General features: G+C 28.2%; 3 protein-coding genes across 4 annotated transcripts in view; 2 read left to right on the forward strand and 1 right to left on the reverse strand.

Annotated features, from left to right (window-relative positions):
- The first annotated feature begins 8,749 nt into the window (after positions 1-8,749).
- On the forward strand, positions 8,750-40,957 carry LOC119610415 (serine-rich adhesin for platelets). 2 transcript variants are annotated; one of them, XM_037965599.1, is made up of 8 exons: positions 8,750-9,512; positions 14,832-14,904; positions 34,504-35,160; positions 37,213-37,471; positions 37,665-38,418; positions 38,489-38,651; positions 38,721-38,827; positions 38,934-40,957. In XM_037965599.1, exons 1-8 carry the CDS (start codon positions 9,004-9,006, stop codon positions 40,069-40,071), a joined length of 3,660 nt encoding a protein of 1,219 aa, XP_037821527.1. In that variant the 5' UTR covers positions 8,750-9,003; the 3' UTR covers positions 40,072-40,957. The 2 variants fall into 2 exon arrangements, with proteins under 2 accessions (XP_037821527.1, XP_037821528.1); XM_037965600.1 differs by lacking the exons at positions 8,750-9,512; positions 14,832-14,904 and adding an exon at positions 32,699-32,947 and having other exon boundaries at positions 38,934-40,956.
- Positions 40,958-48,198: 7,241 nt separating this feature from the next.
- On the reverse strand, positions 48,199-58,216 carry LOC119610417 (polycomb group protein Pc). The gene is made up of 2 exons (XM_037965601.1): positions 57,452-58,216; positions 48,199-53,448 (listed from the first exon to the last, which is right to left on the reverse strand). The coding sequence occupies exons 1-2, from the start codon at positions 57,512-57,514 to the stop codon at positions 52,240-52,242; spliced, it is 1,272 nt and encodes a 423-aa protein (XP_037821529.1). The 5' UTR covers positions 57,515-58,216; the 3' UTR covers positions 48,199-52,239.
- A 9,501-nt stretch (positions 58,217-67,717) lies between these two features.
- The window catches only part of LOC119610418 (ras-related protein Rab-26-like), a gene marked incomplete at its 3' end in the record, with an annotated part of 5,304 nt that continues 932 nt past the window's right edge, over positions 67,718-72,089 (forward strand). The window contains exon 1 of the mRNA XM_037965602.1: positions 67,718-68,348. Coding sequence (XP_037821530.1) covers positions 67,971-68,348 — 378 coding nt within the window. The remainder of the gene's footprint in view (positions 68,349-72,089) is intronic.

Here is a 72,089-nt window from a genome sequence, read left to right on the forward strand (position 1 = left end):
GTTCCAGGAAATACGAATGTTTTTCATTACCGAATGTACACAATTTTGGAGTTTTAGACATCGAGCTTGCGAATAATATATGATACGATCACAAATCCGGAATATTTGGAGAACATTAGGCTTTTTTCCCGCACCTGAATTATTACTATCACGATCACTTGTACAAGTTTTTTGATTTCGTCTTTGCGACAGATCTTCGATACGATCTCAAATATAGAGTATTTCAAGTGAATAAAGCCTTCAATTTTCTGTTAGGAATGAGTATATCTCTTGCACATGACTTCTTATCCGATCACTTGTTCAACTTTGGAAGAAGACTGCTTTCGATTTTTCTATTAAAAATTAGGCTTTTTGTCGCGCGATCAGTTGTTGAGTTTTTTTTACTTCGAGAGTAGACATCTCCGATTGGTTGTCACCAACTGTTATAAATAAGAATATCTCTGGCACATGACTTCTTATCCAATCACTTTTCTTTTTTTTTTCGATTAATCCCGCCATCGCTTGTCCGAAGTTTTTAAATTTGGAAGAACACATCTTGACCTTGCTTTCCATTTTCTATTATAAATCTCTTGGACTCCAGGCTAGACTTCTCCGGTTGGTTCTCACTTATTTAGATTCGATTGTAATTGAATTTTGGTATTATAGATAAAGTAGTCACTTACTGTTAGGATTTCATTGATATTGAAGTAATAGAATCTAAAAACAATATAATTTCAATGTATATATCAAGGAATATTTTCGCTGTAAAAGTGAAGATCGATTCAAAGTGATCTTGCAAATAGGTTCTCATAGCTAAACTAAATCTTCTTGAATCACTATAATCAAAATCGGATTTCTTTAAACAGACATATAAATGTTTTATTTTATGTTTTTTGCCTTCAATCAATACTAAAACCAAAGACATGATCAGCATTTTACTCTTCACTTGAAGTAGTGTATTAAAGTATTAATTTCAATAACATGTTATTAATGAAGTTTTATATGCATACATATCCTCTAAAGATACTTAATAAAACATGACAAAACTATATAAAACAGATTGTCAAAACCTTTTAAATTATTTATTTATGCTCTTAAAGCAACGTTTCCATGTTGAGAAAAACATTAATATGTATTTCATATGTTTAACATTGTTTTAATCTCAAATAAATCACAATCATATATGAATATGTCACAAAATGTTTTAAACTAAATTAGAATTAGATCAATTTCTAATGAACTTGATTGTGTGAAAACAAAAAAAAATGAACAAAACACCCTAAGGAATTTTGGGAAATTACTACAACAACCCCTTTATCATAATACACTCACACACACAAAAATTTAATGAATGATAAAAATATAATTTAATCATTTCCATCCAACATCACCACCACCACCCAACTAATAAAACAAACAAAAAACTATTAATGTAGCATAAATAATCCTATTGGATTTATAGTATAATATTTAAAGCATGTTGCATGCAACATATACATTTCATTTTACTAAAAATCCACTAGCTCTCTTTAGTTTTACGCGCTCTTAAGCTTTTTCTTTCTAACTAAAACAGCTGTATTTTGTATTTCATAAGATTTTTTTTTTTAAATTAAAATAATATACACAGATTTTTTTTCACAATTGTTAGTGAAACCATCTATACTTGCTTTGTTTTTGTTCTTAGACCGAGATTGTTTGATAAATTACAAGATTTTTTAAAATTAAAAAAATACTGAAACAATAGATGGGCAAAAAAGGAATATCTTTGCCGTCTGTTGTTGTATGGAGAGTAAATTTGAAATGACAGTTGTGTCAGTGAAGTAATGAAAATGCAACAGACTCACACAAACCCTCACTCAACAACATACACACATACTTTATTGTCAGTTTTTGAAGTATGTGAGTGGCATTTTAAACAGGATTTTAAAGAATGATTTCATTAAGTCACGTTTTTTTTTAAGATATTTGCGTATCATAACAGTTAACTGTTTAAAGGCCTAATAAAGTTAATTTAAACCTTGTTGCTTTCAATTGTTCAATAATCTTAACTATAACCTACTTAATTTCTGGTTCTACTCTGTTGGCATGAGGATTTAGTTATGTGCCAAATTCAATGTTATATTTCGTAATCCATAGACAGTTGTTTTGCATACCAATTATATTGGTATACATTATAAAAAGAGATATTTTTAAAGTCTTGTTTTAAAAATAACTAATATAATAATAAATCTTTGTTTATTGTTGTGTTAAATATTCAGTTCGAAAATTCATATACAAGGTTGCAAATTTTGGCAATAAACATTGATGTCCCGTTGTGTTCTTGAAATGTTTTTCTAAATGTATACGGTTATTTTAGATACAATGGTAAAAAGTACTTGTTTTTTGAAAAAGTACTTTATTGACAAGGTTCTGCAACAAGTTAAATCTACTCTTTTTGACATTTGAAGTTCTAGTTCAGTTCTAGTTCAGTTCTAGTTCAGTTCTAGTTCAGTTCTAGTTCAGTTCTAGTTCAGTTCTAGTTCAGTTCAGTTCTAGTTCAGTTCTAGTTCAGTTCTAGTTCAGTTCTAGTTCAGTTCTAGTTCAGTTCTAGTTAAGTTCTAGTTAAGTTCTAGTTCAGTTCTAGTTCAGTTCTAGTTCAGTTCTAGTTCAGTTCTAGTTCAGTTCTAGTTCAGTTCTAGTTCAGCTCTAGTTCAGTTCTAGTTCAGTTCTAGTTCAGTTCTAGTTCAGTTCTAGTTCAGTTCTAGTTCAGTTCTAGTTCAGTTCTAGTTCAGTTCTAGTTCAGTTCTAGTTCAGTTCTAGTTCAGTTCTAGTTCAGTTCTAGTTCAGTTCTAGTTCAGTTCTTGTTCAGTTCTAGTTCAGTTCTAGTTCAGTTCTAGTTTAGTTCTAGTTTAGTTCTAGTTCAGTTCTAGTTCAGTTCTAGTTCAGTTGTAGTTCAGTTCTAGTTCAGTTCTAGTTCAGTTCTAGTTCAGTTCTAGTTCAGTTCTAGTTCATATACTCTCGGAGTTATCATAAAAACAGTCATGAATAAAATACCTATACACATTATAAACAACACTAGTAATTACAAACGAAAAAAACTATTAAAAGAACATTTTATAAGTTCACAATGATTATGTTAGTTAAATATCTATTGTTTTTGTTAAATTATGTATATAATTTTCACCTGCTGACAAACCGAATGGTTTAGCGGGTTCTTAATTTCATAAACATATAAAACAAAATTGTTAGATTTAAGAAATCATTGTAAATCAAAATTAATGAAATTAATAAATAAAATTAAATTAAAAAAAAAAAAAAAGTTCTAGTTCAGTTCTAGTTCAGTTCTAGTTCAGTTCTAGATCAGTTCTAGTTCAGTTCTAGTTCAGTTCTAGTTCAGTTCTACTTCAGTTCTAGTTCAGTTCTAGTTCAGTTCTAGTTCAGTTCTAGTTCAGTTCTAGTTCAGTTCTAGTTCAGTTCTACTTCAGTTCTAGTTCAGTTCTAGTTCAGTTCTAGTTCAGTTCTACTTCAGTTCTAGTTCAGTTTTAGTTCAGTTCTAGTTCAGTTCTAGTTCAGTTCTAGTTCAGTTCTAGTTCTAGTTAGTTCTAGTTCAGTTCTAGTTCAGTTCTAGTTCTAGTTCAGTTCTAGTTCAGTTCTAGTTCAGTTCTAGTTCAGTTCTAGTTCAGTTCTAGTTCAGTTCTAGTTCAGTTCTAGTTCAGTTCTAGTTCAGTTCTAGTTCAGTTCTAGTTCAGTTCTAGTTCAGTTCTAGTTCACTTCTAGTTCAGTTTTAGTTCAGTTTTAGTTCAGTTCTAGTTTAGTTCTAGTTCTAGTTCAGTTCTAGTTCAGTTCTAGTTCAGTTCTAGTTCAGTTCTAGTTCAGTTCTAGTTCAGTTCTAGTTCAGTTCTAGTTCAGTTCTAGTCTAGTTCGGTTCTAGTTCAGTTCTAGTTCAGTTCTAGTTCAGTTCTAGTTCAGCTCTAGTTCAGTTCTAGTTCAGTTCTAGTTCAGTTGTAGTTCAGTTCTAGTTCAGTTCTAGTTCAGTTCTAGTTCAGTTCTAGTTCAGTTCTAGTTCAGTTCTAGTTCAGTTCTAGTTCAGTTCTAGTTCAGTTCTAGTTCAGTTCTAGTTCAGTTCTAGTTCAGTTAGTTCTAGTTCAGTTCTAGTTCAGTTTCTATTTGAGTTCTAGGTTCAGTTCTAGTTCAGTTCTAGTTCAGTTCTAGTTCAGTTCTAGTTCAGTTCTAGTAGTTCAGTTCTAGTTCAGTTCTAGTTCAGTTCTAGTTCAGTTCTAGTTCAGTTCTAGTTCAGTTCTAGTTCAGTTCTAGTTCAGTTCTAGTTCAGTTCTAGTTCAGTTCTAGTTCAGTTCTAGTTCAGTTCTAGTTCAGTTCTAGTTCAGTTCTAGTTCAGTTCTAGTTCAGTTCTAGTTCAGTTCTAGTTCAGTTCTAGTCAGTTCTAGTTCAGTTCTAGTTCAGTTCTAGTTCAGTTCTAGTTCAGTTCTAGTTCAGTTCTAGTTCAGTTCTAGTTCAGTTCTAGTTCAGTTCTAGTTCAGTTCTAGTTCAGTTCTAGTTCAGTTCTAGTTCAGTTCTAGTTCAGTTCTAGTTCAGTTCTATAGTTCAGTTCTAGTTCAGTTCTAGTTCAGTTCTAGTTCAGTTCTAGTTCAGTTCTAGTCAGTTCTAGTTCAGTTCTAGTTCAGTTCTAGTTCAGTTCTAGTTCAGTTCTAGTTCAGTTCTAGTTCAGTTCTAGTTCAGTTCTAGTTCAGTTCTAGTTCAGTTCTAGTTCAGTTCTAGTTCAGTTCTAGTTCAGTTCTAGTTCAGTTCTAGTTCAGTAGTTCTCAGTTCAGTTCTAGTTCAGTTCTAGTTCAGTTCTAGTTCAGTTCTAGTTCAGTTCTAGTTCAGTTCTAGTTCAGTTCTAGTTCAGTTCTAGTTCAGTTCTAGTTCAGTTCTAGTTCAGTTCTAGTTCAGTTCTAGTTCAGTTCTAGTTCAGTTCTAGTTCAGTTCTAGTTCAGTTCTAGTTCAGTTCTAGTTCAGTTCTAGTTCAGTTCTAGTTCAGTTCTAGTTCAGTTCTAGTTCAGTTCTAGTTCAGTTCTAGTTCAGTTCTAGTTCAGTTCTAGTTCAGTTCTAGTTCAGTTCTAGTTCAGTTCTAGTTCAGTTCTAGTTCAGTTCTAGTTCAGTTCTAGTTCAGTTCTAGTTCAGTTCTAGTTCAGTTCTAGTTCAGTTCTAGTTCAGTTCTAGTTCAGTTCTAGTTCAGTTCTAGTTCAGTTCTAGTTCAGTTCTAGTTCAGTTCTAGTTCGGTTCTAGTTCAGTTCTAGTTCAGTTCTAGTTCAGTTCTAGTTCAGTTCTAGTTCAGTTCTAGTTCAGTTCTAGTTCAGTTCTTGTTCAGTTCTAGTTCAGTTCTAGTTCAGTTCTAGTTTAGTTCTAGTTTAGTTCTAGTTCAGTTCTAGTTCAGTTCTAGTTCAGTTGTAGTTCAGTTCTAGTTCAGTTCTAGTTCAGTTCTAGTTCAGTTCTAGTTCAGTTCTAGTTCAGTTCTAGTTCAGTTCTTGTTCAGTTCTAGTTCAGTTCTAGTTCAGTTCTAGTTTAGTTCTAGTTTAGTTCTAGTTCAGTTCAGTTCTAGTTCAGTTGTAGTTCAGTTCTAGTTCAGTTCTAGTTCAGTTCTAGTTCAGTTCTAGTTCAGTTCTAGTTCATATACTCTCGGAGTTATCATAAAAACAGTCATGAATAAAATACCTATACACATTATAAACAACACTAGTAATTACAAACGAAAAAAACTATTAAAAGAACATTTTATAAGTTCACAATGATTATGTAGTTAAATATCTATGTTTTTGTTAAATTATGTATATAATTTTCACCTGCTGACAAACCGAATGGTTTAGCGGGTTCTTAATTTCATAAACATATAAAACAAAATTGTTAGATTTAAGAAATCATTGTAAATCAAAATTAATGAAATTAATAAATAAAATTAATTAAAAAAAAAAAAAAGTTCTAGTTCAGTTCTAGTTCAGTTCTAGTTCAGTTCTAGATCAGTTCTAGTTCAGTTCTAGTTCAGTTCTAGTTCAGTTCTACTTCAGTTCTAGTTCAGTTCTAGTTCAGTTCTAGTTCAGTTCTAGTTCAGTTCTAGTTCAGTTCTAGTTCAGTTCTACTTCAGTTCTAGTTCAGTTCTAGTTCAGTTCTAGTTCAGTTCAGTTCTAGTTCAGTTCTAGTTCAGTTCTACTTCAGTTCTAGTTCAGTTTAGTTCAGTTCTAGTTCAGTTCTAGTTCAGTTCTAGTTCAGTTCTAGTTTAGTTCTAGTTCAGTTCTAGTTCAGTTCTAGTTCAGTTCTAGTTCAGTTCTAGTTCAGTTCTAGTTCAGTTCTAGTTCAGTTCTAGTTCAGTTCTAGTTCAGTTCTAGTTCAGTTCTAGTTCAGTTCTAGTTCAGTTCTAGTTCAGTTCTAGTTCAGTTCTAGTTCAGTTCTAGTTCAGTTCTAGTTCAGTTCTAGTTCAGTTCTAGTTCAGTTCTAGTTCAGTTCTAGTTCAGTTCTAGTTCAGTTCTAGTTCACTTCTAGTTCAGTTTTAGTTCAGTTTTAGTTCAGTTCTAGTTTAGTTCTAGTTCTAGTTCAGTTCTAGTTCAGTTCTAGTTCAGTTCTAGTTCAGTTCTAGTTCAGTTCTAGTTCAGTTCTAGTTCAGTTCTAGTTCAGTTCTAGTTCGTCGGTTCTAGTTCAGTTCTAGTTCAGTTCTAGTTCAGTTCTAGTTCAGCTCTAGTTCAGTTCTAGTTCAGTTCTAGTTCAGTTGTAGTTCAGTTCTAGTTCAGTTCTAGTTCAGTTCTAGTTCAGTTCTAGTTCAGTTCTAGTTCAGTTCTAGTTCAGTTCTAGTTCAGTTCTAGTTCAGTTCTAGTTCAGTTCTAGTTCAGTTCTAGTTCAGTTCTATTTGAGTTCTAGTTCAGTTCTAGTTCAGTTCTATTTGAGTTCTAGTTCAGTTCTAGTTCAGTTCTAGTTCAGTTCTAGTCCAGTTCTAGTTCAGTTCTAGTTCAGTTCTAGTTCAGTTCTAGTTCAGTTCTAGTCCAGTTCTAGTTCAGTTCTAGTTCGGTTCTAGTTCGGTTCTAGTTCAGTTCTAGTTCAGTTCTAGCTTAGTTCTAGTTCAGCTCTAGTTCAGTTCTAGTTTAGTTCTAGTTCAGCTCTAGTTCAGTTTCTAGTTCAGTTCTAGTTCAGTTCTAGTTCAGTTCTAGTTCAGTTCTAGTTCAGTTCTAGTTCAGTTCTAGTTCAGTTCTAGTTCAGTTCTAGTTGAGTTCTAGTTGAGTTCTAGTTCAGTTCTAGTTCAGTTCTAGTTCAGTTCTAGTTCAGTTCTAGTTCAGTTCTAGTTCAGTTCTAGTTCAGTTCTAGTTCAGTTCTAGTTCAGTTCTAGTTCAGTTCTAGTTCAGTTCTAGTTCAGTTCTAGTTCAGTTCTAGTTCAGTTCTAGTTCAGTTCTAGTTCAGTTCTAGTTCAGTTCTAGTTCAGTTCTAGTTCAGTTCTAGTTCAGTTCTAGTTCAGTTCTAGTTCAGTTCTAGTACAGTTCTAGTACAGTTCTAGTTCAGTTCTAGTTCAGTTCTAGTTCAGTTCTAGTTCAGTTCTAGTTCAGTTCTAGTTCAGTTCTAGTTCAGTTCTAGTTCAGTTCTAGTTCAGTTCTAGTTCAGTTCTAGTTCAGTTCTAGTTCAGTTCTAGTTCAGTTCTAGTTCAGTTCTAGTAGTTCTAGTTCTAGTTCAGTTCTATTTCAGTTCTAGTTCAGTTCTACTTCAGTTTCAATCCAGTTCTAGTTCAGTTTTGTTGCAGTTCTAGTTGAGTTCTAGTTCGGTTCTATTTCAGTTCTAATTAAGTTCCAGTTTAGTTCTTGTTCTATATAAATTTAAGTTCAGATCTTAAGTCACTTTTTTTTATAAATTTTGAACGATTACATAGGTTATGACCCCTACTAATGATAGACATTTTGAAAATTCCTTTTATCAATAAAATGCAGTGTTTTATTTATCTCTTTGGCAACACTATTTAATCATTATATTTATAGACCTTGATCTAACCCCCCCTTATTCAGCAAACGTGCCAATTATATTAAAACGCTATAACTTGTGCATTTTTAAAGTAAAACGCTCTCGTTTTTAACAAGCATGCCGTCAAAACAAACCATTAGCTGCGTGTATTAATTGTAAAAAAATAAACGAACTCTTTGCTAATTCTGTTTTAAAGAACGAGAGTATGAGAGATGCGATATGCATGCATTATATTATTTATGGTTGTATTTTTTTTCTTCTATACATATCAATAGACAGTTTGTCAGTACTTTAGTTTATTTTTACTTTACCTACCCTAACTTAAGGCTTCGTTATTATTTTTAATCAAGCAAGATGAAGAAGAGGAAGAAGAGTATTATGTTTAGATTAAAAGAGAAACAAATAAAATTTTACACTCAAAGTGAGTTAGTTTACTTTTTGCCAGTGTAACAACATCGGCTGCTTTAACACCATTAAAAATTGTATGTGCATTACAGCAACAATAGCAGCAACAACAATATAATGTATTGTGTATATTGTGTTGTATAGGCATATGTTTAATATCTGTTGTATTTCTAAAGGGTCTTTCAATTTTTGTTCAAAACCCAGGCACACAAAAATCATACATACACACACACACAACAGACCCAACACCCATACTCAGACAAATGGTGTGAAGAAACTGAAAAAAAAAACTCCTCTAGCTGTTTATATGACAAAAATATAAATTTTTGTTAGTCGGATTTTAAACGTCTACTCGAACGTTTCGTATGAATGGATTATATTTGTTTTAAAAATTGAAGAAAAACAAATCGTTAAACGATTTTCAAAACGAGCGCGCGTAAAAGCTGTAAAAAATTTGAAAAAATCAAACGAAAATGTTATATAAAAGAAAATTGCAAATAAAATTGAATAAATCAGCAATATTAACAGTGACGGCTATAACAATTTGTAAAAATTTAAACGAATTTTATTGAAATAGAAAAAAGTTGTTCAATTTAAGTGATAAAATTTCAAAACGAATTAAATGTTACCCTGGTTACCATTAAATTTATTATGGTATCATCTCGGGAACGTAATAACAAACGTCAAAATTTATGTTCAAATAGAAATAAATTGAGTAAATGTCATTTAAACGTGGCAAGTGAAAATAATACATTAGAAACTCAGCGTAATCAAGAACATAGTAAAATTATAATAAATTCTTTGTCTTACGGTTTGAACTCTACCATTTTGTTGACACATAAAATGTTAAATCGTAAAGGTTCTTATACCGTAACACCAACAAAAATGTCAACTGCCATCATAACATCACCAGCAGTTTCAACGCTAAGAACATTAGCAACAGCAACATCCTCCATTCCACAAACAATTTCATGCACTACAAAATCATCAACATCGCCATCACCATCATCATCTGCATCTTCATCATCCACCTTGTCAACGACATCATCATCGTCATCATCAGCTGCTGCTGTTGCAACTTTAACCATGACCAGAAAACGTTGTTTATTATTGGCAAAATCTGCATCTGCAGCCTCTACATTACAACAGCGTCGTCAAAGGTATACCATCATCATCATCCTCCCCTCTTTTTATACCCCTCTACAGCATCCTGCTATGGCTCTTTAATTGGAGCCTCCCAGCAGCCGGTTTTTTTCATTCATATATTCGCTTATAATTGGATACGTGTTTTTTAAAACTCATAACGGCTTAAATTCTATCAGTGATCTGCGCAAAAAAATTATATATATAAATCTTCATATTCATTTATCAATGAATTTTATTTTTCTTAATTAGTTTACCATATTAACAAGTGTTGAAGGATAATTGGAAACCAAAAAAATAATGATGATATTTTTGAAGTGTTAAAGAAATTTAAATGTGAACAAAAATGTAATTAAATTGATGAAATGATTTAAGTGTTAAAATGTAAAAAAAAATTTTAATTAAAAGAAGAAAACTGATAAAAAGAAACATTAAAAAATATATTAAAAATCGCATTAATTAAATATTAAAAAACTATATATTAAACTAAATATTTTAAATTGAAGCACCAATGATCAGTTAAAGTGTTAATCTCTTGAAAATTTTGTGAAAAATAGAAAAACTTTAGATTAAGATATCTTAAAGAAGAAAGCAGATATAACAGAGTTGAAACCTTCCTTTTAAAGTCGATCGATTAAACTTTTAGATAGTTTAACAAAATCTATAAATTATTAGGTCTTTGCGTTTTAACAACGTCTCAAATATGGTAAAAAATGGGGGGTTTTCAAACTTTTAAAGGTGTAACCAGAGTGTTGAAGAAATTCAGATTGCGGATTCAGAGCAACTCAATACTTTACAAAAGTATACTTTAGTCTCTGGTATAAAGGAATTTTCAAAACTTTTAGGGGTTTCAACCTAGAAGTTTTTCCGAATGGATTCTTCAAAGAAATAATTGTGAAAGAATCAGAGTATCCCCGTAAAACTCTCTCCTAGAAATGACTTACTCCCCTGATAAAATCTAGTAAATGGCGAGGATTTAGTCACGCAATTTCCCACTGTTCGTCATGGAACATATTACACAGAGATTTCAAACTGAGATTCTGTATTATATGACTGTGGCTAACTGAAGTAGATAAAATCTCGTAAATGACGAGCATTAAGTCACTCAATTTCCCACAGTTCGTCATGGAACCTATTTCCCAGAGATTTTAAACTGAGAATCTGTATTATATGCTTAAACGTCTCTAGTTCCTCTGCATCTTCGCATATTATACAATAGTCTGGTATATTACTAACACACTTACTAACAAAAGCCCTAATTGAACAATGGCCCCTTAAGATCCCAGATTGTACCTATCTAGTCATATAAGTAACTTGGTAGCCCACACATCAAGTTGTGTCCCTAAGACCTTTGATATTATACAATCCATTCTACTATTCACGGGCTGGTTGATGATTTCACAGATTCTCTTGAAAATCAAACTATAATAGAAACAGTTGAGAGATTTCACACTTCGATCCCGTCCCTATTATCTTTAACAAAGTTTGAATCCAATGTAGCTAGTTCGTCTGCAATCACATTACCATGCATATTGCAGTGCTCCGGAACCCGGAACACAGTCTAATAGGAAACAGTCTCATATCTTTATAATCAGGCGCGAATGCGAAATTCCACATGACATTCCAACGCTCTAAGAGCAGCTTAACTATCATAATTTATCATAGTTTGTCACAAAATCCGATCCTAAATCGATATGATTCCGAATCATTTCCGTCCCTTTCGAGATCAGTAGAATCTCTGCTTGAAAGACACAGCATTCAGTCAGGGAGTCTGAAAGATAAACGATAAAGTAACCAATAAGAGTTTAAACCGTGAATTAAACTGGTTCCAAATTTAGATCTCGTTTCTTTTTTTTAATACTCTTCTCTCTCAAATTACATTTTCCAAAAATTGCCCAACTCTATTCACTTAAATTTTGATCACTACCTGTATATTTCAAATCCCTTTTTTTTGTCTTATTCAAAAATTTACCTGCTCTAGAGGGTTTAAAACTCAAATAAATAAAAACATTTTAATCAATTAAGAGAATTACTTCATCTGTTGCTATTTCATTAAAAAAATGGGGTTTTTCCTAAAACATTTAAATGAAATTTTGAGTAGAAATATAAAAATTACAACAATTTTTCAAATCGCAGAGATTAAATTTAAATCTTAAAGGAACAAGGAGTAGGATTCCTTAATGTTCTAACAAGAGTTGCCAATTAAGTTTTAAGAAAGAGTTAGAGTTAGTTAATATTGTGTGGAAGATTTTCTTCAAAAAATGTCTATTACAAGATTTAATTTTTGAAAACTTCTTTAACTCCGAAGGAGTTTACTTTCGATGATCTTGCCTTCTCTAGTGTAATACATGTTTCGAAGTTGATAAAGATTAAAGACGGAATACGATGTTCTATATAAAACCCCTTTTCTCGATCACGTTATCAGTTCCAAACTTAAGATGAAATGTTTAGAACATCTAGGTTCTTGAATTGATCAATTGACATTTTCGAAGGAAACATACGATCATTATCTTAGGAATCCGACAAAATTAAGTTATTTTTGTTTGATTTCCAAAATTCTCGACCCCTGATGTAAATTAGGGATAGAGTTTGGTGTCCGACAACTTTTGTTAGATTTGTTAAGATCCTTAAATCGAATTGACAAATCTCCTTGGAGCTATTGTTACGATCACAATATTAAGAAAGAAACGTACGATCATTGACTATGGTATCCAACAAATTCAAACCGCTTTAGTTGGATTTATCAAATTTCCTATAATTCTTACTTTCCTATAATTATTTACATCCCAGTTGATCCAACGGCATTGAACTAATGTCTCTATCAAAACTTGCTCAAAGAAACATACGATCACTGGTTTTGGGGGTTCGATAAGTTCAAGGAAACGTTTGAATTGACTGATCTATATTGATCTAATGTGTGATCGTGACTTTAGATCAATACAGATAGTTCTAAGATAATTACGATCATTGACTCTTGGGCTCTTACGGGTTCTATCAACTTTTGTGGAATTTGACAAGATCTTAATCTTAATGATGAACTTTTCAATTGACCGAATCTGTATTGATCTAATGTCATGATCATGATATGGATTTATCTCTTCTACTTTTTCGTTTTGTTGAATTTAACAAATTCTTAATCTTAATGATGATCATTCGACTTGACCGATCTACATTGGTGTAATATCATGATCACTACATTCTCATAGATACAGAATATTAGCTTTGGGGTCCCACAGGTTAAAATAACTTTTGTGCGATTTAACAAGATCTTACTTAGTCTTAACAATGATCAATCAAATCATTCGATCTATGTTGATCTAACAGCATTGATATAATGTCACTATCAAAACTTGTTCAAAGAGACATACGATCATTGGCTTTGGACTTTCGATCAAAAAACTCAATAAGAAACATTTGAATTGACCGATCTACATTGATCTAAAGTGTGTTTATAACATTAGATCGATACAGATCATTTAAAGCGAACTACAATCATTAACTTTGTACTCTTACGTGTTTTAATCTTAATGATAAAGTTTTAGATTTACCGATCTTTATTAATATAATGTTAGGATCATGATCATGATATGAATATGGATTTTATCCTGACTTTTATTTGCTTTTATTGAACTTAATAAGATCTTAATGTTAAACATTCATATTGAAAGATTTGCATTGATCTTATGTCGCGATCACAATATTCTTAAAGATAAATACAATACAATTGACCTGGATTTCAAAGTTTCTGAATAACTTTAACAAGATCTCAATCTGGTCATAATCGTGGTATAATTTCGACGTTTCTGAACAATGTTAACAAGATCTCAATCTTGTCACGATCATCATACATATGTTCAAAAACAGACAGATCATTGATCTTGAAGTTTCGATTTATAGATTTCGCTATAAATCTGCTGGCGATCTTTTACAATAACAACTATATTTTCTCCTAAGCCTAAATATTGCTCTCTTTGTTTTGATTCAAATTTCTGATCTCCATCAGCCTAAGAGAAATGATCATACTTTTAATGACTTTTATGATCTTAAGTCTCAAAATAAAACAAAAATTTCCCAATGTGTTTTTCCATCATTAAATTCATATTTTCTCATTAATAATAATAAAAAAAATCGTTTTACAACCTGCCGCCTTATCTATAGCATCATTATTTAGGGAAAATATTCTATCAGAATTTTTGATTTTCTAAAAATCTATTAATATTTCCTGTTTGAGTAGAAAATCCTAATCTTTGAATGAAATGAAAAAGAAAAGAATTCATCATGCATTTTGTTTTTTTTTATTCATAAAATTTCATAACCTAAATCTACTTTTGGAAATCTTTCTCTCTTTCACCTGTCAATCTAAGCAAATGATACACATACACACACACAACTTTTTGAAATTTGAACAATTTCATAAGTGGAAAAAAAATCAATATTTTTCTAAAATCTTTTGGAATTTGTTTTTTATCTTTATAAAAGTAGAGGCTTTGAAATCTAAGTAAATAATCACATATACATACATACTTGTATGTATGTGTATACAATTTAAGGTAAAATAAGTGGAGGAGTTGTTATAGGAAACCCAACTGTTGCAGTTATTTATAGTAATTATATGTTAGATGAAAAGTATGTTAAGGATTTTCCTAGAATTTTATAAAAATTTTTTAAAATTGTTTGTTTTGAACAATAAGAATTCAAGCTGTTTCTGTGAATCCTTGTTACATCAGGGAGGTCCTTTAAATTGATTACAGTTTCTTTTGCAGTCTTTAAAATGTTTCTTTAATTCGAAAACCACATTTCTTTAACACTTTTATTGTCTCTTTAGAAATTTTCTTTGGAATTTTCACACCATCAATCAAATATCTCTTTTTCTCCTTTATCCTTTTTCACTTGTTTTTTTTTAACTCTTTTCTCATAGAAAATAAAGAATTGTAGTCCTTTGCTTAAGAAAAATACGTTTTTGTTAAAAATTTAATTGTTTCTTCTAAACAATTGCAAACTTTATGATCTGTCATAAATTTTTATGTTTCAAATATTTCTCTTTTTTCCCTTTCAAACTCTCAAAATTACCTCTATTACCTGTTACAAAGAATATGGCGCGAGTCTTTACGCGTGTTTTAAAATTTTTACACAATTTCATGTAAATAAATTACAATTTTCTAAAAAAAAGTATTAAAAAAAACTTTTCTTGTTTTAAATTAAGCAAAAAGTGTTTTGTTACACAACAATAATGCTTTTTAATGTTACTTTCCTAGAAAAGAAATTTTTAAATTTATTTTCACTAATTACTCTCTTTTTTTTAATACTTGTACCTGTTTTTCCTTCTTCCTTTACAGATACACACGTACAACGACAACAAATGACGCTATTAATGTCATTGGCATACGTAATGGTTTTCCAACAAATTTGGTAAGTGTAGTAATCATTCTTTTTTTTTCATTTCTTTAAAAACAAATTTCTAATGAATCTAATGGAATTTAGTTGCTGCTACTTTTTTTTCTCAAAATGAACATAAATTTGTATCTTTAGATAAAACGTTTTTTGTTTGAACACTTTTATTATTGAACTAAACTGAAATTGAATTACTGTGACCAATTAAAATTGTATTTGAAATTTCTTTCTTTATGGTTTCTATTGGATTTTGTTGGAAGAAGAAAAGGGGTATTAAATTGCAAGAGAGATAAAATTTTATTAAATTTTTCAATTAAAAAGGGAGGGATAAGGATATCAAAAGGGAATTTAAGAGATTTTGTTAAAGGAAAATATAGCATTCTTGAGTGGCAATCCTTTTTTTTTATTACAACAAAAAATTTTAAAAAAATTTTGGGAAATAGTTCGAAATGTTGTAATTTTCAATAGAAAATTTGAAATATTATAGAAATTTGAGAAATTTTGAAATTTTATAACAAAATTTTCAAATTTTATTTTTCTCCTTTAATAGAAATTTTCTTCTTTTTTTGTAGGATTTTTTAAAAAATTCCTTTGTTTTATTGAGAATTTTTGATATTTTCTCTTTTTTATACAAAATTTTCAAAATTTTCTTGATTTTTAAATTTTTCGAAATGTTCTCTTTTTATAAAAAATTTTCGAAATTTTCTCTCTTTTTGAAGATTTTTTTTTTTTTGCTTTTTTATAGAAAATTTTTGAAATGTACTCTTTTTTATAGATTTTTTAATCTACTCTTTTTTTAGGTTATCGAAATATTCTCTTTTTGTTAGAAAATTTTCGAACAAATTCCTTTTTATTAGAAAATTTTCGAAGAAATTCTCTTTTTATAGAAAATTTTCGAAATTTTCTTTTTTTACAGAAAATTTTCTCATTTTTATAGATAATTTTTGAAATGTTCCTTTTTTATAGAAAATTTTTAAAATTTTCTCTTTTTTATAGAAGATATTCGGAAGTTTCTCTGTTTTATAAAAAATTTTCGAAATTTGTCTTTTTTTATAGAAAATTTTCGAAAAGTTTTTGTTTAAAAAACAAATATTTTCTTTCCTTTCGAAACCTTTCGAAATTTTCTCTTTTTATAGACATTTTTTGAAGTGTTCTCTTTTTTGTATAGAAGATTTCCGAAATGTTTTCTTTTTTTATAGAAAAATTTTCGTTGTTCTAGTTCAGTTAGTTCTAGTTCAGTTCTAGTTCAGTTCTAGTTCAGTTCTAGTTCAGTTCTAGTTCAGTTCTAGTTCAGTTCTAGTTCAGTTCTAGTTCAGTTCTAGTTCAGTTCTAGTTCAGTTCTAGTTCAGTTCTAGTTCAGTTCTAGTTCAGATCAGTTCTAGTTCTAGTTCAGTTCTAGTTCAGTTTAGTTCAGTTCTAGTTCAGTTTTAGTTCAGTTCTAGTTCAGTTCTAGTTCAGTTTAGTTCAGTTCTAGTTCAGTTCTAGTTCAGTTCTAGTTCAGTTCTAGTTCAGTTCTAGTTCAGTTCTAGTTCAGTTCTAGTTCAGTTCTAGTTCAGTTCTAGTTCAGTTCTAGTTCAGTTCTAGTTCAGTTCTAGTTCAGTTCTAGTTCAGTTCTAGTTCAGTTCTAGTTCAGTTCTAGTTCAGTTCTAGTTCAGTTCTAGTTCAGTTCTAGTTCAGTTCTAGTTCAGTTCTAGTTCAGTTCTAGTTCAGTTCTAGTTCAGTTCTAGTTCAGTTCTAGTTCAGTTCTAGTTCAGTTCTAGTTCAGTTCTAGTTCAGTTCTAGTTCAGTTCTAGTTCAGTTCTAGTTCAGTCTAGTTCAGTTCTAGTTCAGTTCTAGTTCAGTTCTAGTTCAGTTCTAGTTCAGTTCTAGTTCAGTTCTAGTTCAGTTCTAGTTCAGTTCTAGTTCAGTTCTAGTTCAGTTCTAGTTCAGTTCTAGTTCAGTCTAGTTCAGTTCTAGTTCAGTTCTAGTTCAGTTCTAGTTCAGTTCTAGTTCAGTTCTAGTTCAGTTCTAGTTCAGTTCTAGTTCAGTTCTAGTTCAGTTCTAGTTCAGTTCTAGTTCAGTTCTAGTTCAGTTCTAGTTCAGTTCTAGTTCAGTTCTAGTTCAGTTCTAGTTCAGTTCTAGTTCAGTTCTAGTTCAGTTCTAGTTCAGTTCTAGTTCAGTTCTAGTTCAGTTCTAGTTCAGTTCTAGTTCAGTTCTAGTTCAGTTCTAGTTCAGTTCTAGTTCAGTTCTAGTTCAGTTCTAGTTCAGTTCTAGTTCAGTTCTAGTTCAGTCTAGTTCAGTTCTAGTTCAGTTCTAGTTCAGTTCTAGTTCAGTTCTAGTTCAGTTCTAGTTCAGTTCTAGTTCAGTTCTAGTTCAGTTCTAGTTCAGTTCTAGTTCAGTTCTAGTTCAGTTCTAGTTCAGTTCAGTTCAGTTCTAGTTCATTCTAGTTCAGTTCTAGTTCAGTTCTAGTTCAGTTCTAGTTCAGTTCTAGTTCAGTTCTAGTTCAGTTCTAGTTCAGTTCTAGTTCAGTTCTAGTTCTTTCTAGTTCAGTTCTAGTTCAGTTCTAGTTCAGTTCTAGTTCAGTTCAAGCTCAGTTCTACCTCAGTACCAGCAGTTCTAGTTCAGTTCTAGTTCAGTTCTAGTTCAGTTCTAGTTCAGTTCTAGTTCAGTTCTAGTTCAGTTCTAGTTCAGTTCTAGTTCAGTTCTAGTTCAGTTCTAGTTCATTTCAAGTTCATTTCAAGTTCAGTTCTAGTTCAGTTCTAGTTCAGTTCTAGTTCAGTACTAGTTCAGTTCTTGTTCAGAAAAATTAACTTTTTTTAGAACATTTTTAAGAAATTCTCTTTTTCCTCAGATTGATTGTATAAAATCTTAATTTTCATATAAAGAATCGTTTTATGTTCAAAGTGGCTTCAACTTGACTTTATTCACACGAAAGTAAAATGGCCGTGTTATGATATGTCACATGATTTCTTGAGAAAAACAAAAACTTTTAGACAAAAAACAGACATCATATAATAATACCTACATCATGAACTAGTTTAGTTTTTATATATTTTAGTTTAAATACAAATTGTTTTACTTTCCTTTCAAAAAGGGTGCGTCTTTTTTGGGGGGCGAGGGTTGGGGTGCAGAGCACATCTTTTTATGACATGTTATATTTACAAAACGTGAGTGTTGTGCTGGTTTTTAGGATGCGTTTTGTCGCCACAAAACAAAATTTCTATTTTGTTATCCTTTTTGTCATGGTTGTAGTGTTTCATTTTAGGTTTTCTTTTCTTCTTTTGATTGCTTGTTGTCATGTAGAACATGTCGAAAAGTTGCAACCATATGTTGCAGGCGTGTCTTGTTACATGGAGACTAATGATGATTATAAATGGGGGATGAATGAATATAAATATGTACATATGTATATGAGTGTATGCATTTGGAAATAGCTGCTAGAAATGCATTCATATTGCAGATCTTAATTGGAATTTATTAAAACGATGACAGCTACAACGAAAACTAGAAAATTAAAGATTTGAAAAGTCGATTTTTTTTATTGATTTTTAACGATTTTCCTATAACTTTACTTTACATAAAGTTAGTTGCAAAATGGTTTATGTAGAGATTTTAGATTTGATATTTTCAGATCTAAATATTGAAGTTTTAAGATATTTTATTTTCAAATAATATGGTTTTTGTTTATCCTCAAAAACATACTTAGAGCCTTTGGCTGCTAAGGCGTCCATTCCTATTTTCATTAACCAAAATAAACAAAGTCTTAAGTGGTCAAATTGTGTGTTTATATTGAGTTTGAAAATATTTAAACAAAAATCCTTATTTAATCCTTTTTCTGTGCTAAAAACTGGTCTGCAAAAGATAATAAAATTTCCCTGCAACTAAGTAAACCAAACATTTTCAAAATACCTTTCTTCCTTTTTTATACTCTATAGGCTTTTAACTAAATTAAATGTGGAAACTAAAAGTAAACCAAAATATCCTTTTCACATGTTGTTTATCTATAACCAAAAAAACCCAAAAGGCTTTAAGTAACAAATCCTTTTAACACTTCACTATGTAAATATAAACCAAATAGTAACAAAATTTAAAAAAATATATAATTTATTTATATTTGCTGAAAAAAAATCAACAAAAAAATGTTTCTTTTTATTCAAGTAATGATGAAAGACAGAAGGAAAGAAAGAAGGTAAATCATGAAAAAAGCAACAAATTCTTCATGCCACATACTGCAGTTATAAATAAATAAATAAAAAATATATATAATCAACGGATATAAAAATAGATAAAGATCTATTGAATGGCGGAAAGTTAAACACCAGACGCGTCACATGTTTAAATATATCCGTTTTTTGTTTTTGTTTTAACTTCTTTATTTGTTTCAGTATTCTTCTGTTTTGTTTAACTTACAACATTTATTCTTTGACTCTGCCACAGAGTTTTAGTTATTTTTATATTTTTTTTTTTTTTTTGTATTTTTTGGAAGTGGAAGGAAACAACAAACAGAAGAAGAAAAATCGAATAAATAAACATTGACTTTTAGAGTTCAGAAAACTCATTAATAATCTACACCACTAGTAGTAAAAGTAGAGAAATTTGTTTAAAATATATTTAAAACATTATTTATCTGTTTTTTTTTTACGAAAATTACATATTTTAAACGTGTATAGACAAGAAAGAAGAAAAGAGATACAAAAACTTCATGTTGAAATAATTTGAACTTGTTGATATATGACAAAAAAAATTGGAAATTGTGACAAAAAATTTCAATAATTTTCTATAAAAAAGAGAAAATTTCGATAATTTTTTATAAAAAAATCGAAATTTTTCTATAAAAATTTAAAAATTTCGAAAATATTCTATAAAAAAAGAGAAAATGTCGAACATTTTTTTTTATTAAAAAGAGAAAAATTTTCTTTAAAAACTAGAAAATTTTCAAAATTTCAAAATAAATTTTTTTTTTCGAAAAATTTTCAATAAAAAATTTCGAAAATTTTCTATAAAAAACAGAAAATTTTCAAAAATTATCTTTAGAAACAAAAAATTTCGAAAATTTTTAATTTTTGAAGAATTTTTAAAAAAGTACCTTTCTACTACTACATATTTTAAAAAAAATTCTAAAATTTACAATTTTTTTATTATATTCTTTCTTAAATAAAGAAAGAATACAATTTAAACAAAATTTGACGATTTTTAAGCAAATTTAAAAAAAGTAGTATTTTTAATACTATGTATGTATTTTTAAAAATGAACAAAATTTCAAAATTTATATTATTTTCTTGCTTAAATAAAGTAAATATAAAATTCTAAACAAAATTTTACTGATTTTTAAGCAAATTAAAAAAAGTAGTATTCTACTACTATTTTAAAAAGTATTAAAATTTATAAATGTTTGTTATTTTTCTGTACAGATTTTCTTAAATAAACAAACAAATACAATTTTTTAGAAAATTTTACAATTTTAAAGTAAATTTTAAAATAGTAGTATTTTAAAAAAATAAAAAAATTAAATTTTTGCTATTTTGAATATTTAATCAAGAAAAATGAAAAGAAATGATAGAAAATTTTAGCATTTTTAAGTTGAATTAAAAAAAGTAGTTTTTCTACTACTATTTTAAAATTTTCGATTATACATAAAATTTTCCATTTCCTTTTCATAATAAAGAGAAAAATCAATTTTAAGCAAAATTTGATAAATTTTAAACAAAATTTGATAATTTTGAAGCAAATTTAAAAAAGTAGTATTTTTAAGAAAAGTCTTTTCTATATTTATTTAATTTTAAAAAAGTACTTTTCTACCACTATTTTAAAAAATTTCTAAAATTTACAATTTTTTATTATATTTTTCTTAAATAAAGAAAGAATACAATTTAAACAAAATTTGACGATTTTTAAGCAAATTTAAAAAATGTAGTATTTTTAATACTATTTTTAAAAATTAACAAAATTTCATAATTTATATTATTTTCTTGCTTAAATAAAGAAAATATAAAATTCTAAACATAATTTTACTGATTTTTAAGCAAATTAAAAAAAGTAGTATTCTACTACTATTTTAAAAAGTATTAAAATTTATAATTTTTTGTTATTTTTCTGTACAGATTTTCTTAAATAAACAAACAAATACAATTTTTTTTGAAAATTTTACAATTTTAAAGTACATTTGAAAATAGTAGTATATTACTACTATTTTAAAATGTAGTAAAATTAAAATTTTTGCTATTTTGAATATTTAATCAAGAAAACTACAATTTGAAAGAAAATTTTAACAATTTTAAGTTGAATTAAGAAAAGTAGTTTTTCTACTACTATTTTAAAATTTTCGATTATACGTAAAATTTTCCATTTCCTTTTCATAATAAAGAGAAAAGTCTATTTTAAACAAAATTTGAGGATTTTTAAACAAATTAAAAAAAGTAATATTTTTAATACTATGCATGTATTTTTAAAAATGAACAAAATTTCAAAATTTATATTATTTTCTTGCTTAAATAAAGAAAATATAAAATTCTAAACAAAATTTTACAGATTTTTAAGCAAATTAAAAAAAGTAGTATTCTACTACTATTTTAAAAAGTATTAAAATTTATAATTTTTTGTTATTTTTCTGTACAGATTTTCTAAAATAAACAAACAAATACATTTTTTATAAAAATTTTACAATTTTAAAGTAAATTTGAAAATAGTAGTATTTTACTACTATTTTAAAATGTAGTAAAATTTAAATTTTTGCTATTTTGAATATTTAATCAAGAAAACTATAATTTGAAAGTAAATTTTAACAATTTTAAGTTGAATTAAAAAAGTAGTTTTTCTACTACTATTTTAAAATTTTCGATTATACATAAAATTTTCCATTTCCTTTTCATAATAAAGAGAAAAATCAATTTTAAACAAAATTTGATAAATTTTAAACAAAATTTGATAATTTTGAAACAAATTTAAAAAAGTAGTATTTTTAAGAAAAGTGTTTTCTATATTTATTTAATTTTAAAAAAAGTACTTTTCTACCACTACTTTCAAAAATTTCTAAAATTTACAATTTTTTATTATATTTTTTCTTAAATAAAGAAAGAATACAATTTAAACAAAATTTGACGATTTTTAAACAAATTTAAAAAATGTAGTATTTTTAATACTATTTTCAAAAATGAACAAAATTTCAAAATTTATATTATTTTCTTGCTTAAATAAAGAAAATATAAAATTCTAAACAAATTTTACTGATTTTTAAGCAAATTAAAAAAAGTAGTATTTTGCTACTTTTTTTAAAAGTATTAAAATTTATAAATTTTTGTCATTTTTCTGTACAGATTTTTTAAAGTAAACAAACAAATACAATTTTTACAATTTTAAAGTAAATTTGAAAATAGTAGTATTTTACATAAAATTTAGCATTTTTCTTTTCATAGAAAAAAATCAATTTTAAACAAAAGTTGATAAATTTTAAACAAAATTTGATAATTCTGAAGCAAATTTAAAAAAGTAGTATTTTTAAGAGAAATGTTTTCTATAAAAACTAGAAAATTTTAAAATTTTGAAAAAGTACTTTTCTACTTCTATTTTCAAAAATTTGTAAAATTTAAAATTTTTTATTATATTCTTTCAAAAATAAAGAAAGATTATAATTTAATACTATTTTCAAAAATGAACAAAATTTCAAAATTTATATTATTTTCTTGCTTAAATAAAGAAAATATAAAATTCTAAACAAAATTTTACAGATTTTTAAGCAAATTAAAAAAAGTAGTATTCTACTACTATTTTAAAAAGTATTAAAATTTACAAAATTTTGCTATTTTTCTGTACAGATTTTCTTAAATAAACAAATACAATTTTTTAGAAAATTTTACAATTTAAAAGTAAATTTGAAAATAGTAGTATTTTACTACTATTTTAAAATGTAGTAAAATTTAAATTTTGGCTATTTTGAATATTTAATCAAGAAAAATGAAAAGAAATGATAGAAAATTTTAACATTTTTAAGTTGAATTAAAAAAAGTAATTTTTCTACTACTATTTTAAAATTACTCAAACTATTCAATTATGCAAAAAAAATTTTATAAAACACAAAAAATTTCAAAAAAAAAAAAAAAAAACAGAAAATTTGGAAAATTTTGAAAATTTTCTATTAAAAACAGTAATGTTCTATTTAAAACTGAAAATTTCAAAAATTAAGAACAACTTGTCCTTCTATCCCTGCATCTGTCCATCATAAATCAAATGGGAGTTAAAAATCTGTTTCTCTGTTATTTCTTTTACAAAATCTCAAGTATTCTATAGAACAAATGTTAAGATTTCATTGTTTAAACATTTTCTTTAAAAATCTCCAATATCAACTTGTTTGATATTTTAAACCAAAAACAAAAGTCCTTAAAAATTGTACAGGAAATAAATTGACTGTTCCATCAGCTAGCAAACATATTGAGAGGGAAAAAAACACCCTTAAAAGAAATTCAACAGTTAAAGAGAAACAAAAATAGTTTCTTAACAAAATTACAATAATAAATCAAAAAATTACTTCCTATTTAAAGCGTGTAGAGCCAAACAGAAAATACTTAAAAAAAGGATGTTTAAATAAGACGAGAATTTGTTGTTTTCTTAAATTTGATTTGCTGGTAACATTTGTTGTTTGTTTTCAAAAAAACTAAAAATAATTTCACTTTTAATAAACCAGAAAATATCAAATTTCCGTTTCAATTTTAAGAATGTCAATCAAATATATATGTATAAATATTTTAGTTGACAAAACGGCTGTTACTTTTAGTTTGTCTTTTAGAACACTTCCCAAGAAGCTGAAAAGGAAAATGAAAGAAAGTAACAGCTGTTTAGATAGATATTGAATTATTACAGAAAAGAACTCAAAATGTAATAAAAATTTAATGAATTTGTTTAAACTTTAATTTAAAACAAGTAAGTGTGATTTATATGTATGTTTGTCGCTACAAAAGTCAAAGACCCTAAAATAGTTATAGGAACCATATACATGTGGTTGTTTTATATCTATGTTTACCAGCTTTTTTTGCTGTAATTATGTATTACATATGTTTGTTTTATAAGTCATGCTAAGAAAGTTTCAAATCAGTATTCATTTCAAAACCACAATTACATTATATTTCAAAGAAACCTATAAAGAGGAGTGATAGACTGGCAGTCAATATCGTAATATTGTCTTCCTTAAGTATCAATTTAATTTTTTTATTTATAAATATATTGTATAATTCACAACATAACTATAGGTTTGATTTTTGTATTTGCAAATATATTTTCACATTATCATCAATATTACAAAATTGTTACTTTTTTAAAAAAAAAGAGAAAAATATATATTTCAATCTCAAATGAACTCAATAGAAGGAGTATGCGGGAAAAATGTAATTCAACGCATGACTTAATATTTAACAATTTATTTTGTTTTTAAGTTAAAGAAAAAATATATAATAATTTTTCTTTTTATTATGTTTTAAATGCCGACAACCCAACATGCCATAAAATGTAGCAAGCACAGCTCGGTGGCGGCATCACAGCAGTGGAAGAAAAGGGAGATGTTTAAAACAATAAAAAACTGTTGGTTATGAATCAGTGAATGAACCTGAAATATGAGTTTTTAGTTTTAAGTGTCTTTTTTTTTTTTGTCAGTTTTTTTTTATGTTTGTGTTGCCAACTTACTGGCTGCAACAATTCATTGACCAAACATTTGTTTTTTTTTCTTTCTTCACCTGTTTCTTGTTCGCCTTGTTAAGCGGCCATAAAGTTTTTGGTAACAATTTTTTTGGTTTAACTAAATTATTCTACAATTCTAGAGGGAAAAAGTAATATTAACCGCTTAAATGCCGCTATATTTTTATCAAAAGATAATTTTTCATAAATTTTCTATAAAAAAAAGAGAAATTTTCAAACATTTTCTACAAAGAAAAGGAAAAATTTTCGAACATTTTCTATAAAAAATTGAAAAGATTTTCTATAAAAAAAGAAAAATTTTCGAACATCTATAAAAAAGCAGAAATTTTCTATAAAATAAAAAACATTTTCGAAAGTTTTCTATATAAAAAAAACAATTTTTGAACATTTTCTATAAAAAAGAGACATTTTAGAACATTTTGTATAAAAATAAGAGAAATATTCGAACATTTTGTATAAAATATGAGAAATTATGGAAATTTTTTTATAAAATTAGAGAAATTTTCGAAAATTTTCATTAAAAACACAAATTTTACAAAAATGTCTATTAAAATCCCAAATTAAAAAAAAAAATATATTTAAACACGAAATTTTCGAAATAAATTGTATTAAAATCCAAAATTTTCGAAAAAAATCTATTTAAATCAAATTTTCGAAAAAATGTTTATTAAAATCCGAAATTTATTAAAATTTTCTATTGAAAAACGAAATTTTCGAAATTACTTTTGTTGAAAACATAAACAAGTTCTATTTAATCAAGAAAATTTTAAAAATTTTCTATTGAATCTCGAAATTTTCGAAAATTTTCTATTGAAAACTATAGTCAGTCTATAGATCAGTCTATAGTATATATAGACTATAGATTAGTCTATAGTCCAGATTTGAGATCAATCTACAGTTTAGCCTTGAGATCAGTCTGTAGTAATGACTAAATATCAGCCTATAATCCAGACTATAGATCAGTCTATAGATTAGTCTATAGTCCAGACTATAGATCAGTCTATAGTCCCGACTATAGATCAGTATATAGATTAGTCTATAGTCCAGACTATAGATCAGTCTATAATCCCGACTATAGGTCAGTCTATAGTCCCGACTATAGATCAGTCTATAGTCCCGACTATAGGTCAGTCTATAGTCCAGACTATAGATCAGTCTATAGATCAGTCTATAGTCCAGACTATAGATCAGGCTATAGTCCAGACTATAGATCAGGCTATAGTCCAGACTATAGATCAGTCTATAGTCCAGACGATAGGTCAGTCTATAATACAGACGATAGGACAGTCTATAGTCCAGACTATAGGACAGCCTATAGTCCATACTATAGGACAATCTATAGCCCAGACTATAGGACAGTCTATAGTCCAGACTATAGGACAGTCTATAGTCCAGACTATAGGACAGTCTATAGTCCAGACTATAGGACAGTCTATAGTCCAGACTATAGATCAGTATATAATCCAGACTATAGATCAGTCTATAGTCCAGAGCTTAGATATGTCTATAGTCCAGACTATAGATAAGTCTATAGTCCAGACTATAGATCAGTCTATAGTCCAGACTATAGATCAGTCTATAGTCCACATCAGGTTTTCTATCGAAAACCGAAATTTAATAAAATTTTCTATAAAAAATCTCAATTTTCAAACATTTTTCAAGAAAAAATCTCAAAAAAATCTTTAATTTTCAGAAAATTTCTTTCAAACTTCAAAATTTTAGAAATCTAATATTGACCAAAAAGGGTTAATATTTCTGTCCATTTTAAATTAAGCTTAATTTTTTTTAGTTTATGCTCCAAACTACATTATGCAGCTGCTTGATTACTTTTTGTTATTCTGTTCTTTCTCTCTCCCTCTCTTGTGTTTTTGCAGTTTATGAAATGTCAATTTTTAAGCGGTTTAACCAAACCGGTTCAAATAAGCAAAATCGTTTAAATAGAAGTTCGGTTTATTACCCTAAAAACTCAAAAATATTAAGTTAAACCATATTTTCAGTAAGGAACCTTATTTTAAAATTATAAAGTAAAGTATTTTCAATTCTCCTTAAACTTAAAAAATAAACAAAATTATCTGGTTTATCATTTATATTACAAGTAGACCTTGTACTTTAAATGAGAACTTAAAAATAGTTTATAAAAATGTATTTCAATGTCACTGAAATAATGAAACTTCTAAGAAAACCCGAGTAAAATTACAGCTGTTTTTTGTTTATTACTTAATAAGCTGTCTAAAAAAAGTGTTTATGTTGCTATATTGACAACACTTTTGTTATAACTATGAATTTTCAAATTATTTTACAACGTTTGTTGTTGTTATTGCTAAATTTGCTGCTATTTAATTTCTATTATGTGGTAATTAATTAATTTGTTATTATCATTTACGCTCTCATTTGTAAACAAACTTGTTGCTGTTTGTGCTTATTTTTAACAGTTTTTCATTCTAATTTGAAATTATTACAAATCTGTTGCTATTTACTGCAAATTATCTTTTCATAATTGGCATTAGTTTGTTAAACTATTTTAACATTAATTATGTATTTTGCTTATATTTCTGTTGTAAATTATATAAATTTTTAAATATAATATTTAAATGTAGTAATTAACGGTTAAAATTTTAAAACATGTTTTTAGTTTTTTAAATAACTTAAGTGTTTTTTTTTTAATGCTTCAATTATTTTGTTGTTATTGTTTTGTTTCAAAATCACTATCATTTGGAAAGTATATTGAATTTATCTTACGATATGTTCCATTTAAGAAATCTATTTTGAATGACCCAAAAACCTAGATTTTAGCAAAAATAACAATGAATTTTAAGGCAATATTGAGAATTTTAAAAATAAATAGTCCTTCCGCCCTACTATGGATCGTAGAAAACTGAAATTTTGATTTCCTGAAGTATATTTACGATTCGTTAGATCTAGCTACAAAATTCTTTATTGTATTCGTGTTAATTTTTTTTTTTTTTGCTACTTTGTTGTTTTAATTTCTCTAGTTGATTCAGGTGGGAGTAAATGAAAATTGTTTGGTGCACTTGTTGTGTGTTTTGTTTTTCTTTGGAAATAGCGGAAAATTAAATTTTATTTTTTAAATTGAAAAATTAATTGTTAACAAAAGAAAAAGCTGAGTCAATAAGTGGATACAAAATAAAGCTATAACATATATTAATGAACATTTTAATTGAATATTGATTTTAGGAGTTTTCGATTAAAGAAATGTAGGGACAAATGGAATGGTTGTGGAGCTAGGTTAGGTTTGACAGGTGGCTGCATCGAGCATCCGAAATTACAGCTTGGGTCCAATAATCATCCCTTTGTAATGTGACCTATAAGAAGAAGAGAAGAATAGGAATAGCAGAAAGAGAGACAGTGAATGGGAAGGGGAAAGACGGAAAATATGAAAAGAGCCCAAGCAATAATATGCCTTTTTGTGACAGACTGTGGAACCCCACAGAACTGGTCCACGTTCATATCTATCTATCTATCTATCTATCTATCTATCTATCTATCTATCTATCAATCTATCTATCTACCTATCTATCTATCTATCTATCTATCTATCTATCTATATATCTATCTATCTATCTATCTATCTATCTATCTATCTATCTATCTATCTATCTATCTATCTATCTATCTATCTATCTATCTATCTATCTATCTATCTATCTATCTATCTATCTATCTATCTATCTATCTATCTATCTATCTATCTATCTATCTATCTATCTATCTATCTATCTATCTATCTATCTATCTATCTATCTATCTATCTATCTATCTATCTATCTATCTATCTATCTATCTATCTATCTATCTATCTATCTATCTATATATCTATCTATCTATCTATCTATCTATCTATCTATCTATCTATCAATCTATCTATCTATCTATCTATCTATCTATCTATCTATCTATCTATCTAAGATGCTATACGTAGATCTCAACATGGAGAAGAATATGGGCCAATAATAGGGCCGTTAACGTTGGTCAGGTTCACCTAATTTCAACATTATTTTGAAGAAAGAACGTCCTTCCTCACTTTGGTACTGGTTAAGTTAGGTTCCAGTTTTACAAAGTTACGGTTTTCAAGTAAATATCCAGTCTTTATTTTAAAATTATTTAACATTTTCGGTTCAAAAGTTATTAAATAACTTTAAAAGTGTCTTACTTCATTAAATTACTCAAGAATTTTGTTTTATATTCTTTTAATTCCCTCTAATTAAAACTTTAAATTTAACGATTTCCTTGAATTTAAACACAAACCATAACCTTTAAAACAATTTCAAACTTCTTCCCTTAAGTATCCAACATTTTTTGTGGTTTTGTTTTGACCATATAAAACATATATGAAATGATTACAAAATTAGTCATAAAAAACTACATATATAGTTCATGTTTGTTTATATTAGATCGTAAAATAAATGATTAAAAAAAGTACTTTTAATATAAAAATAGACTCAAGTACTTAAATTATTTTTTTTTTAGTTCAAAAACAAGTTATAACAAACACGGCGGCATGGTTTTTCGAACAGCTCTTAAGGGTTTATGTTTGAAATAGAATTGCGCAACTTTAGTTCAAATAGGTATAAGAATTAATCGGTAACTTGTATCAATTAATAATGATTGAGGTTAGTTGATAAGTTAATGAAATTTTAATAGTTTTAGACTTAATATTGAATTGTTATCAAATAATTTAACTTTCAATTTCTAAGTGTATAAATATTATTTGTACTAAATATAGCTAGAAGTTGTCATATGTTTTTAAAATGATGCAAGATTTTTGAAATAACTATCAATGGATAGTTATTTTAAGACAATGACATATTGAAATGTCAATTATCTTTGATATAAACTATATAAAACTAATACCCCGGTTAATATACCTTTGTAAACAGTTAAGTAACTAATTCTGTTTATTTGTAAAACTCATTTTTAAAGCATAAACTAGTGCCAGTTTATATAACCTAGTAAACAGTCAGGTAGCTAGTTATGTTCAATTTTATAGTCTATCTTAAGTTTTCTAATCATTTTTCAAATATTAACTTATAACATCATTTCTAAAACAATTTAATTACAATAAATAATACTCTTATTTAATAAAAACATTGCAACAAAAGATTAATTATTTTTTTTACTTTTTCTCTAATATTATAATTAAATTTATAAAAAAAATCCATCAAACATTGGAAAAAATCTTTAGTTATTCTTGCAAATGACACATTCATTCTTTCATTTACTCACACATTCATTCATTAATTGAGATGAACACAAACAAAGTAAATGATACTGATGAGAAAAAATTACAAAAGAGATTTTCTCCCTAGACATGTTGTTATGACATAATATCAATTTACACCTAAGAAAAGAGGAAAGGAATAATAAAAACAAAAGGTAAACAAAAAACAACAAATACTATCTGACATATCAAATGTTAAAACAAATGACTACTGATTTTGTTGTTTGTTTTTTTGTAAGTTAAAACATTCTTGTTCTCACATCTACCAGCATAAAGGGGTTAAAGTAACTTGTTTAGCATTATAAGTTATTGGCAAAAAAGCACTAAGTCCAATTTAAATAAATTAAAGATTCAAAAAGAAAATTCTTTATATCAATTTGTAAAATGTTAAACTTAAATAAATTTTCCAACAAAATATTAAAATTTTATTTAAAAAATGTAAAATTAAGATTTTGGACTTCATTGCTTTTGTTAACCGATATCTTAAGTATGACATGTTTCCCTTATATTTTTTTGTTTGTTATTAACAAGTTTATATGTCTAGTTTTATTATACAGTACCTACATATGTATTTATCTATGTATTTATGTAAATACACATGTCTTCTAGCTGTCTTTTTTCTTCGTAATGAACGTGATTAGACAAGAGTAAACCTACCAATTTGTTCACCCTTTTTGTTTACAATTGTTGTTGTTGTTTGAAATCTATCTTATCATTAAAATGAAAAGTTGTAAGAATTTCATATTTTCTATTTAACATTACATCTAACTAATGCTTAATCATTGTTTTAAGTATTCTACAAAAATATTCACTCATAGAAAAATGTTGGTAATTGACAGTAAGTGATAAAAGTAAAACTTTAAATTAATATTAAAACGTAAACTGAAGTACATTAAAATGGAAAAGTAGATAGATAGATAGATAGATAGATAGATAGATAGATAGATAGATAGATAGATAGATAGATAGATAGATAGATAGATAGATAGATAGATAGATAGATAGATAGAAGATAGAGAGATAGATAGATAGCTAGATAGAACTAGATAGATAAGATAGATAGATAGATAGATAGATAGGCTAGATAGATAGAGTAGATAGATAGATTAGATAGATAGATAGATAGATAGATAGATAGATAGATATAGATAGATAGATAGATAATAGATATAGATAGATAGATAAATCTATAGATATCGCTCGATAGATAGCATGAGCTCGCTAGATCGCTCGATAGCTCGCGCTTGCTCGATTATCCGATCGCTCGCTCGGCTCGTCGCTCGTAGCTCGATAGCTCGATCGCTAGCTCGCTGCTCGATCGCTCGCTAGCTAGCTCGCTCGCTCGCTTAGCTAGCTCGCTCGATCGCTAGTCGCTAGCTGCTCTCTGCTCGCTCGCTCGTAGCTCGATCGCTCTCGCTCGCTCGCTCGCTTACTCGCTCGCTCGCTCGCTATGCTCGCTCGTCGATCTCGAGCTGCCTCGCTCGATAGTCGATCGCTCGCTTCGCTAGCTGCTTCGATAGCTCGCTGCTCGCGCTCGCTCGCTCGCTCGCTCGCTCGCTCGCTCGCTCGCTCGCTCGCTCGCTCGCTCGCTCGCTCGCTCGCTCGCTCGCTCGCTCGCTCGCTCGCTCGCTCGCTCGCTCGCTCGCTCGCTCGCTCGCTCGCTCGCTCTCTCGCTCGCTCGCTCGCTCGCTCGCTCTCTCCTCGCTCCTCGCTCGCTCGCTCGCTCGCTCGCTCGCTCGCTCGCTCGCTCGCTCCTCGCTCGCTCGCTCGCTCGCTCGCCCTCGCTCGCTCGCTCGCTCGCTCGCTCGCTCGCTCGCTCGCTCGCTCGCTCGCTCGCTCGCTCGCTCGCTCGCTCGCTGCTCGCTCGCTGCTCGCTCGCTCGCTCGCTCCTCGCTCGCTCGCTCGCTCGCGCTCGCTCGCTCGCTCGCTCGCTCGCTCGCTCGCTCGCTCGCTCGCTCGCTCGCTCGCTCGCTCGCTCGCTCGCTCGCTCGCTCGCTCGCTCGCTCGCTCGCTCGCTCTCTCGCTCGCTCGCTCGCTCGCTCTCTCGCTCGCTCGCTCGCTCGCTCGCTCGCTGCTCGCTCCTCGCTCTCGCTCGCTCGCTCGCTCGCTCGCTCGCTCGCTCTCTCCTCGCTCGCTCGCTCGCTCGCTCGCTCGCTCGCTCGCTCGCTCGCTCGTCGCTCGCTCGCTCGCTCGCTCGCTCGCTCGCCCGCTCCCTCGCCTTTCGCCTTCCTTTCCTTCGCCCTTCCCCCCTTTTTTTGCGTGTCCCTCGTCTCCCCCTTCCCCTCCCCTCGCCTGCCGCCCCTCCCCTCTCCTTTTCCCCCCTCCTTCTCCGCGCTCGCGCCCCCTTTCCCCCCGCCTCTCGCCCCCTTTTCCTTTCTCTCCCCCCCCCTCTTGTTCCCCTGCTCCCCCGTCCCCTCCCCCCCTTCTGACGTGATATGAGTCGCGCTAGTTCTTCCTATTCTTCTTTTTTTTTCTTTTTTCTTATTCTCTTCATTGCATAAAAAAGTTGGCCTTTAACTTTATAGTTGGGTTATAGCTGGTTTTGCTCTTTATAGAATCAACATAGAAATTGTTTTTGTAACTTTAGTGCAGATTGATTTGAGTTTGCATAAAAATTCAAACCAACCCATACACTTGATTACTTGTTGTTGTTGTTGTTTGTGTCAGCCAGTTATCGTGTGTGCTAATGGGTGGTGGTGTAGTGAGTTGTGGTACTTTGGTTATCGACATTTTTCAAATTCTATAACAATCAGTTAATATTTATCGTTGCCTTAGTTGACACCTGTTAAGAAATTCAATTTTTTCAATAACAATTTGTTTTAGAGGGTTTATTATAATATTTTTAATAATTGTCAATAAAACAAGATTTTCAGACAAGTTTGTTTGAAGTTTTAAATTTGCACTTTAAGAATTTTTAAAGTTAAAATAATGTGAACAAGTGTTAAAAATCGTAAGATTTTCAAGAAAAAAAAACCTGAAATAATGAAAAAAATCATCATACCCAGTTTAATTGATACTTATGGTTTAATAAAATTTTGGGATTTTGATTGTGGTAGTCCCTCTACAGAGTCATCATCAAATAAAATACTCAATAGATGTTATAATACCTCACAATGTTATCCCAAAAGAAAGGTGGCTGTACCCTCACCTGTAAAGAAAATGGTAAAGAAAATTTTTTTAATTATTAGGAAATATATTTTTTTATGAATTCCATAAACTTTGGCAAACATTTTGTTAATTTTAAATAATTAATCAAAAACTCACATATTTGCGATAAGATTAAGAAATTCCAAATTTTTTTGTTTATCATTTTAATTAATTATGAGTAGATAACAAATAATGTGTAACATATCAATGAAAAGTTTTCATTATATGTAAGAACTATTGCGAAATATAACAGCCTAATAGTAGGCTTTATATAATAGGGAATATGTATGCTAATTATACCCTACACCACTTTAGTGGGGAGGGTATATTGGATTTGTGCTGATGTTTGTAACATACAAAAATATTCGTCCTAGACCCACCTTAAAGTATACCAATCGGCTTAGAATCGTTTTCTGAGTCGATTAAGCCATGTCCGTCCGTCCGTCCGTCTGGCTGGCTGTCCATGTAAACTTTGTGCGCAAGGTACAGGTCGCAATTTTCAAGATAATTGGATGAAATTTGGCACGCACGTTTTATTTGACCTAAGGACGAAGCCTATTGAAAATGGTTAAGATCGGTCCATTATTTCACCTAGCCCCCATAGAACAGAACCCCCCGAGGGTTCTGAGGCTTCTGAGCTCATAATTATGTTAAATATACATATATATCGATAAAATACGGCACAACTAAGTTTTATAGAAGTCTTGATGACCCTGCCAAATTTCATAAAGATCGGGCCTCATTTGACCCTAGCTCCCATACAAAGTCCCCTTCAGAAAATTACTTGAATGTCCCAAATTAGCTTATAAACACAAATATCGCGATGAAATTCAGCACAATAAAATATTATGTAAATATAAATATATTCACACAATTTTATCGGGCTTGGTCCATATTTGCCCCTAGCCCCCATATAAAGCCTCTTTCAGAAAATTAGTTTTTCATCCATAAATTGCTTAAATGTATCGGAACAAGGGAATATTGAAGATAAATGCTTTATTATGAAAAATAAATCACATTTAATATTCATAACTGGTGTAGGGTATCATATGGTCGGCCACGCCCGACTATAATTTCTTACATGTTTTTATTTAAACAAGGTCTTTGGTCTATAAACTAATTATTTAATCAGTTTTTTAACCAATTAACCTTATAAAGAACTTATTTAAGTTCTATTGTTTAAAAGTAATTCTGCTCAATGTTTATGGGTTATTAATTAGAAAAAGTTTTCACCAACTTTTTTCTAAAAAATTCGATTAGAAAACTTAAAATCAACAATAAAAATATAAATGATTGACTGTCACACACAACTAATCCATCAATTGCATGACTTTTCTTTTTTATATAAAAATTTGCTTTGTTTAGCAAAAGAAACCCAATTGAAATCACTTGATAGTTATTAAATCCCCATGAATGCAATTTACAAAAATAAAATAGGAAAAAGACAAGACAAGAAATAAAAAAAAAACACAATAATAACAACAAGACATAAATCCTTATACCTAAATAAAATAAAAATTTAACTTAAATTTATTAAAATTATTTTAACATTTTCTCTCTTTTGATTGCAGTCTCATCAAATTCGTGCAGTTTCAAGTCCATCCCTAACCTCTGATATTACTACCCCAGCAGGAACAGCAACAGCCAACAATAATGTCCCCGAACACCAAAGAGTACCATCTAGTAATTCATCATATACCACAACTAGTCATGAGGATTGCCAAACCACTAACCAACATAATACTGCCGCCTCCACCTCATCCTCCTCCTCAGCCAGTTCAACACAAAATGTTGGAGTTTTACAGAAATTCAAACGCACATTAACCAATTTCAACAAACATCAACCGTCAGTCAATGCCACAAATCAAACACCAGCAACTACATCAGTTCCAAACACCTCAACAACAACAACAGCAGCAGCAGCAGCAGGAGTTTCAGACTCTTCTGCCTTTCTAATGGCCGGCGATACAGAAATGCAAACGGATGTTACAGATGGCTGTAGCAATACGGCTGTTAGTAATAAATATAGATTTGGCCCCTTAGTATGGCGTACATCAAAGGAACGACGTAAAACAAAATATAATCGTCGTGATAAATGTAACAGTGGTGATTCGGGCATACAAATTGAATTAGAGAATGATGAACAATTTGCTCGAGTTTTGGCGGCTGGTGGCAGTAGTGTTGCCAATCTTAATGGCAGTTTGTTTAATAGAAAACAAGAAGGAATGGTAAGTTTTATAACAATTTTAAGGATCTAAATTTAATAATAGAAATATTTTTAGTTCTAGTTCAGTTCTAGTTCAGTTCTAGTTCAGTTCTAGTTCAGTTCTAGTTCAGTTCTAGTTCAGTTCTAGTTCAGTTCTAGTTCAGTTCTAGTTCAGTTCTAGTTCAGTTCTAGTTCAGTTCTAGTTCAGTTCTAGTTCAGTTCTAGTTCAGTTCTAGTTCAGTTCTAGTTCAGTTCTAGTTCAGTTCTAGTTCAGTTCTAGTTCAGTTCTAGTTCAGTTCTAGTTCAGTTCTAGTTCAGTTCTAGTTTCAGTTCTAGTTCAGTTCTAGTTCAGTTCTAGTTCAGTTCTAGTTCAGTTCTAGTTCAGTTCTAGTTCAGTTCTAGTTCAGTTCTAGTTCAGTTCTAGTTCAGTTCTAGTTCAGTTCTAGTTCAGTTCTAGTTCAGTTCTAGTTCGGTTCTAGTTCAGTTCTAGTTCAGTTCTAGTTCAGTTCTAGTTCAGTTCTAGTTCAGTTCTAGTTCAGTTCTAGTTCAGTTCTAGTTCAGTTCTAGTTCAGTTCTAGTTCAGTTCTAGTTCAGTTCTAGTTCAGTTCTAGTTCAATTCTAGTTCAGTTCAGTTCTAGTTCAGTTCTAGTTCAGTTCTAGTTCAGTTCTAGTTCAGTTCTAGTTCAGTTCTAGTTCAGTTCCAGTTCAGTTCTAGTTCAGTTCCAGTTCAGTTCTAGTTCAGTTCTAGTTCAGTTCTAGTTCAGTTCTAGTTCAGTTCTAGTTCAGTTCTAGTTCAGTTCTAGTTCAGTTCTAGTTCAGTTCTAGTTCAGTTCTAGTTCAGTTCTAGTTCAGTTCTAGTTCAGTTCTAGTTCAGTTCTAGTTCAGTTCTAGTTCAGTTCTAGTTCAGTTCTAGTTCAGTTCTAGTTCAGTTCTAGTTCAGTTCTAGTTCAGTTCTAGTTCAGTTCTAGTCAGTTCTAGTTCAGTTCTAGTTCAGTTCTAGTTCAGTTCTAGTTCAGTTCTAGTTCAGTTCTAGTTCAGTTCAGTTCTAGTTCAGTTCTAGTTCAGTTCTAGTTCAGTTCTAGTTCAGTTCTAGTTCAGTTCTAGTTCAGTTCTAGTTCAGTTCTAGTTCAGTTCTAGTTCAGTTCTAGTTCAGTTCTAGTTCAGTTCTAGTTCAGTTCTAGTTCAGTTCTAGTTCAGTTCTAGTTCAGTTCTAGTTCAGTTCTAGTTCAGTTCTAGTTCAGTTCTAGTTCAGTTCTTAGTTCAGTTTCTAGTTCAGTTCTAGTTCAGTTCTAGTTCAGTTCTAGTTCAGTTCTAGTTCAGTTCTTAGTTCAGTTCTAGTTCAGTTCTAGTTTCAGTTTCTAGTTCAGTTCTAGTTCAGTTCTAGTTCAGTTCTAGTTCAGTGTCTAGTTCAATTCTAGTTCAATTCTAGTTTCAGTTCTAGTTCAGTTTCTAGTTCTTCTAGTTCAGTTCTAGTTCAGTCTAGTTCAGTTCTAGTTCAGTTCTAGTTCAGTTCTAGTTCAGTTCTAGTTCAGTTCTAGTTCAGTTCTAGTTCAGTTCTAGTTCAGTTCTAGTTCAGTTCTAGTTCAGTTTCTAGTTCAATTTTCTAGTTCAATTCATAGTTCAGTTCTAGTTCAGTTCTAGTTCAGTTCTAGTTCAGTTCTAGTTTAGTTCTAGTTTAGTTCTAGTTCAGTTCTAGTTCAGTTCAGTTCTAGTTCAGTTCTAGTTCAGTTCTAGTTCAGTTCTAGTTCAGTTCTAGTTCAGTTCTAGTTCAGTTCTAGTTCAGTTCTAGTTCAGTTCAAGTTCAGTTCTAGTTCAGTTCTAGTTCAGTTCTAGTTCAGTTCTAGTTCAGTTCTAGTTCAGTTCTAGTTCAGTTCTAGTTCAGTTCTAGTTCAGTTCTAGTTCAATTCTAGTTCAGTTCTAGTTCAGTTCTAGTTCAGTTCTAGTTCAGTTCTAGTTCAGTTCTAGTTCAATTCTAGTTCAGTTCTAGTTCAGTTCTAGTTCTGTTATTTAAGCCGAAACCCCTTTAAATCTATTAAATATTTAATATGTTCCTTCTCTTTTTCCCATTCTTCAGAGTTCCCTGCGTGTACGTGCCGTACGACGAACCAATTCCGCCAAAGTGACATCAATAATAGATGAAAATACTTCTGCATCGACCACACATTCGAGCAAAGTAAATATACTAAAACGCATGGACATGCATAATGAGAGAGAAGCACCCGAGTCATTACCCACACGTTCTATAAGTCAACCCAATGGTCTAGAGTCTTGTGGTATGACACGCAACGATTTGGACGATAGTGACAGTGATAGTGTAACATCACATGAAGAAGGTAAATAAATAAAATCTAGAAAAAAAAGAATAGAAAAATAATTAAAAAAACTGCAAACAACAGTTTACAATACATTAAACACCTTGCCACCTTTAAATAACTGAAAGGTTAAAGTTCATAGTAAAAGACAATAAAAAACAATATAATATTGATTTTAATAGTTTTGCTCTTTTATTTTGTTTATTAATTTTAGCATCCAGTTATTATCCCATTTATGCTGAAGTATTATACAATTTTACTGCAGCCGGACCACAAGAGTTGGGCTTAGAAAAGGGTACATTAATTGAAATACTACGTAAAGAAATTGGTCCCTGGTGGTTTGGTCGCATTAAAAAAGAAGATGCCAGTTTAGTGGAGGAAATATTAGATCCTGAATTGGGTTGGTTCCCAAAAGAGTTTGTACGTGTTATACATTCGCCCGAAACGGATTTCTTCTATCTGCAACACATGGCCGAACAGCAACAACAACAACAACAGCAGCAACAGCAACAACAGAACACAGCAAACCAGCTAAGTCATGAATTTAATGAGAATAATTCGCAAAGCGGAAATCATACATTGAATACATCATCAAGTGCTCCTTGTGCACTTGACAATAGCAACAGCAGCATGGAAGATAATTGTAATACCACCGTAATTGATCAGCATAATGTCACAACCATTGTAATTGAATCATCATCATCATCACCACCCTCATCATTGACGACGACCTCGACACCTCATTTTGTGGGCCTAGCAACTAATACGTCTAATAATGATGCTGCAACAGTCAATAATACAACAACAACCTTAACAGCCAATACTAACAGCACACAAGCCATTCTATCGACATCTCAAAGTCTTAATGTCATTATGGATAGTGCCGATTTGTTGCGTCGAAGTGCTGTTAAAGAACTATTGGATACGGAAGTTAATTATGTGAAATTATTGTCGGCCATATGTGAGGGGTAAGTTGGATGGAAATAATTTAAATTTTATAAATAAATTTCTAATTTTATTTTCTTTTTCGTGTTTTAGTTATTTGCCTGCTATGAGCAAACGTATCGATATCTTTTCACCCAATAGTATACGTTTGATTTTCTCCAATATAACAGCGATTTATAAGTTTCAACGTAAATTTTTAGAAGCCTTACGCAAGGGCATCGAACAAAATCAGGTGGCTAAAGTATTTTTGAAAATGGTAAGTTGTTAATTTCAAGAAAATATGGAATATTATTTCTAAGGAATCCTTTTTTTATATTATTTACAGCATAAGGGATTCTTATGTTATTCAACATATTGCAATTCATATCCCCGGGCCTTAATTGAATTGGCTTCCTATGAGAGAGTTAAAGATGCTCGCACAATATTGGATAAGTAAGTTCAATTTTTATATACTTTTTTTGTAGAAATGAATATGTGAATACTGAATTTATAACTCTACTAACTCCCTCCAACTCTTCTATCTCTTACCTTCTTACAGTTGTCGAGAATTGGAAAATTTAGCTGAATTACCCCTCTCCGCTCATTTGTTGGCACCAGTGCAACGCATTTGCCGCTATCCTTTGCACTTGGGAGAAATGATTAAAAGTTCGGCCAAGGGTGCAGAACCACCAGCATTCGCTCTCCATGAATATGAACAAATCGATGTTAGTCAATTGGATATACCCGATACCACGGAGACCATTGATATGGCTCTAGAAGCCATGAAATCTGTTACCGAAGCTGTTAATGAAGGCAAACGTCATAGTGAGACAATAGCACGTCATCAGGCTAGTTTTCAAAATTTCAAAGGACCTCCGCTACACCTACACAGTACACGTTTCTTTGTACAAATCGATGCCACGCGCCAGAAACAAAATCTTTGGAATAGTAGTTGCACTCTATTTCTCTTCGATAACCAATTGGTGTATTGTAAGCGAGACATTATCAAGAGATCTAATTTTATCTATAAAGGACGCATATTTTTGGATAGATGTCGTGTGGTGAATGTAAGAGATGGTAAAATGTTTGGTCATACCATTAAAAATTCCCTAAGGATTTACTGTGAGGCCAGAGATAAATGGTTTGATTTTAGTTTTCGTTCAGCCAATCGTAAGCATAGATTTTTGAATACCCTAGCCTTGGAGCGTCAATTTGGAGGCAAGTCCTTGTATATATCAGAAATGACAGGATTTGAATATGCTTTCGAGGAAAGAGATTATTCCGATCAATCGGATTATGAGGGCGGTGATAGTGGTGAACAGAAATTAAAAGAATTTTTATATGAAACCAATTTAAATACCGGCAATAATACAAATACTTCAGGTGAATCATCGGTGCCTGAGTCACCAGCCAAATCCTTTAAATATAGTGATACTTTACCGCATAAAAAGACACAAAGACTAGATACTACGTCGAGTGGTCAGGTGAATGATAATCAGACAGGTTCTTTGGGACGCAGACGTTTAGGTAATTGGTTTAGAAAACCCAAAAGTACCGCCTCCACACCCAATCAGTCGCCCACACACAAAACCACACAATCGGCTCATTCTACAGGAGATTTACAATTAACCGGCACTGATCTTACCGAAACCTATACGGTATTAGAACATACCGAAAATGGTGGTGTTAGTTCGTAAATTTATTGAAAATTTAAATTTGCTAAGAAAATATTAAGGAATCTCAGTTTTTTTTTATTTTAAAAAAATTTCGTTTCTCTCTAAAACTGTTCTATCTCTCTCACTCTTTTTCTATCGCTCTGTGTAAAAATTTGTTTTATTTGTACAAAATATTTCTAAATATATTGGAAATGTCAATTATATAATTGTTGTTTAAAAGAATTGTTAATTATTTTAAATTTTAAAAGTAAAAATATATTCGCTATAACTGTTTATTATGTAAAATTTGTTTATTTTTTTTTTAATTTAAAAAAGTTTTAATTGTACAGTTGTAAATTTTATTATTTTTTATACTTTTTTTTATATATTTAAATTATATTTTATTTATTTGTTTTTAAGTTAACAAAACGAACAAACTGGAAGATTTGAAATTAAGTCATTAACCTTTGCTATTATTAAGTTTTTATTTTTTATATTTAAGATAAAAAATATTAAAGTTTTTTTTATTATATTTCCTTAACATTTTTTTATTTAGTACATAAAAAACCAAATAATTATTAAAGCAAAACAATTTTAAAAAATGTTGAGAAAAAAAAATAAAATAAAAAAACAAAATGTTAACATTCAAAAAAGCAATTTTTTTTATAAAAATTCAAATATAAAAATTATTATTAAACATTAAAATAAAAAAAAAGTCCTTAAAAAACCCCACTCAAACAAAAAAATGACATTTTATTAAAAACCTTACTAAAACATAAGTTTAAAACTAAAAGTAATAAAAATACTTAAACATAAAAAGAAAAACAAGTTTAAAAACACAACAAATAATAAGTCTGGTTTATAATAAATGAAACAAACAAATAGTTAAACTGTTTTGAAAACTAACCCAAAAAATTTAAAAAAGAAAATCAATAAAAAAAAAATAATGTTAAATTTATATTAAAAAATGAAATATTTAAAAAATATATAAATACTTAAAAAAAAAACATAAATAAAATTTTTGTTTTCTTTTTAATTTCTTTCAATTTTGTTAATTTTTCAAAAACAAACAGCACTTTAAAAATTTATTAAAAAAAAAAAGGCAAACTACCCACAGTAATTGATATTGTTATAGTAAGACAAACAAATTATTAAACTAAAATATTAATAAATAAAACATAATGTTGATATTATACATGTATTTAAACAAATACTTAAAATAGTTAAAAGACAAATTAATGATATAGTACACAGTCACAACTCAATATATAAAATATAATGCCTCCAAAAAGAAAAAGAAACTTAAATACTTTATCTACATGTCACCTTCACATACATACATACATACATACACACACACCCTCTAAAACTATTAACTACTAAATATTTAACTAAATTATTTAAATTTTAAAACATATAGAGCCAAATCTCTAGAAATTTTTATATTTTTTACATTTGAAAAGAAAATTTAACAATTTGTTTGCCTCTTGACTTTTAAACACGGACAGACATTACATAGAATTTAAGGATAATCTAAACTTGCTGTTAGATTGAAACCGGAACTAATTTAGGAGGACTTTAATTGATGATTGTGTTTTTCAGTTATGAATTTAAGAGCGGTTAACTTTGTTAGTATTGCCAACTTTTCAGTCAAAAACATAAACAAAGAACAGCTGTTTTTTGCAAATATTACTTTTGTAAAATGAAAAATTTTAGAAAATATGAAAATAAACATTTAAAACACTAATAATTTAAAAAAAATAAATCCAAAAAATTACTATTTACTTAAAAAATTAAGTTTTTCTTCTTCCGAATTGATTATTTTATGTTTTTGTTCATTTTGTTTTCTCAATTATAACATAGGTTTTAATTGGCCAATAACACTCGGTTAAACTCAGATAATAAGTAACGTAACTGATTACTGAAAAACACAAAATATAGATTAAACTAGGTTTAAACAAAGAACTCTGCTCTAAGCAGAGTTTAGTCTGAATCTGACCTCAGAATTTGATTACATCATGAAGTTTTCGGTAGATTTTGGTCTAAAGTTTGAGATGCTGCATATTCAAGACGTTATTTACGGCACCATGTCAGATGTTTTTGTATTTATAGATATATTTATAAAAATTTATTTTGTCACCTGAAGATCCTTTATAATGGCTTCAAAATTAAGGTTTAACTTAGGTTATATCCTGCTGTTACTTACAGATATCTTCATCTTAAGTTTGAAACAATTATAAATTCCAAAATATACGATTTTTCGCTACATTTGGCCTATTGTTTTTCAACAAAATTATATGTTAGGGAGGTTACTCTGTAACTCGATTCGAAAGCAAACATTTTCGAATTTGTATGTTTAATATATTGTGTTTCGAAAGTTTTTTTCTTGTGAATCCGAAAAGTAGTTTTTGAGATATCATCCATTTAAGTTATAAAAAATGTTATAAAACCAATCCATAAAATAGCCCATGAACTATTCCATAGATTAGTCAATAGACTACTATATAGATTTGTTTTATACTCCCTTTGGGATTAGTTAATGAACCAGTCAAAAGAATAATCAATAGCCTAGTCAATATACTGTTCAGTAAGCTAGTCTCTAGACTAGTTCGATAAATAGTGCGTAAACCAGATATCGTCCATTTTTTGGTAAATAATGGTAAAGTCAATTTTTTATGGAATTTATATTTAATAAATTCTCGAATCTTTTCAAGTACCCCTTTTTAAAGGTCGATAGGTCGATTCATAATTTCGTCTAGTTCCCCTATAAAGTTATATGTATTTAAAACCCAAAATGGCGAGACCTTGAGAATGTCAGTTATACTTTAATAAATTGAACAGAAGTATTGATATTACGCTAAGATTTTATATTATACAGTTTCCAATGAATTCTTTTTCGATCGGTCTATAATTGATGTTTCCTGTTTAAGAACCATAATTTTTTACGGTTTATTTGATTCGTTTTATAATTTACACATTAAATTTTACAATAGTCCTCTTTTTAAAAGAAATACGCAATAATTAGCTTAATAACCTAAAAAATTCGTTCAAAAAAGGCATTTAACACCAATTTCCCTTGAGGTCCTATTATAGTTGATGCTGAGACTGAATACTTGTAAGGCAACCGGTAAATTGATTTGAGTGCAAAAAGCATCTATTCGAAAATAGCACAATAAAGCCCTGAGTCCTTACAGTTAAGCTCATTAATCGAAGTCAAAATTTTAAATAAACATTTTGTTTTGAATTAAATTACAATTTCAACACCCAGTAGTAAGTCATCTAATAAATTTATTAAATTATTTAAACAAAATTTATAATTTTACTCATTAACTCATAATACTTAACTTAAAAAAAAATCCATTACTTAGCTAGTCTTAACCTAAAACAAAATAATTTAAAACTCAAAATTTTTCTGAAATTATAATCTAATAAAAAAAAAACATGCTAAAAACACCTTGATCGAATTTATAATTATTAATTTATAATGAATTAAGTTTTTTTATTGAGTATTAAAAAAAAAAAAAAAAAACCACAAACATAACATAGTTTTTTTAATATAACCTAAAAAATATTAAGAAAATTTTTAAAATTTTGGAAAAAAAAACCGAAATAAGTAAATACCAATATTTAACATAAAAAATGCCAAATTAACATTAATTAATAAAAATAATTAAAAAAAGAAATATAAATTTAAAAAAATAATAAAAATTAAGTTAAACTGGATATTTTTTTAATAAATCCTAAATAATTTGGTTTAAATTAAAAAAAAAAAATAACTGTTATTACATACATACAATTTAGTTCTTAATATTTTTAGTTAAGAAAACAATTACAAAAACATATAATTAAACAATTAAATACATTTAACAGAAACACACAAGAAAAAACCAACAACAAGGAATATTATAACAATAATGATGGAAAAAAATAAACATTGGTTTATATAATTAAATATATAGGAAAGTTAGAGTTAAACAAACAAGAAAAAAATAACAACAAAACTATTAAATAGTTTGTTTTTTTGGGGAAAATTATCTAAGCTAGAATGGCAAAATTGTTATTAACAATTTAAGCATAGAAAAGGGAAATGGTCTTACTATTAACTCTTATTATTTTTAAATTTTTATAAACAAAAAAAATTTAAAAATTATTTGGTAAATAATTGTTAGCTGAACGTTTTTTAGTTTTACTAAATATGAAACTGTTTTATCCTTATTATAAAGGGATAATTGATATCACAAGAAAACAAGAACAACAAAAACAAAAACACTTATACACTTTATAAAACTAAAAACCTACAACAATTATTACATAAAGAAAAAAAACATATAAAACAACATAATTGTCAAAATAATAACAACAACAAGAAGAGTATAATATATATGCCAAAAATAAATAAAAAGATATAAATAAATACAAAAAAATATATATTTAATCTAAAATAAATAAAACATTTTAATGAAATTGTGTTTTTTATTACTATTGACTATTGGTAGTTATTTGGCCACACTTTGAGTTTGTTTATGTACGATATGGCATCTCTTTAAATAAAATGCAACTCTGTGCTTCATTTTCATCAGCAAAGATTTCAACGCAAAAAGGAGGTCTATCTAATAAAATTTAATTTTTAAGTGTTAAATTTGTTAAATTTATTATAAATTTTTATAAAAATCTGTAAATAAGAAGTGCAATTTTATTTATATGCTGTAAAATAACTGGACAAAGAAATTGGTAGCCTGCTTTCAATGCGGTAAGTAGTTGAAAAAAATTGCAATTGTAGAAAGATTGCGGCAAATAAAAAAGTGAAAATTTCTTAACTTTGAATAATTATCAGTTAAAAGTGCCTTGAAATGGAATGCAGTTCATTTAATTTGTTGATTCTAGTTGACTTGTACTTTCCAAATTGTAAAAATTAGGTTTCGCAAGACTTTCAGGAAAAAATCTCATTTGTAACTCCACTGGCATCGGTAGAGTTCTTTTTTTTCAAAATTCAGTGTGTTTTTTAAGAAGGTTTAAGGAAACAGTATTCCGAATAGTGTTTTTGAAAATCAGTCCATAAATGGCTAAAATACATATTGTGGTATAGTTTTGCAATGTAGTTTAAAAACAAATGCTTTGAAAAAGAGCATTCCGAATATTGGGCATCTTTGATAATCATTTGGGTTTATAAAATTTTTATGTTTTTGTGAATAAGTGAGATAAAAACGATTTTGGAAAAACGAAATTGGAATTAAAATTATTCCTATTGGACTTTGTAAAACAAATTTCCAATATTTTATTGTCTCTTACGTTGTGGACCAAATTGTGTGGCCAAAATGTCATACAATTTGTTTCATCTCAGTCGTTTGAGATGAGCTTTGACAAAGCCATAATACGGAGTTTCTAAATTCAGTTCCGCCTGGACTTTGTAAAACGAATTTAATAGGTACGGCATGATCTGTAAGCGACTGTTACTTCATCCCGATAAAATTTTTATGAATAAACTAGCTGACCCGACAGACGTTGTCCTGTCCAAATTAGAAAAAATGTTTATGTTCGATTTGTGATTTTAGATAAATCGAAAAAAGTGAGCGTAAAAGTGGGCGTGGTCAATTATTCTTTCAGTAAAACTTTAAATTTGATTACTATGAACATGTTTTAAAAAATTTAGCCAAATCGGTGCATCCGTTTTCCGATTTTAGATAAATCGAAAAAAGTGGGCGTGGTAAATTTTTCTTTCAGTAAAAACTTAAATTAGATTACTACGACCATTTAAATAAAAAATTAACCAAATCGGTGCAGCCGTTTTCCGATTTTAGATAAATCGAAAAAAGTGTGCGTAAAACGTAAGTTGGACTATGACGAACATTTCAGTAAAAAAATTGTCCAAATCGGTCTAGCCGTTCTCAACTGATGCAATTACCAACGAACGACAATTGATTTTTTTTTATATAGATAGATAGATGAAAAAAAACCAAACTAAAAGATCGATCATAATCGAATAAAAAATAACTTTAGAATTAAAACTGTTCCGATTAGACTTTGTAAAAAGAATTTGCAATATTTTATTGATTCAAACTTTGTATTTTCTTTCACATAATCTTCAAAATCTCAGCAGATGATCCAATGCAACCCTAAAAGATGGTAATTTCTACAAATATTGTTGACAAGCTTCGAGCCATAATCTATAAAAAGATTTTGCATTGAGTTCCAAGACTTAATATTGCGCAATTTTTACATTCATCCATAAGTTCATTGTAGTTTGCTAGGCAGTTGCATATGTTTTAAGTGTATTATGAGGAGCCCATCCACATGCAAAACATTCCGTTGGGATAACACGTTCTTTATAGAACCAGTAGCCATTGTGTCTGTTGTTCCATGTCACTTTACTGTAATCTATTGTGCAGAGTGTCATTCTGACGTTATAAAAGTGGTGTATAGCCAATTACGCCTTAGAAAGTGTACTTACTGAGCTAGTAGTAACACGAAGTGATAGTATAAACACAGTCTACTTGATAGTCTAAAATAAAAAGAATTTGGCAAATGCAAGTTTTTTATAAAATAAGTATGTATTTCCTAAAATTAATATGTATGTACAAATTATGTGTGTTCTAAGCCAGGCATCTCTGTATGAAATATGTCGACAATGCTTCGGAGTAAGTCAATTATTCCAAGAGTACGTGATATATTATATATATTAAATTTATTAACAGCTAATGATCATTAGCACATCAGAATTCATATTAAAGAACAGCTTCTTCACCAAAAACCATTAATTTAAAATTTTCGAATTGAAATGCAAAAACCTCCAGATCAATGTTATGTATTTTGTTTTAATAATATTCGTCGAAGTAATAATAATTTCACAACTGTTCATTACATTTCTGTAACATTAAGTTTCCTTAACCTTAACTCTAAATTCCTTAATTTATTAATTCTTATTCTATGATCTATTTTTGTTTCAATTTTTGTGTTATTAATGAAGAAATGAACATAAAATTGTATAATTAAAATCTTATTATTTATTTTCTTCTTCATTACAGATTTAACCACAATCTTTGTACGCGTAATACTTTTTAAATCTATCCTGCTGTCTATATCACCTCTAGATATAAAATATACCATCAAGTAATAGAATATAATATTTAACATCGATTAATAAGTAACTAATTTAATAAAATGAAATAAATTTTTATAAATCTTAAATTTTTTGGCAGCTTTATTAAAGTTTTTTTTAGTTATTAGTTAAAATACCTCAAAATTCCGTTAAATTTGAATAAAAATATCGCAAACTTGGCAGCACTGTTTCAGTGTTCTAAAAGCGCCATCTATTGTTTAGTTTTGGGTCATGACAAAAAGCAAAAAATCGATGTGGCAACATTTCGCTAATTTTGGTACCACGTTAACAAAAACAATCTGGCAACTCTAGCAAAATTTCAAAAAATTGCCAGTGCTACCAGATCGTTTTTGTTAACGGGGTACCAAAATTAGCGAAATGTTGCCACATCGATTTTTTGCTTTTTGCCATGAGCCAAAACTAAACAATAGATGGCGCTTTTAGAACACTGAAACAGTGCTGCCAAGTTTGTGATATTTTAAAACAATTTTAAACTACTTTTAACGGAAATTTAAGTAATTTCAAGTATTTTATAAATAAAACTACAATTATTTTCTTGTTATTTATTCCAGCTTATATTTTATTGTTTTAAAATATTACTTAAATCATGTTAAAATGTAAAATAGTTTTGTTGTTTTACTTTTTTTTTTTTTCAATTAAATAAAATATTTACAATAATAATAATTGTGAAATACATAAATAACACAAGTATACTTAAAAATTAATAAATATTACTTATATATTTGAATAACAAACAAGCAAGAGGTATAATTTTAAAAATATATAATTTTTTGTTGTTTTTTTTCATAATTTATATTTTTTATGATTTTCATTATAATTGGTGTTGGGTGTTTTTTTTTTGTTTTGTTATTTTTTTAATGTTTGTAGATTAGATGCTTTTAATATGGTTATGTATTAAAATATATATGTAAGTAGGTATTTTAATATTGAATTTTACTTTGATGTATGTTTTACATTACATATTTTATAATCTTTGACACAAGTATTTATGTATTTTTTTTTTTTGTTTAATAATAATTATTGATTTTCTTGAGTTTCAACTACAATTTAACAATTAATTTAATTTATATTTTTTTTTTTTTTTTTTTTTTTTTTGCAAAAGGTTGTGTAATTCTTTTAGATTTTTATGTTTTATACTGATTTTCTTTTAAATTGTTTTAAGTTTGTTTTTGTAACATAAATTTTAATAAAAATTTAATGCTTTATTGTTTAATATTTGGGATTTTATTTGTTTGCTATACTGCTAAGGTGTTGGTGAAAATGATTGCTAGATTTGTTTCTTAAATTTATAATTATTTTTCTTAATTGCTGTGATTCTTGATTGCATGTTTTTTTAAAGCAACTATTTGGCAAATCTTTAATTAATTTAAACTTAAGACACCTTAGAAATATTGCTTTATTTCTCTATTTTGATTTTTATTTTAGCTACACAATGTTATAATTTTGTTGTTTAATTAAAAGCAATATAATTTTAGCATTTTAATTTAAAATTTTATAAGTTAAATAATGTATATTTTAGAATTCTAAAAAATTATTAAGGAAAAATTGCAAAAAATTTCTAAAGTAAATACATATTGATGGTAGTTTTGTTTTCAACGCATATCCAACATTAAAAAGCAATGTTAATATTGGTTATAGTTAGTTAAATAATAAAAATGCTTTATTCTGCAAAGAATTATTATAATGAATGGGAAATTCTCAACATAAATTATTTTAACCCAGGAAAAATTTTAGATTTCGTTCCTTCTAGAACGGCTGCAAATGCAACCACTTTGAAAACTTAAACAACATCCTTTGAACTAATGATTTTGGCTTTACATCTGGAACAGGTTCTATCTCCCAAAATTGTTCCCAATCTTAAGAATTTCCCACAAAAATCTCTGTAAAAGAACTAGTTCTCTAAAGATTCCTTTAAAACTAGTTCTGTAGCTGACAAATTATAACTAGCTTCAGTATAGTTCCAAAAATGAGTGTCTTTCTTGATAACGCTGTCACAGAACTAGTTCTAAAGGTGACAAAATTTGTATTTAATTACTTTAGTCTCAATTCTAAACTAGAAGGAGTACTGGTTATAATCATAAAATTTTTCCTGGGAAATTTTTCAACTGAAGCTAAAAATAATATAGAGTTTAACATTTTAAATTTATCATTTGAAAGGTTATTTTCGGAGTTAAATCTCAAAGATAACCTTTTAATATAAGAAATTTGTTGTATATTGCATTTACAGATTTATATCGTCGTATATGGGGATTGAAGGAAAATTCAAAGATTGAAACAATTTGGGCTAGTCTACTGACTTGTTAGTGGAATAGAACCAATAATAGCTTGTAGTATAGTTAATTGTATAGTCTGTAGACTTGTCAATAGCATTTTCAATGGACTAGTCCATAGACTTGTCAATAGACCAATCTATAAACTAGACTTGTCAATAGGGAAGTTCATAGACTTTTCAATTAACTTGTTTATAGACTAGTTAGTGCACGGTGAATAGACTAGTTTATAGCCTTTTCAATTGACTAGCCCATAGACTAGTTCATAGACTTACTAATAGATTAGTTCATATATTTGTGAATGAATTAATCCATAGTTTAGTTTGTAGACCGACCAATAAACTAGTCTCTAGACTCATCAATATACTAATCTACAGACTTGTCAGCAATATTATAGTCGTATCAGGATTGAATGAAAATTAAAAGATTGAAACAATTTGGACTAGTCTATTGACTTGTTCATGGAATAGTCCATATAATAGCTAATAGTCAATAGTGTAGTCTGTTAATTAAGTGGTCTCTAGACTTGTCAATAGCTTTTTTAATGGACTAGTCTATAGGCTTGTTAATAGACTAAATTATAAACTTGTATATATACTAGACTTGTCAATAGGCTAGTTCATAGACTTGTCAATTAACTTGTTAATATACTAATCAATGCACGGTGAATAGACTTTTCAATTGACTAGCCCATAGACTAGTTCATAGACTAACTAATAGATTATTAGTTCATAGATTTGTAAATGGATTAATCCATAGTTTAGCTTCGAGACGGGCCAATAAACTAGTCTCTAGACGTGTCAATAGATTAGTCTATAAACTTGTATATAACTAGTCTACAAACTTGTCAATATACTAGTCCATTGACATGTCAATTAACTATTATATAGACTTGCTAATAAATTAAATAATAGATTTCCTAATAGAATAGTCTAAAGACTTGTCAGGAGACTAGTTTAAGGACTTGTCAATAGACTAGTCCTTAGCTTTATCAATAGACTAGTTTATAAACTTGTTAATAGACTAGGACGTAGACATAACAAGACTAAACAATAGACATCTCAATAGACTAGTTGATAGACTTATCAATACACAATTCCATCGATTCTTTTATAGACATGGGTAATAGATTTGCTAATAGACAAGTCCTTAGCTTCATCAATATACTAGTTCATAGACTTGTCAATTAACTAATCTACATACTAGTTTATAAACTTGTTAATAGACTAGGCCGTGGACTTAACAAGACTAATCAATAGACTACTTCATAGACTTATCAATACACTATTCCATCGATTCTTTAATAGACTGGTTAATAAACTTGTTAATGACTAGTCCATAGACTTGCCAATAGACTAGTCCATAAACTAGTCTATAGACTTGATAATAAATTTGTCTATAGATTTATCAATAAACTAGTATAGACCCTTTAATAGACTACTTCATAAACATGTCAATAGACTAGTCAAAAGATTACAAAGTGAGTTGAAATTTTTAAGTACAAATTACTTGATATAAAAATTAATAAAATGTTTTAAAAGATCTTATGAAATACTATAAACAAATATTAATAATTTGTGTTATTAGCCTTAATTTAAGGTAGTTTAAATATTACCTAATACAATTAAAGTATTAACATTAACCAATATCGTATTCATATTGTACAAAAAGAATAAAATTTTGCTTTTTGAATAAACAAAATTACAATAATTTTATAAAGCATCTATTGCAGGTGGATAGTCTAGAAGTTAAAACGCAATTTCTTGGCCTTAAGAGGTATGGACCTTATTATATTAAACATTTAATGATGCAAAAGAAAGGCATTCAGAAGATTTAATAAGAAAATCAATTATTTTTTTTTAATATATTGGTGTTTGTATTTAGAAATAATTTTTGGTATAATTTAGAATAAAAACTCTTTAAATTAAGAGTTTAATAAACAAATTTAATGTTAAATACAACTTAAAGTTGTAAATGGATATCAAAAAAAAAAAAAAAAGAGGGTATAAAATTATGTACACAAAAGTATGAAATAAAAATTCAAAAAAAAAAAAAAATTATATAAAATATAACTAATAAAAAAGTTTTGTTTAAAAACTAAAAACTATTATTCACTACAACAAACTAATATTCAAAGAAATCTTCTAATATTTTAAACAATTTGTTTGTTTTTTTTTAATTTAATAGTTTTAAGTTTTTAAACAATAGCAAATAATAAAAGGTATGATTATAAATATCAAGGTTTAAGTTTAAAGTTAAGTTGTATATCTAAATATATAGATAATAATATCGTTTTATAAAGAGCTTCATAAATTTTTAATTTTCAAGAATGTTTTTAGTTTTGTTTTTGTTTTTTTTTTACTTTTTCAAGCACTACAAAAATATACTTTTAGGTTTCTTTTCTTTTTTCTTTTTTTTAATAAATGTTGTAATTCGTATAATATACTTTTGTAAATATTTACTTGCTAGTTATTTTCTGGTATATATTTACACTTACATATAGGCAACAAACTTTTCTTTCTTCATAAGAGTAAATATAACTCTGTTTGGTTGATTTATAAAGCGCCAAAAAAAAAATCAAGAAAAGGAGAAAAAATAAAATGTTTTTCTTTAAAACTTAAATTCAAAATTTGCTTAGAAAAATAAATATTTTGTATACAAAATGGCAAATTTTGAACTTTAAAGTCCTGCTTTACATTCAGTTACAATTTAGTCTCATTAAGTGCCTTTTAGGAATTTGTTAATTTGTTTTTAGCAATCTTTTAATCCTTAACTTTTGGCCATGTTCTAACAAACATTCTTTGTTTGTTTTCTGTTTCGTGTTTAGGCTACAGAATCACTACTTTTCATATCGCGTTCACGAAAAAAGCCTCTTTCGGTTTTACATTCTCTAATGGTAACAGTTTCAAAATTTACCGTAACATCGGTGATAACTACCTTATCGGAAATATTACATTTGGCGGGTAACCAGAAGCGGGGCGGTAAAGCTTGCGGGGAGAGAGGTGTTAGGGGTTGTTGTGATTTTTGTTTAGGCGGTGAATTTTCCAAATTATTATCGAAATGCTGTTGACGCTGGTTATTGTTGTTATTATTACTATTGTTATTGTTGTTGTTGTTATTGTGATGAATGTTATTATTTTCAGTTTCATTTTGTGATTCCGCTTGTGAAGAAGATTCATCGTCATCATCATCTTGGGCATTATACTGTTGAGGTTTTTCTGAGGGTGTTGCCTGCTCTGGCCTTGAGGCTGGTGTTTCGGGCGATAAAGGTTCTGTTTCAGCTTTAAGTGGTGTGGATATGGGTGTAGCTGTATCCACTGAACAATGTATTTTGGCGGGTGGTGGTCCATCTGGTGATGTTTTTATGGTTACCCCAATTTTACCCGATTCTTTAAGTACTTCAGCCTTGCGTTTAGTACCCACTTCCTTTCGACTTAATGGTTGATCTTCCGAACTAGAAGAATTCGTATCTGCTTCGGGTATAAAGGCTAAAGATGAGGAATTCGCTGCAGCATGTTCCTTTTGCCTCTTACTTTCGCCATGTGTATGTGGTGATTCGGAACGTCTACTTGTTGAACGCTCTAGCTTAGAACTGTGATGGTGATGATGATGGTGGTGATGATGTTTCTTCTCTTTATCTTTTTCTTTCTCCTTATCCTTATCGTGATGATAATGGTGATGATTATGACCACTATTTGCTGAGGCGGATGTTAAAGAGGCAGAATTGGAGGAGGATGTTGCGTTTGCTGTGTTTGTTGCGGAAATAGTGCTTACCGCCGCCGCTGAGGTTGAGGCATGACTTGGTTGAGCATCTTCTTCGGTGAAGGTGTATTCATCATCGGATTCGGGTTCGGGATCAGGATCACGTTCTTTTTCCTTCCTTTTGGGACCACGCTTTGAGGGAGTACTAGAAGATTTATTACCTTGTTCATAGATTTCAATGAGTCGGCGATCAAGAATGTTGACTTCGGGTTCCCAGGTGTTGTAACGTTGATTCCAGCCTTTCCACTTGACGCGGTATCCACAATGCCCCTGAAATGTATAAAAATGGGAGATGTAAGAAGTAAGTAAGTAAGTAAGTAAGTAAGTAAGTAAGTAAGTAAGTAAGTAAGTAAGTAAGGAAGTAAGTAAGTAGTAAGTAAGTAAGTAAGTACGTAAGTAAGTAAGTAAGTAAGTAAGTAAGTACGTAAGTAAGTAAGTAAGTACAGTAAGTAAGTAAGAAGTAAGTAAGTAAGTAAGTAAGTAGTAAGTAAGTAAGTAAGTAAGTAAGTAAGTAAGTACGTAAGTAAGTAAGTAAGTACGTAAGTAAGTAAGTAAAGTCAAGAGTAAGTAAGTAAGTGTAAGTAAGTAAGTAAGTAAGTAAGTAAGTAAGTAAAGTAAGTAAGTAAGTAAGTAAGTAAGTAAGTAAGTAAGTAAGTAAGTAAGTAAGTAAGTAAGTAAGTAAGTAGTAAGTAAGTAAGTAAGTAAGTAAGTAAGTAAGTAAGTAAGTAAGTAAGTAAGTAAGTAAGTAAGTAAGTAAGTAAGTAAGTAAGTAAGTAAGTAAGTAAGTAAGTAAGTAAGTAAGTAAGTAAGTAAGTAAGTAGTAAGTAAGTAAGTAAAGTAAGTAAGTAAGTAAGTAAGTAAGTAAGTAAGTAAGTGTAAGTAAGTAAGTAAGTAAGTAAGTAAGTAAGTAAGTAAGTAAGTAAGTAAGTAAGTAAGTAAGAAGTAAGTAAGTAAGTAAGTAAGTAAGTAAGTAAGTAAGTAAGTAAGTAAGTAAGTAAGTAAGTAAGTAAGTAAGTAAGTAAGTAAGTAAGTAAGTAAGTAAGTAAGTAAGTAAGTAAGTAAGTAGTAGTAAGTAAGTAAGTAAGTAAGTAAGTAAGTAAGTAAGTAAGTAAGTAAGTAAGTAAGTAGTAAGTAAGTAAGTAAGTAAGTAAGTAAGTAAGTAAGTAAGTAAGTAAGTAAGTAAGTAAGTAAGTAAGTAAGTAAGTAAGTAAGTAAGTAAGTGTAAGTAAGTAAGAGTAAGTAAGTAAGTAAGTAAGTAAGTAAGTAAGTAAGTAAGTAAGTAAGTAAGTAAGTAAGTAAGTAAGTAAGTAAGTAAGTAAGTAAGTAAGTAAGTAAGTAAGTAAGTAAGTAAGTAAGTAAGTAAGTAAGTAAGTAAGTAAGTAAGTAAGTAAGTAAGTAAGTAAGTAAGTAAGTAAGTAAAGTAAGTAAGTAAGTAAGTAAGTAAGTAAGTAAGTAAGTAAGGAAGTAAGTAAGTAAGTAAGTAAGCAATAACTGAGTGTCTTATTTACATCTACGATATAATATTTACAGATCTTTCAAGATATTTTAATTCTCACTTCCATCTAAACATATATAGTTTACTTAGACACACAGTGTGAAATATTAAATTTAATACTTTTATTACTAAAAAAAACGCTGAAAATCCACCAACAATATACTTTCTTAACATAAATTCCTCTGGCGAAAATTCCTACACAAATAATAATTTTACTTAACAAATTCTCAAAAAGATAATCAATGGATTTATTTTAAAATTTTCCAGAAAAACGTTAATAAGTATAAAGCAAAAACCCATCAGTCTCAAGGTTCATTATAGAAAATATGTCAAACAAAAACTTACGCAGGTAAATTAGGCGATAAAATACAAAAACACGCTGAAAACCAACTATTATTATTCCAGGAAAACTAGAAGTGGAAAAATATGCAGACATTTATGCAACAATAACAAAAAATAAGTATTTATATTACAAACGGCGCCATCAGCATGAACATAAAACAGGACCTAATATTAATTAAAATGGAAAAAAGGACATAAAACATAAACATTTTTATAAATTTTTATTACTGACGTTTTAGCTTGCGGTAGAGTCTGAATAAAATATGCATTCAATTTAAATGAATCACTTTAATAGAAGAGAACGTGCCTTATTGTTGTTGTTCTATCAATACTATTCAATGAAGTGGAAATAAAGGACGAAAGGTGTATGAATTGCAAGACACTCCAAACACAAATAAGGAGCCTTTAATAAAAAACAACAGCTGTTTTGGAAATATAATGGAATATTATATATATAAAAAAAAACAACCACAAAAAGACAGTATGAAAATAACAATAAATAATAATTATTTAATTGTAATATATAAAATATAACTAAATAAAAAGACAAAAAAGACTAGTGTTTTATTTAAAAATAAAGAAGAAACAAATAATAACAGTAAGTATAGGAAGTGATGTCAATTTAAAGTTTTTCTAAAGATTTTAGCGATTTTATGTTAACTAATAAAGTAGGCATTTTAAGTTAAGATATATATTTGGATTAATAAAACATTAGGCAGATGACGTCGATTTGTTGGAACAATAAAATCAGCTGTTACACCTAAAGGACAACTTGACCTTCATATGATGCTTTTGGATAAACTTATTGTTGAGCATGTGTAGAAAGCTAACTCCATTATCGCATGAGTATCACAATGGGATCAAATTATACTGGATTTACTTAAATTATTTACTCAAGGCATGTTATACTGTTGATAGTTAATTGATTGTCATATAATGAAATGATTTTAAACACAACATTACCAGACTTAATGCATCTGGAAGTTGAAGATCGAGAGCACCTTTGGCCAATTTATTTTATATTCAATAGTCGACTGAGACTCCAATGTTCAAGTAGAACAGTCGTCGGACAATATTGCATTTCAAACCATGCTTTCTTAGAGACTTTTCCTTCGAAATGAACCTGCGTGGTGGTTATACACTGATGGCTATGTTGTTCAATAATGAATGAATCGATCACGTAAATCAGCCAATCTCAGGTTCTTCTATTAGAAAACTAGACTAGCTGTCAAAGTACTTAGATTCTTGGACAACTTTATACAAACTAACGTTTGTGTTTAGTGACATACTAGGCTATCAAAATGTAAAAAACAGATACGTTCCCACGTGATTTGTATTATCGTAACGACCCGAGTCATACTCGGCCAAAGGTTGTCAACACAGCGACAGCTGTATAAACGGAAAGTTTTTATTCAGGAAAGAACTATCGGCCTATGTAGATTTGATATAACAAAAACATACCATTGTAAGCTGATGAAATCCAGAACCCTTAGCTCGACAAATAACGAAACGGAACTGAAAGTGGTTTTTGAAAAAGCTGCATATTCTTTTCAAACAATAAATTAAATACCGCGTTATTTTTAATACCGATCGGTGCTCAGAGAATATCGAATTCAATATCAAATCATTCTTCCAATAAGTCGTGAGAATATGCAGAACTAAAACACTGACCTCTAAGAAGACAAAAAAAGGGACATATTTCTATAGCAAAATAACCCAACAAATGGGATAGACAGGGCCCAAATTATGGCATACGATATCGATCGAAATCTCAATAAAATCTAAATGGAGATTTCGATCGATATCGTATGCCATGATTTGGGCCCTGCTTTCTTCTAGACAACACTTTTATTGACAACTCTATTGACTACTCTTGAGATATAGGTATCTATTGATTTGAATAATGACAAGGCTGTGGACTATTCTATAGGCTAGTAGTTTAACTTGTCTTGAGGCTAGTCGACTGTATATTCTATCTACTAGTATATAGACTGTTGTAGGGTATAAATACTTTCCTACATTAAGCGTTTTTTAACATTTCCAGATATTAACATTACTGAAAAGGAAGGTGTTTTTCATTTAGCCCATATAGAAATAATAAATAAAAAACAAGGTAGAAAATTACAGCAGATGATGAAACATTAAGAAGCAAAAAGGAGCACGAGACAATAATAATGAAATGAAGAAAAAACTAACAACGTAAATTGTCTTGTGTTTTTGTGAATGAACTCAACAACAGCTGCCAGCAGATGTTAAGAGGATTATTACTGTTCCGTGTGCTGGCTAATTGTTGTTGCTATTATACATGCACATCTTTAAAGCAACACAGAAAATTTTTGAAGGACTTTTTTTAAAATACAAGGACATTTCATAGCTTCACTAATTATCACAAAAAAGAAAAAAAAAATACTGAAAAATAATTAATAAAATTTTTACCTTTCTAATACGTTTTTGTATAATACGCTCTGCCGCGTAAACGCGATCATCCGAACTGCCCATTATGTTATCCAGTTTTAGACTGTTTTTTACGAAACTTTTTGCACAAAATAGTATGATAACACTTTTTTCTATTTTCCAAGGATTATATTTCTTTTATTCACAAACAACTATTTACATAATTTTTATTAATACAATTTTGTTAAAATAATGTTATTATTTTATTTATTTACGTTCTCCTCTTGTTTGCGGAAAACAATACTAGCTGTGTTCAACACTTTTTTTCTTAATATACAAATTTTGTCTTCCCTCCGAAAAGGTGTAAAAACATGTATAAAAACACACAAAATAATAATAATGAAAAACAAAATATAAAATATTTGTGTGTAAAAACAAAAAAACACACAAAACGTCCTTCAGGTATTTATAGTTTTATCTCTGTTGATCTTATATTCTTTTTCATCCACTATTTTTTTACACAATTTTCTTTCTCTTTCTTTCTTGTTGTACTTTATTAGACACTTCCAATTTTTTCTACATGCTTCAAATTTATTCACAAATTTTTTTTCGCTTTTAGTTTTTTCTTTTAAAAACACTTTATATTAACATTTGTTTGTAACGATTGCATGCACTAATAACTTTATTTATTATTATAGTAATTTTACGTAAAATTTTTAATATTTTATTTGATTTTTTGTATAAAATTTGCGGAGAAAATTGTTTACTTGAAAATTTCTACGTCTTTCTTTCACTCGCGTCGGTGTTTTTTTGTAAATGCTAGTGATGCCAGAAAGCTGTAGTTTATGAAGCAAATGACAGTATGTAGGGTTGTATTGTCGCAGAGTTGTATTAGATGGGAGTGAATGTTGAGAAGTAGGTACTGAATGTAAAAAGGGATATATTTTGAATTTGAAAATTTTTTATTTGTATTAAAATAAATTTGGATGTTTTACAATTAATGTATATGGAATTAGAAAAATGTTGTTGTCGTATAAATTAAATGTTTCATTAAATTAATTATTTACTATTATTTTATGGAAAATTTGCTTATGACTATTTAATGTAAAACTAGATGGATTATTCGACATATAGATAGATAGATAGATAGATAGATAGATAGATAGATAGATAGATAGATAGATAGATAGATAGATAGATAGATAGATAGATAGGTATAGATAGAGAGATAGATAGATAGATAGATAGATAGATAGATAGATAGATAGATAGATAGATAGATAGATAGATAGATAGATAGATAGATAGATAAATAGATAGATAGATAGATAGATAGATAGATAGATTAGATAGATAGATAGATAGATAGATAGATAGATAGATAGATAGATAGATAGATAGATAGAGAGATAGAGAGATAGATAGATAGATAGATAGATAGATAGATAGATAGATAGATAGATAGATAGATAGATAGATAGATAGATAGATAGATAGATAGATAGATAGATAGATAGATAGATAGGTAGATAGATAGATAGATAGATAGATAGATAGATAGATAGATAGATAGATAGATAGATAGATAGATAGATAGATAGATAGATAGATAGATAGATAGATAGATAGATAGATAGATAGATAGATAGATAGATAGATAGATAGATAGATAGATAGATAGATAGATAGAATTTTTGTCAATCAGTTAAATGATTGTTTTATAAAACAATTACAAATTTAAAGGCTTATAACATTAGTTAATAGAAAAAAAATTATCACTCAATTTTCTAATTATCATTAAACACTATCTTTATTAGTCAAGGGCATTTATAAAAACCCATTTAGGTTTTAGATAGGAAGACACCTACGCACGTTCTTTATCTAAATAATCATATTATTAACTTGTTTAAGAAATGATAAAAGAATGAAATAATTAAATACAAAAAGCATAATTGACATCACCACCACCTACATACACATATACATCTTCAATTAAACATATGGACTGGATAAAAACAAATTTCCCAATCATGCATATTTCAACAATTGACTGACAAACATTTACGATTAGATTAAGCGTCTCAATATTAAAGTGTGGTCCTTCGTCATCGTCAACTGAAACAGCAGCATTTTACTCATTGCTAACCGTGCATGTGTTTAATGAATATTGCTGTGGGAGAGAGGGAAGTTGCTAAAAGAGGTAATTCTCTGCTAGTTTGAAAGATGTTTTAACTAGATTAGAAGTCAATCAATGGTGGGTGGTATACTGTTGGGATGTATTATTTATTTCCTTGTGTATTGTAGTACTGTTGATATTGAAATTAAAAAGGAAATCATTAAACCAATGAATTTTTAGAAACCGCAGGTTATTTTTATTTAAAAATATATTTTTGATGGTAAAATGTTGTTTGTAGAGATTCCGATTTGATATAGTAAGGCGTTAATTTTGGGAGATGGAGAAAAACCTTTACAGAATGATTTGTATATGTATCAATACCACATTCGACTAACTAACTAACTACTAACTACTACTAACTAACTAACTAACTACTAACTAACTAACTAACTAACTAACTAACTAACTAACTAACTAACTAACTAACTAACTAACTAACTAACTAACTACTAACTAACTAACTACTAACTAACTACTACTAACTAACTAACTAACTAACTAACTACTAACTAACTAACTAACTACTAACTAACTAACTAACTAACTAACTAACTAACTAACTAACTAACTAACTAACTAACTAACTAACTAACTAACTAACTAACTAACTAACTACTAACTAACTAACTAACTAACTAACTAACTAACTAACTAACTAACTAACTAACTAACTAACTACTAACTAACTAACTAACTAACTAACTAACTAACTAACTAACTAACTAACTAACTAACTAACTAACTAACTAACTACTAACTAACTACTAACTAACTAACTAACTAACTAACTAACTAACTAACTAACTAACTAACTAACTAACTAACTAACTAACTAACTAACTAACTAACTAACTAACTAACTAACTAACTAACTAACTAACTAACTAACTAACTAACTACTAACTAACTAACTAACTAACTAACTAACTAACTAACTAACTAACTAACTAACTAACTAACTAACTACTAACTAACTACTAACTAACTAACTAACTAACTAACTAACTAACTAACTAACTAACTACTAACTAACTAACTAACTAACTAACTAACTAACTAACTAACTAACTAACTAACTAACTAACTAACTAACTAACTAACTAACTAACTACTAACTACTAACTAACTAACTAACTAACTAACTAACTAACTACTAACTAACTAACTAACTAACTAACTAACTAACTAACTACTAACTAACTAACTAACTAACTAACTAACTAACTAACTAACTAACTAACTAACTAACTAACTAACTAACTAACTAACTAACTAACTAACTACTAACTAACTAACTAACTAACTAACTAACTAACTAACTAACTAACTAACTAACTAACTAACTAACTAACTACTAACTAACTAACTAACTAACTAACTAACTAACTAACTAACTAACTAACTAACTAACTAACTAACTAACTAACTACTAACTAACTAACTAACTAACTAACTACTAACTAACTAACTAACTAACTAACTAACTAACTAACTAACTAACTAACTAACTAACTAACTAACTAACTAACTAACTAACTAACTAACTAACTAACTAACTAACTAACTAACTAACTAACTAACTAACTAACTAACTAACTAACTAACTACTAACTAACTAACTAACTAACTAACTAACTAACTAACTAACTAACTAACTAACTAACTAACTAACTAACTAACTAACTAACTAACTAACTAACTAACTAACTAACTAACTAACTAACTAACTAACTAACTACTAACTAACTACTAACTAACTAACTAACTAACTAACTAACTAACTAACTAACTAACTAACTAACTAACTAACTAACTAACTAACTAACTAACTAACTAACTAACTACTACTAACTACTAACTAACTAACTAACTAACTAACTAACTAACTAACTAACTAACTAACTAACTAACTAACTAACTAACTAACTAACTAACTAACTAACTAACTACTAACTAACTAACTAACTAACTAACTAACTAACTAACTAACTAACTAACTAACTACTAACTAACTAACTAACTAACTAACTACTAACTAACTAACTAACTAACTAACTAACTAACTAACTAACTAACTAACTAACTAACTAACTAACTAACTAACTAACTAACTAACTAACTAACTAACTACTAACTAACTAACTAACTAACTAACTAACTAACTAACTAACTAACTAACTAACTAACTAACTAACTAACTAACTAACTAACTAACTAACTAACTAACTAACTAACTAACTAACTACTAACTAACTAACTACTAACTAACTAACTAACTAACTAACTAACTAACTAACTAACTAACTAACTAACTAACTAACTAACTAACCAACTAACTAACTAACTAACTAACTAACTAACTACTAACTAACTACTCCTAACTAACTAACTAACTAACTAACTAACTAACTAACTAACTAACTAACTAACTAACTAACTAACTAACTAACTAACTACTAACTACTAACTAACTAACTAACTAACTACTAACTAACTAACTAACTAACTAACTAACTAACCAACTAACTAACTAACTAACTAACTAACTAACTAACTAACTAACTAACTAACCAACTAACTAACTAACTAACTAACTAACTAACTAACTAACTAACTAACTAACTAACTAACTAACTAACTAACTAACTACTAACTAACTACTAACTAACTAACTAACTAACTAACTACTAACTAACTAACTAACTAACTAACTAACCAACTAACTAACTAACTACTAACTAACTAACTAACTACTAACTACTACTAACTAACCAACTAACTAACTAACTAACTAACTAAACTAACTAACTAACTACTAACTAACTAACTAACGAACTAACTACCTAACTAACTAACTAACTAACTAACTAACTACTAACTAACTAACTAACTAACTAACTAACACTAACTAACTAACTAACTAACTATAACTAACTAACTAACTACCTAACTAAACTAACTAACTAACTAACTAACTAACTACTAACTAACTAACTAACTAACTACTAACTAACTAACTAACTAACGAACTAACTAACAAACTAACTAACTAACTAACTAACTAACTACTAACTAACTAACTAACTAACTAACTAACTAACTAACTAACTAACTAACTAACTAACTACTAACTAAATAACTAACTAACTAACTAACTAACTAACTAACTAACTAACTAACTAACTAACTAACTAACTAACTAACTAACTAACGAACTAACTAACTAACTAACTAACTAACTAACTAACTAACTAACTAACTAACTAACTAACTAACTACAACTAACTAACTAACTAACTAACTAACTAACTAACTAACTAACTAACTAACTAACTAACTACTACTACTAACTAACTACTAACTAACTAACTTACTAACTATATATCTCCTCTTAAGATATACATATATTAAAAACTAAAACTTTTACACAATTTTCCCCATTATTGGCCTCTATTGGGATTTCGAAACTAAAATTTATTACATATTTCTACCATTGCCCTAACCTCTCCACCTGCACTAATAACAATTGGCCCTACTTTTCATTAAACAATAGTTTAACAATATGGCAACTCTTACCGCATTTCATTCATTGACATTTTCCACTTCCTCTCATGTGCTCAATTCGTTGCGTTTGAAAAGCTCTCACAGGAAATCAGATAACGGCACATGTAGGGCTGTATTTTTTCATAGAAATAAGGAAATTTAAGCAATATTTATGTTTGTCTACTATTTGCTTTTGCTCTCTCAAAAAATGTCGGTCAATGTATTGCCGAAATGTCAAAGGCATTAGTACAAGTGTAGATTTAACGGGAAAAACAACTAACTAATAGAGAAAGAATGAAAATTAAATAGAAAAAAAGCGATTAAATTATAGGAAAAAATGGGCTAATTAATAAAATGAATTATTTTAAGTGAAATAATAAATGTTAACGTTTGTTTGAAATGTATAAATTATAAAAAAAACGAATAACAAGAACATGGCCTATAGATAAATGATTATAAAATTATATACCAAAGGTGGAAGGGGTAGTGTTAAAAAAAAGCCTTATGGTATAATAAACACATACACAAACAAATTTATAGACACAAATATTCCCTAAAGGACAAAACGAACAGAAGAAAAAAAACTAGAAAATTATTAAATACTATAGAAATAATAATATAAATATGAAAAATTAACTAGAAATATGTAAAAAAAATTAAAAGTTCCCACGTAGAGTTAAATATACCCTGTGATAGTGTAATAGAAAAATAAAAATATATGACCAAACAAAAAATCAAACAAATTGTTATAAAATTTAAGTAAAAAAAGCAGAAAAATCCATGACATGAAAATACAATAACCATATGTATTCTCCCTAGAGTTAAGACCACTTTAACTTCAACAAAAAAAAATACCTAAAACCATAAAACCCTAAAAGCAATTTGAAATGTAAATAAAAAACCCCAAAAATTAAAAAAAAAAACCTAAAATATAGTGCTTTAGCAGTTAACGACAACACCAATTTTTGTAGTTTTAAATAAATTATTATTAATTATTATATAGAAAACATATACAAACATAAAATATTTAGTAAACTATTTATTTAATTAATAAAACATTAATATAACTCATATAAATTAAAAAAAAGGCATTTGAACGGAAACTAAAGAAACGAATATTTATTTAGGGAATTTATTATATAAATAATTAAATTAAATAAAAATAAATTTAAAAACTCTAAAGCTAAAACTTAACCTTTCAACTTTGATAAAAAAACAAAAAAATCTTTGACAAGTACATTTGCAAATGTCAAATGTAGCCAAAATAAAATAAACAAAACTATACAGAATAATAAATAAATAACTTTGTAACTCAAAAATAACCCTACAAAAACCATAAAAGAAATAAATCTGTTTCCAACTCTATTAACTCTATTACGCATTCAATTACAACAACAACAAAACTAATAAAATAGCAAAAGGAAACTTCATAACAATAACAATTGTGCACGAATATAACTGCCAAAACAAAAGTAACGTTAAAGTAAAAAAAAAAAAGAAAAACAACACAACAACAAGAAAATTACTATAGTGTCAAAAACTTAGCTTTAGCTCTCTTATTCTTCTCAACACATGTCTAAAAAGAAACACAAATTGTGTCAAATATGTATAAGAGAGTGGTTAAAAAGAAAACAAATAAATAATTCTTTAAATCTAAATAAATTCTAAAAACTAAACTCAAAACTAACATTATAGAGTGAAAATAATACAATGAAGTTCTTAAACAAAATATATTAATTAATTATTAATATTAGTGCAAGAAATTTTGAACCAGCTGCAGCAAATTTTCCTAAGGAAATTAGTTCACTGTTGACAAAACCGTTTGTTAAACAAAAGCAAGAGATAAAAGCTTTTAAGAGAGTAAGAAAAACCAAAGCTTTTGAGAGCTGTATGAGTTGCCAGATTATTTGTGATTATAAATGTTTTTTTACTAATGATTACTTTATGGTCTTGTTTGTTTGACTAGTTTACTGACTACTTAATGTATTTTCAGCTTTATGGAAGAGTTTATTGACTCTTTGGACCAGCCTATTGATTAGTGTTTGGACTAGCCTATAGATTAATCTTTGGACTAGTCTGTTGAGTACTTTATGGACTGGTCTATTGATTGGACTACTGATCAATCAATGACATGTTGACTAGTCTACTTTATGGAATAGTCTATTTACTGGTCTATGGATTAGACTGTTGACTAGTCTATGTATTAGTCTATTGACTAGTCTATGGAATAGTCTATTGATTACTTTATGGATTCGCCTATTGACTAGTCTTTGGACTGGTTTATTGACTACTTTATGGATTATGTAGTCTTTTGAATTCTCTATGGAATAGTCTATTGAATGATCAATGAACTAAACTATTGACAGGTCAATGAAATAGTCCATTGACTAGTATATAACCAAGTATTTTCACAAGTCTATTGACTAGTTTATTGTCTGGTTTATGGGCTAGATTATTGACTAGTCTATTTTTTGTTCCATTGATCACTCCATGGTCTTGTCTGTTAACTAACCTATTCACTACTTTATGGACTATTCTATTGACAACTTTATGAACTAGACTATTGAGTAGTCTATGGATTAGTTTATTGACTAGTCTATGGATTAGTCTATTGAATAGGCTATGGTCTAGTCCATTGACTGGTCTCGACTAATCTATTGACTAGTATATGAACTAATCATTGACCAATGTATGGACTAGTCTATCGGTTAGTTTTAATGGCTTTAGCCTACAGTCTAGGCTAGCTTATTGACCAGCCGATTGAAAAGTCTTTGGACTAGTCTGCTGATTAATCTATGAACTAGTCTATGTACTAGTCCAGTGAATAGTTAGTTTATTGATCTACTGGTCTAGGCTCTTGACTAGTCCATTGACTACTTTATGTACTTGTATTTTAACTGGGTCTATGGACTAGCCTATTGACTGGTCAATGGACTAACTAGTCTGTTAACTAGTCTATGGACAAGTCTATTGACTAGTCTCTGTACAAGACTATTGACTAGTGTATGGGACAGTATAAGGACTGGTCTATTGATCACTTCATGGTCTAGTCTGTTGATTAGCCTATGGACTACTTTATGGCTTATTCCATTGACAACTTTATGAACTAGTCTATGGATAAGTATATGGGCTAGTCTATTATTATTATTATTATTATTATTATTATTATTATTATTATTATTATTATTATTATTATTATTATTATTATTATTATTATTATTATTATTATTATTATTATTATTATATTATTATTTCTATTGATCACTCCATGGTCTTGTCTATTGACTAGTTTTATGGACTATTCCATTGACAAGTTTTTAACCTAGACTATTGACTATTCTATGGATAGTTTATTGTCTAGTCTATGGGCTAGTCTAGCCTATAGCCTAGTCTTTGAATTAGCCTATGGAGTAATATTTGGAGTAGTGTATGTGCTAGGTTATTGATTACTATATGAACAAGTCTATATACAAATCTATTGACTAGTTTATGGGATAGTGTATTGCCTAGTTTATTGATCCCTCTTGTCTATTGACCGGTCTACTGACTTGTTTATGGATTTGTCTATTGACGAGTTTTGGATTATTTTATTGACTAGTCAGTCTATGGACTAGTTTTTTGACTGGTTTAGATCAATGACTACTATATAGGTAAGTCTATGGATTGGTCTATGCACCAATCAATATACTAGTCTTTGAACTAGTCTATGGAATAGGTTATGGACTAGTTTTTTGATTGGTTTGTGGACTACATTAATGACTACTATATAGGTAAGTCTACTGATTGGTCTGTGGACGAGCTATAGGCTATTGACCAATTTATGGACTAGTCTATAGACTATTAAATTCATTAGTCCTTGGACTAGTAAATTGACTAGCCTATGAATTAGTCTATTTACTAGTCTATGGATTAGGCTATGAACTAGTTTATTGACTATTATATGGACTAGGCTATGAACTGGCTATGAACTACTCTATTGGATTAGTCTATTACTAGTCTATGGATTAGGCTATGAACTAGTTTAATGACTATTATATGGACTAGGCTATGAACTAGTCTATTCACTACTCTATTGGATAGTTGTTTGACAGGTCAATGGACTAGTGACTAGTCTATTAATTGACTACCTATGTATAATCTATTGTCCAATATTTGGACTGTTCTATTGACTAGTTTTTGGGCCAGTCAATGGACTAGTATTGATTAGTCTATTGATATTACTATTTACAACTGTATGCTCTTGTTTATGGAATAGACTAATCTTTTGCCTTGGTTTTACACAAGTCTATAGTATTTCATACTGTTTAAAATTTGTCTCTATTTTAGAGATTTCCATTTATAATTTGAAATAATTTGGCAACTCTTAAAAAGCTTTTAAGCTAATTTAAAAGCTTAACTTTAAACGATTTAATTTTTAGCAAACACACAACACCACCAAAAAAGCTCTTACGAACCTAAAAAAATAACGTTAAAAAGGACCAATAACAAAAAGGATGCTTACTAGGCTAAAATTGTGAAAAAAGCTTTATTAAAACATAAACTTAAAAAGCTGCAAAATAGCTTTGAATGCTAAGAAACATTATAGCAAACATATTATTTAGTACCTTAATGCTTATAGAGCTTTAATTGTATAAAAAATAAACTGTTAAATTAAAAACTCTAAACATATTTCCCACCCCTTCCAAAACTTTAAAACAATCTTAATAAAAATAAACTTAAACTTATAATTAACATATCTACTGCAAAACAACAACTATACTAATTTAATTACTTATTAACTTTAACTTTAAAACAATCAACTTAAAATTGCAATAAGTAAAAATAAAACAAAAATAATAACAAATGTCACAAATTCCCGACGATGCCAGCAGTATGAGTGATGATGTCTTTGAGGACCCCGAAACTACACAGCGACGTGTAGAGGAGTCCAGGCGTCGTAAAGATTATGCCAATACGGAGTATAGTTTAACAAGGGGGTCGGGTTATTATGGCGATGGAGCTTTGGCATCATCGGAATATTGTCGTTCACAAACGCCCAGCGGCTATCCGGGCTATAGGCCACCGCGTGAAGCTTTACAAATGTATGCCTTAGAGGATGCTGGCTATACAATAGATGATTATGATGATGGTTGGCGTTCCTATCATTACGATGAGGTGGGCATGCCATCACATTTGACGCATCAACATTTACCACCATTCGATGATACGGTTAATCATAAGGTAAGTTGGAATTTGAAGAATTTATTAAAAAATATAATAAAAAAATTCAACGAAAATTTAGTGAAAAAAGAAGATTTATCAAAAAAAAAAATAAACAAAAATTCCTTATAAAAAGAAAATTCAACCAAAATTTTAGATCAAAAGAAAATTTACGAAATTTTTATATAAGAAGAAAATTTATCGAAAATATCCTATAAAAATAAAATTTATCGAAAATTTCCTATAAAAAGAAAATTTATCGAAAATTTTCTATACAAAATTTATTGAAAATCTTCTATATAAAAAGATAATTTATTGAAAATTTTCTATATTAAAATTAAAAGAAAAATTATCGAAAATTTTGTATATAAAAAGAAAATTTATCGAAATTTTTCTATATAAAAGCAAATTTATCGAAAATTTTCTATATAAATGAAATTTATCGAAAATTTTCTATATTAAAAGGAATTTATCGAAAAATTTCTATATAAAAGAAAATTTATCAAAAATTTTCTATATAAAAAGAAAATTTATCGGAAAATTTTCTATACAAAAAGAAAATTTATCGAAAATTTTCTATACAAAAAGAAAATTTATCGAAAATTTTTCTATACAAAAAGAAATTTATCGAAATTTTCTATACAAAAGAAAATTTATCGAAAATTTTCTATACAAAAAGAAAATTTATCGAAAATTTTCTATACAAAAAGAAAATTTATCGAAAATATTCTATACAAAAAGAAAATTTATCGAAAATTTTCTATACAAAAAGAAAATTTATCGAAATATTCTATACAAAAAGAAAATTTATCGACAATTTTCTATACAAAAAGAAAATTTATCGAAAATTTTCTATATAAAAGAAAATTTATCGAAAATTTTCTATATAAAAAGAAAATTTATCGATAATTTCTATACAAAAATAAGAAAATTTATCGAAAATTTCTATACAAAAAGAAATTTATCGAAAATTTTCTATACAAAAAGAAAATTTATCGAAAATTTTCTATACAAAAAGAAAATTTATCGAAAATTTTCTATACAAAAAGAAAATTTATCGAAAATTTTCTATACAAAAAGAAAATTTATCGAAAATTTTCTATACAAAAAGAAATTTATCGAAATTTTCTATACAAAAAGAAAATTTATCGAAAATTTTCTATACAAAAAGAAATTTATCGAAAATTTTCTATACAAAAAGAAAATTTATCGAAATTTTCTATACAAAAGAAAATTTATCGAAAATTTTCTATACAAAAAGAAAATTTATCGAAATTTTCTATACAAAAAGAAAATTTATCGAAAATTTTCTATATAAAAAGAAAATTTATCGAAAATTTTCTATATAAAAGAAATTATAGAAAATTTTCTATGTAAAAAGAAAATTTATCGAAATTTTCTATATATAAAGAAAATTTATCAAAAATTTTCTATATAAAAGGAAATTTATCGAAATTTTTCTATATAAAAGAAAATTTATCGAAAATTTTCTATATAAAAATAAAATTTATCGAAAATTTTCTATACAAAATGAAAATTTATCGAAAATTTTCTATACAAAAAGAAAATTTATCGAAAATTTTTTATACAAAAGAAAATTTATCGAAAATTTTCTATACAAAAAGAAAATTTATCGAAAATTTTCTATACAAAAAGAAAATTTATCGAAAATTTTCTATATAAAAGAAAATTTATCGAAAATTTTCTATATAAAAAGAAAATTTATCGAAAATTTTCTATATAAAAAGAAAATTTATCGAAAATTTCTATATAAAAAGAAAATTTATCGAAAATTTTCTATATAAAAAGAAAATTTATCGAAAATTTTCTATACAAAAAGAAAAATTATCGAAATTTTCTATACAAAGAGAAAATTTATCGAAAATTTTCTATACAAAAAGAAAAATTATCGAAAATTTCTATACAAAAAGAAAATTTATCGAAAATTTTCTATACAAAAAGAAAATTTATCGAAAATTTTCTATACAAAAAGAAAATTTATCGAAAATTTTCTATACAAAAGAAAATTTATCGAAAATTTTCTATATAAAAGAAAAATTATCGAAAATTTTCTATATAAAAAGAAAAATTATCGAAAATTTTCTATATAAAAAGAAAATTTATTCAAAATTTTCTATATAAAAAGAAAATTTATTCAAAATTTTCCATATAAAAGAAAATTTATTCAAAATTTTCTATATAAAAGAAAATTTATCGAAAATTTTCTATATAAAAGAAAATTTATCGAAAATTTTCTATATAAAAGAAAATTATCGAAAATTTTCTATATAAAAAGAAAATTTATCGAAAATTTTCTATATAAAAAGAAAATTTATCGAAAATTTTCTATATAAAAAGAAAATTTATCGAAAATTTTCTATATAAAAAGAAAATTTATCAAAAATTTAAATTTATCGAAAATTTCCTATAAAAAGAAAATTTATCGAAAATTTCCTATAAAAAGAAAATTTATCGAAAATTTCCTATAAAAAGAAAATTTATAAAAAGAAAATTTATCGAAAATTTTCTATATAAAAGAAAATTTATCGAAAATTTTCTATATAAAAAGAAAATTTATCGAAAATTTTCTATATAAAAAAAAAAAATTTATCGAAAATTTTCTATATAAAAAGAAAATTTATTGAAAATTGTCTATATAAAGAGAAAATTTATTGAAAATTTTCTATATAAAAAGAAAATTTATTGAAAATTTTCTATATAAAAAGAAAATTTATTGAAAATTTTCTATATAAAAAGAAAATTTAACGAAAATTTTCTATAAAAAGAAAATTTAACGAAAATTTTCTATAAAAAAAAAAAATTTAACGAAAATTTTCTATAAAAAAAAAATTTAACGAAAATTTTCTATAAAAAGAAAATTTAACGAAAATTTTCTATAAAAGAAAATTAACGAAAATTTTCTATAAAAAAAATTTAACGAAAATTTCCTATAAAAAGAAAATTTATCGAAAATTTCCTATAAAAGAAAATTTATCGAAAATTTCCTATAAAAAGAAAATTTATTGAAAATTTTCTATAAAAGAAATTTATTGAAAATTTTCTATAAAAGAAATTTAACGAAAATTTTCTATAAAAAGAAAATGTAACGAAAATTTTGTATAAAAGAAAAAATTTAACGAAATTTTCTATAAAAAGAAAATTTAACGAAAATTTTTCTATAAAAGAAAATTTAACGAAATTTTCTATAAAAAAGAAAATTTAACGAAAATTTTCTATAAAAGAAAATTTAACGAAATTTTCTATAAAAAGAAATTTAACGAAAATTTCTATAAAAAGAAAATTTAACGAAAATTTTCTATAAAAGAAAATTTAACGAAATGTCTATAAAAGAAAATTTACGAAATTTTTCTTAATAAAAAGAAATTTAACGAAAATTTTCTATAAAAAGAAAAACTTAACGAAAATTTTCTATAAAAAGAAAACTTAACGAAAATTTTCTATAAAAAGAAACTTAACGAAAATTTTCTATAAAAAGAAAATTTAACGAAATTTTCTATAAAAAGAAAACTTAACGAAAATTTTCTATAAAAGAAAAACTTAACGAAAATTTTCTATAAAAAGAAAATTTAACGAAAATTTTCTATAAAAAAAATTTAACGAAAATTTCCTATAAAAAGAAATTTATCGAAAATTTCCTATAAAAGAAAATTTATCGAAAATTTCCTATAAAAAGAAAATTTATCGAAAATTTCCTATAAAAAGAAAATTTATCGAAAATTTCCTATAAAAAGAAAATTTATC

This window comes from Lucilia sericata, unplaced genomic scaffold (genome assembly GCF_015586225.1).
Source record: "Lucilia sericata isolate MDLA Ls3-8-SP2 unplaced genomic scaffold, ASM1558622v1 Contig001183F_arrow, whole genome shotgun sequence".
Classification (NCBI taxonomy): Eukaryota; Metazoa; Arthropoda; class Insecta; order Diptera; family Calliphoridae; genus Lucilia; species Lucilia sericata.

Bases quoted from the DNA above. Each gene is read 5' to 3' on its own strand.
- LOC119610415 (XM_037965599.1), top strand. From the start codon at position 9,004: ATGGTATCATCTCGGGAACGTAATAACAAACGTCAAAATTTATGTTCA. The intron at 9,513-14,831 runs GTATACCATCAT...CTTCCTTTACAG, and splicing joins TTACAACAGCGTCGTCAAAG to ATACACACGTACAACGACAA. The intron at 37,472-37,664 runs GTAAATAAATAA...TATTAATTTTAG, and splicing joins TGTAACATCACATGAAGAAG to CATCCAGTTATTATCCCATT.
- LOC119610417 (XM_037965601.1), bottom strand. From the start codon at position 57,514: ATGGGCAGTTCGGATGATCGCGTTTACGCGGCAGAGCGTATTATACAA. The intron at 53,449-57,451 runs GTAAAAATTTTA...TATACATTTCAG, and splicing joins TACAAAAACGTATTAGAAAG to GGGCATTGTGGATACCGCGT.